This window comes from Balaenoptera borealis (assembly GCF_965194805.1).
Source record: "Balaenoptera borealis genome assembly, chromosome: 18".
In the NCBI taxonomy this organism is placed as follows: Eukaryota; Metazoa; Chordata; class Mammalia; order Artiodactyla; family Balaenopteridae; genus Balaenoptera; species Balaenoptera borealis.
In genome coordinates, this window is record NC_138877.1 from 30,534,882 (window position 1) to 30,606,970 (window position 72,089).

General features: G+C 34.4%; 1 pseudogene across 1 annotated transcript; it reads left to right on the forward strand.

Moving 5' to 3' along the window:
• Nucleotides 1-4,970: 4,970 nt before the first annotated feature.
• Nucleotides 4,971-41,793, forward strand: LOC309615611 (mesoderm-specific transcript homolog protein pseudogene; annotated as a pseudogene). Its single transcript has one exon. The product of its transcript is annotated as a mesoderm-specific transcript homolog protein pseudogene (transcript).
• Nucleotides 41,794-72,089: the final 30,296 nt, after the last annotated feature.

Sequence of the window (72,089 nt, forward strand, 5' to 3'; positions counted from 1 at the left end):
CCATATAGGTCATTACAGAGTATTGAGTAGAGCTCCCTGCACTATACAGTAGGTCCATATTAGATATTGATTTTAAATATAGTAGTGTGTATATGTCAATTCCAATCTCCCAATTTATCCCTCATCCCTTTTTACTCCCTGTTAAACAGAAGATTGTTCTCTACATCTGAAATTCTATTTCTGTTTTGTAAATAAGTTCATTTGTTCTACTTTTTTACATTCCACATATATATGATATTCGTCTTTTTCTGTCTGACTTCAATCAGTATGGCAATTTCTAGGTCCATCCATGTTGCTGAGAATGGCATTATTTCATTCTTTTTTATGACTGAGTAATATTCCATTGTGTATATATGTACCACATTTTCATTATTGATTCATCTGTCAATGGACATTTAGGTTGCTTCCATGTCTTGGCTATTGTAAACAGTGCTGCAATGAACATTGGGATGCATGTATTTTTTTCAAATTAGGGTTTTCTCCTGGCATATGCCCAGGAGTGGCATTGCTGAAATATATGGTAGCTTTATTTTTACTTTTTTAAGGAACTTCCATACTGTTCTGAAGCATGACTGTACTGATTTGCATTCCCACCAACAGTGTAGAAGTGTTCCCTTTTCTCCACAACCTCTCTGGTATTTATTATTTGTAGATTTTTTGATGATGCCCATTCTGACCAGTGTGAGGTGATACCTCATTGTAGTTTTGATTTGCATTTCTCTAATAGTTAATGATGTTGAGCATTTTTTCATGTGCTCCTTGGTCATCTGTGTGTCTTCTTTGGAGAAATGTCTATTTAGATGTTCTGCCCATTTTTTGGCTGTTTTTTTTGTTATTAAGCTGCATAAGCTGTTTGTACATTTTGGAGATTAATCCTTTGTCAGTCACCTCATTTGCAAATGTTTTCTCCCATTCTGAGGGTTGTTTCTTTTGTAAGTTTAATTAGATCCCATTTTTTTTAAATTTTGAATTCTATTTTCATTACTCTAGGAGGTGGATCAAAAAAGATCTTGCTGCGATTTATGTCAGAGAGTGTTCTGCCTATGTTTTCCTCTAAGAGTTTTATACTATCTGGGCTTGCATTTAGGTCTTTAATGCATTTTCAGTTTATTTTTGTGTATGGTGTTAAAGAATGTTCTAATTTCATTCATTTACATGTAGTTGTACAGATTTCCCATTACCACTTATTGAAGAGACTGTCCTTGCTCCATTGTATATCTTACCTCCTTTGTCATTGATTAGTTGACCATAGTTGCATGGGTTTATCTCTGGACTTTCCATCCTATTCCATTGATCTATTTTTCTGTTTTGGTACAAGTACCATACTGTTTTGATTACTGTAGCTTTGTAGTATAGTCTCAAGTCAGGGGACCTGATTCCTCCAGCACCATTTTTCCTTCTCAAGATTGCTTTGGCTATTCGCAGTCTTTTGTGTTTCCAAACAAATTGTAGAAATTTTTGTCCTAATTCTGTGAAACATGCTATTGGTAATTTGATAAGGATTACACTGAATTTGTAGATTGCCTTGGGTAGTATAGTCATTTTGATAATATTGATTCTCCTAATCCAAGAACATGATATATCTCTCCATCTGTTTATGTCATCTTTTATTTCTTTCATCAGTGTCTTATAGTTTTCTGAGTACAGGTCTTTTGCCTCCTTAGATAGGTTTATTCCTGGGTATTTTATTCTTTTTGATGTGATGGTAAATGGGATTGTTTCCTTAATTTCTATTTCTGATCTTTCATTGTCAGTGTATAGGAATGCAAGTGATTCCTGTGTATTAACTTTGTATCCTGCAACTTTACCAAATTCATTGATAGGCTCTGGTAGTATTCTGGTAGCATTTTTAGGATTTTCTATATATAGTATCATGTTATCTGCAACTGACAGTTTTACTTCTTCTTTTCCAACTTGGATTCCTTTTATTTATTTTTCTTCTTTGAGTGTCATGGCTAGGGCTTCCCAAACTATGTTTAATAAAAGTGGTCAGGGTGGACATCCTTTTCTTGTTCATGATCTCAGAGGAAATGCTTTCAGTTTTTCACTGATGCAAATGATGCTTGCTGTGGGTTTGTCCTATATAGCCTTTATTATGTTGAGGTAGGATCCCTCTATTACCACTTTCTGGAGAGTTTTTTTGTTTTTTGTTTTTTACCATAAATGGGTTTTCAATTTGTTAAAAGCTTTTTCTGCATCTATTAAGATGACTATATGGCTTTCATTCTTCAATTTGTTAATATGTTATATCACGTTTATTGATTTGCATGTATTGAAGAATCCTTGTATCCTTGGGATAAATCCCATTTGAGCATGGTGTTGATCTTTTTAATGAATTGCTGGACTTGGTTTGCTGGTATATTTTTGAGGATTTTTGTCTATGTTCATCAGTGATATTGACCTTTAATTTTCTTTTTCTCTGATATCTTTGTCTGGTTTTGGTATCAGGGTGATGGTCACCTCATAGAATGAGCTTGGGAGCGTTCCTTGCTCTGCAGTTTTTTGGAAGAGTTTCAGAAGGATAGGTGTTAACTCTTCTCTAAATGTTTGATAGAGTTCACATGTGAAGCCATCTGTTCCTGTACTTTTGTTTTTTGGAAGTTTTTAAATCAGTTTCAATTTCATTACTGGTGTTTGGTCTGTTCATATTTTCTCTTTCTTCCTGGTTCAGTCTTGGACAGTTGGTTGGGTTGTTTATGAGACTTTTCTTGCTTCCTGTGGTGAGATTGTATTGCTGTAAACTTCCCTCTTAGAACTGCTCTTGCTGTGTCCCATAGGTTTTGGATAGTTGTATTTTCATTGTCATTTGCCTCTAGGTATTTTTTGATTTCTTGCTTTGATTTCTTCAGTGATTCATTGGTTATTTAGTAACATATTGTTTGGCCTTCATGTGTTTGTGTTTTTTACCATTTGTTTCCTCTAATTGATTTCTAATCTCATAGCATTGTAGTCAGAAAAGATGCTCGATATGATGTCAATGTTCTTAAATTTACTGAGGCTTGATTTGTGCCCCAAGATATGATCTGCACTGGAGAATGTTCAACATGCACTTGAGAAGAAAGTCTATTCTGCTGCTTTTGTATGGAATGTTCTATAAATATCAATTAAATCTATCTGATCTAATGTGTCATTTTGGGCTTGTGTTTTCTTATTGATTTTCTGTCTGGATGATCTGTCGATTGGTGGAAGTGGGATGTTAAAGTCACCCACTATTATTGTGTTACTGTTGACTTCCCGTTTTATGGCGGTTAGCATTTAGGTTATATATTGAGGCACTCCTATGTTGGGTACATATGTATTGTATTTAAAATTGTTATATTTTCTAGGATTTGTCCCTTGATCATTATGTAGTGTCCTTCCTTGACTCTTGTATCAGTCTTTATTTTAAAGTGCATTTTGTCTCATATGAGTATTGCTACTCTAGTTTTCTTTTGGTTTCCATTTGCATGGAATAACTTTTTCCATCCTCTCACTTTCAATATGTATGTGTCCTTAGGTCTGAAGTGGGTCTTTTGTAGACAGCATATATACAGGTCTTGTTTTTGTATCCATTCAGCCAGTCTGTGTCTTTTGGTTGGAGCATTTAATCCATTTACAATTAAGGTAGTTATCAATATGTATGTTCCTATTGACATTTTCTTAATTGTTTCAGATTGGTTTTGTAGGTCTTTTTTCTTCTCTTTCTCTTTTGTTCTCTTCTCTTGTGATTTGATGACTGACTTTAGTGTTGTGTTTGGGTTTCTTTTTTTTGTGTGTGTGTGTGTGTCTATTGTAGGTTTCAGTTTGTGATTACCATGAGGTTTTGATGTAGCAGTCTATATATATAAAAATGTTGTTTTAAATTGCTGGTCTTCTAATTTCAAATCCATTTCCAATATCCCACATTTGTGCTCTCCTCACAGTTGCTGGTTTTGATATCATATTTGTGTGTGGATGATTTCCTACCTTTATGTATGTTTGCCTTTACTGGTGAGCTTTTCCCTTTGTAATTCTGTTTCTAGTCATGGCTCTTTCTTTTCCACTTAGAGAAGTTCTTTAGCATTTGTTGCTTAGCTGGTCTGGTGGTGCAGATTTCTCTTAGCTTTCATGTGTCTGTAAAGCTTTTGATTTCTCTGAATGAGAAGCTTGCTGGGTAGAGTGTTATTGGTTGTAGTTTCTTCCCTTTTGTCACTTTAGATATATAATGCCACTCCCTTCTGGCCTGCAGAGTTTCTGCTGAGAAATCAGCTGATAACTTTATGGGAGTTCCTTTGTATATTATTTGCTACTTTTCCCTCGTTTTTCTTAATATTTTTTTCTTTGTCTTTAATTTTTGTCATTTTGATTACTATGTGTCTTGACATGTTCCTCCTTAGGTTTATCCTGCCTGGGATTTTCTTCACTTCTTGGACTTGGGTGACTGTTTCCTTTCTCATGTTGAGGAAGTTTTCAGCTATTATTTCTTCCAATATTTTCTCAAGTCCTTTCTCTCTCTCTTCTCCTCCTGGGACCCCTCTACTGTGAATGTTGGTGTGTTTGACATTGCCCCAGAGGTCTCTTAAACTGTCTTCATTTATTTTCATTCTTTTATCTTTATTCTGTTCTTTGGCAGTGATTTACACCACTTTGTCTTCCAGGTCACTTACCTGTTCTTGGGCCTCAGTTATTCTGGTATTGATTCCTTCTATTTTTTTTTTTTTTTCATTTTAGTTATTTTATTGTTCATCTCTGTTTGTTTGTTCTTTAATTCTTCTATGTCTTTGTTAAATATTTCTTGCATCTTATCGATCCTTGCCTCCCTTCTATTTCTGAGTTCTTGGATCATCTTCACTATCATGATTCTGAATTCTTTTTTTGGCAGGTTGCATATCTCCACTTCACTTAGTTGTTCTTCTGGTGTTTTATCTTGTTTCTTTATGTGGGACTTATTCTTCTGCCATCTCATTTTGTCTAAATTTCTGTGATTGCGGTTTCCATTCTGCAGGCTTCTTGCTTATGTCATCTGCCCTAGTGGATGAGGCTGTCTAAGAGGCTTGTGCAGGCTTCCTTATGGGAGGAATTCCACTGGTGGGTGGAGCTGGGTCTTGTTCCTTTGATGAGAAGGGCCGTGCTCAGGAAAATTTTAAGCAGCCTGTCTACTGATGTGTGGGACTGTGTTCCACCCTGTTGGTTGTTTGGTCTGAGGCTTCCCAGTACTGGAGGCCACAGGCTGTTGGGTGGGGCTAGTTGTGGCCTCTGGGAGGGCTCACACCAATGAGTACTTCCCAGAACTACTACTGCCAGTGTCTGTCCCTGACGTGAGCCACAGCCACCTCCCACCTCTGCAGAGGATCCTCCAATAATAGCAGGTATGTCTGGCCCAGACTCTTATAGGGGTCACTGCTTTTTTTCCCCTGAGTTCTGGTGGTCACAGGACATTGTGTGCACCCTGCAAGATTGGAGTCTCTGTTTCCCCCAGTTCTATGGATTTCCTGTGATGAAACCCCATTGCAATTCAAAGCCAGATTCTCTAGGATCTTCTCCTCCTATTGCTGGACCCACAGGCTGGGAAACCTGACGTGGGGCTCAGGACTTTCATTCCTGTGGGAGGGCCTCTGTGGTACAATTGCTCTCCAGTCCGTGGCTCACCCACATGCTGGGTATGGGATGTGATCTTATTGAGATGTCGCCCCTCCTCCCATTTCGTGTGGCTTCTTCTTTGTCTTTGAGTGTAAGGTATCTTTTTTGGTAGGTCCCGTGTTTTTCTGTTGATGGTTGTTCAACAGTTAGTTGTGATTTTGGTGTTTCCCTAAGAAGGGGTGAGCCCATGTCTTTCTACTCCACCATCTTGAACTCGAGATCTCCCTGGTTCTGTTTCTGAGCTGTGTTTCTGATCCTTGATGAGGGGTAGGCCAGATTGGATCACTGCCACTGGAAGAAAAGCCACTGAGTTTTCCTCCTTTGGAGATGTTCACCTGTGAGTGACCTCTGTTGTGTCATTTTTCACTCATTGTGCTGGCTCACAAGTTACACTGTTGTTGGAACATCTCTCAGCCCCACCTTAACTGTGGGTATGCTGGTAATTGGCCCTAGTGTCTCTCAGGCATTGCTTTCACTAGGCCACCAGCACAAATCCACTAAATTCAGGTCCCAGGACTGCAGTGATCATGTACCTGGACCTGCTGTGTGAGCCATGGAAGCAGCTCAGATTCTGACCTGGACACATCCCTGCATGTGCATGATCACAAAGTCCACAGCTGCTAAAGCTAGACCTATCTCAACTGCAAGAGCACTCATCCATTTGGACGTCCCCCATGCCTCGAGCTTACAAAACCCACAGCAGGTGTGTGAATCCACAGTTCCCACAGCCATGAGAAGAAATTTCAGTCTTCTTCCTTAGTTGCATGACACCTAGGGCTCAGCTGTGGTTTGAGCCCCACCTCTGTGTCTGTTCTTCCCACCGGCATCTTTCCAAACATGCCCTCCCAGGTGGGAGGGGGTGGAGGTGGTGATGGGCATGACACACAAGCCCACCAGGGCTGGTGGGGCTGGAGGAGGCTTTGGCAGGAAGGGCACATTAGTCTGCTCAGGCAGGCACCCCTCCTAGTACCTGTGGAGGAAGAGGCCAGTGCATGGGGAAGGGGGTGTAATGGCAGCCCCACTCCTTGTGCACCACTCAAAAATGGTGCCTTGCTTCTATGACAGTATGGACTTCTTTCACAAACTTTCCCAGTTGTGGAGTTCCTTACTCCCATCCCTTCAGGTTGTATATTTACAGCCAACAGTTGTCCCTTCCCTGGGTCTTCTCTCCATATCCCATGTTCTAGCACCCAGCACCTCTTCACACTAGCAGACACACAACTCAGGCTGGGGTACTCAGGGCTGTGGCATGGGACATCAATGTAGGTCTTACTCTGTGCTGCCTGTCACAAACCACTTGCTGCTCTCTCCTGCGAGCCCCCGAAACTCCCTCTCTGTCCCAGCTGATCTTCCCACCAGTGAGGGAGCTTCCCTGAGTGTGGGAACTTCTCTTCTCCTTCAGCTCCCCAGCAGGGGTGCAGGTCCTGTCCCTTTTCCTCTTTTCTTTTTTTCTTTCTTTCATCTCATTCGGTTGCACAGGGATTCTTATTGTCCTTTTAGGTTTCTGAGGTCCTCTGCTAGTGTTCAGCAGGTACTCTATGGAGCTGTTCCATTTGTGGATGTATTCTTGATGTACTTGTGGGGAGAGGTGAACTCCTCATCCTCCTATTCTGCTATCTTCCTTTTTCCTATTTTTCTGGGCTTGTCACTAACTATTATATTTTCTAAGTATTTCAGTAACTTGTGTATCTGGATATGTCAGTAACTTGTGTATTTATATTGTGCAGTCTCTTTAAACATAGATTTTTTTTATATATGTTTATATTCTCTTTACTTGGTTATAAGCATTTTTAATATTTTCTATTACAGATCTTCAAAATCATGCTTATTTCTCATATGAAAAGCAGTATGGCATAAAGGTTTGCAGTAAATATTTTCTGTTTGCTTCTTCAGATCCACTCTTGATTTAAGTGTTTGTGCTGCAGACAGCAAACTTTATCACTTGGTTCCTTTGTTTTGTGGGTTTCATTTGCATTTAGAGAGAGCATTTATAGTTAGTTCTGCTAAAATGTAATTGTGTTTCTAATTTCTAACATTCCATGTAAAATTATGCAATTAAAACCACAGGGCTAATGGAAAAAATGGATTTGGGTGGTTTAACACTCAAAATCTTACCAGTGATACGTTAAGAAATTAAGATATAAACTAATGATAACAGTATTTTACTGTTAATAAGTGTATAAATGGTACAATAAATACGGCTATTTCTCTTGAAAGGGACTCAAACTTTGCTTCTGGATGTGGACATGAAAGAGTTGCACATTGGGAATTATTGTGAAGTTGGGGAAGGAGAGTTACATGACATGGGAGAGAAAGTTGTAATACCAGATTCAAATAACATGGCTCATATCACACACAATGAATGAAGTACAGTCAGCCCTCTGTATCTATGGGTTCCATATCCACAGATTTTTTTCAACCACTAATCAAAAATATTTTTGAAAATTTCGTGAAAGCAAAACTTGAATTTGCCTTTGCACTGGCAACTATTTACATAGCATTTACAATTTATTAGGTATAATCAGTAATCTAGAGATGATTTAAAGTATTGTGATGGATGTGCATAGGTTTGATGCAAATACTATATTATTTTATATAAAGTACTTGAATTTTGGTATCCATAGGGGATACTGGAACCAATCCCCTGTGGATTCTGATGGGCAACTGTAGCTGGTAGACACTTGAAATATATGTATATGTTTGCTTGTGTATCCCTACACTGCTCTGCTCACTAGGTTTTCTTGTGAGTAACAGGAAATTATAAACACACAAAAAAAGAAACATGAAAGGTTTCTTACAAATGAGCAAAACCAAAATTGTTCTGCACAAATCTTCTTCAGTATATCAATTGTATTGGAACAAATTCTCATTTTTGAAACAAGTATGGTATTTACCTGGCTCTTTCCTTGTGTTATTATAGGCTGCAAATTCTCTGTTCTTCTACTGAAGGCCACAGATCTTTCAAGGAAACCTTCTCCTTCCTACCATTATAGAGGGTGTTAAAGCTGCTTCTCAGTTCCAGGCATCTCTCGTCTCTTGCTTCTTCTGGCATGGAAGGATGATGTCTCACAATCATCTTTTGTTAGTTCTCCTTAGTCCTTCCATTATATCTTTAATCAGTTCCTTCATAAACCTTTACAATTAACACATTCAATTGTGCCATCTGTTTCCAAAATGCATACTTACTAATACAGATGAAATACAGACCTTAGGTAGCTCTGGTTTTAATATTGGCTTATTCAATACCCAGTTGTATACCCGGGAAAATTAGTCATTCTGAAATTTCACTTCCTCATCTATATGATGGAAATTATGGTAGAACCTACCTCATAGGATTGTTTAAAGATTAAAAGAGATAAATACATGTGAAGTGTTTAATGTAGCACCTAGAATGTAGTATGTCTCAAGAATTTTCAGTATTATATAGTATACTTTGTTTACACAATCTAATTCAGACTAAATACACATACATACAACACTACTGTTTACAAGAACATTTATCTTAGTTTTGGAAGCAGTTTCACATTATGCTGCTAATGGACATTATTTCTTCTTCTTGCATTATTGCTTAAGGATGCCTTCAACTGTACTTTGATCTCGAATTGTACTTTGATTTTCACAGTGAAATGTGTCATCATTGACTATGTCCAGAAGTCATAAATTTGACAATCATCCCTGATGACATATCCAAAATTACAAACGCTGTCAATTCTATTTCCTTGATTTTATTTTAACTACTCTTTTCTACATGCCCATTTGCTAGTATTTAGCATAACCTCTCAAGTCTCACCTACACTGCTAAACAGTACCTTAACTATTCTTTTTCTTTCCAGTCTTGCCAAAGAATTTATTCAGCATATTGTGAGAAAATAAAAGTTTATGGTGTGAAACTATTATTTAATCATCCATTCATACATTTACTTTTTTCTCAGCTTTATTGAGACATAACAGTGTGTAAGTTTAAGCCGGAAAATGTGATGATTTGATATACATATATATTGCAAAATTATTACCACAATAAGATTATTTTTTAAATGTAATTATGTGAGATACAAAAACCTTTATGATAAGGAAACTTGTGATGACTTCCAGTTGCATCCAGGATAAAACCCAAACTTTTAATATGCATGGTCCACAAAGTTCTTTGTCCTTCAGAACTTTTTCACAATATAAGCATGCAATTCTCTGTGTGTAGTATGTTCTGAGCCCCACAACCCTCCCTCCCCAGTAACTGCATGTATTGATTTAGTAGATATCTATTAAAAATCTTCTCATTTTCTAAAACTCAGTTCAATTATTATATCAATTATTGAGTATAATAAACTAAATATCTTTAAAGAATTATCTTCTGTCTTCCTCCCCCCCCCCAACCCCACTTTAATGGGTTAGCATAAGAATTATGTTTTTTTAAAATATTTTTCTTCTGTCAGGTAATCTCCAGGAAAGTTTCATTAATAGATTTTGCTCCACACTTCCCTTTCTATCTTATTTGTAGGGGATAGTTGAAGGTGAAAATTTGTGCATCAGAATCTTCTAGGTACCTGATACTTTTTGAATATGAACAATATGGAATACAAATATCAGTCTTCATTTCAGATTTGTCTTCACCAACGTGGACTCAGTGTGTGATAAGGATAAACTCAAGTGTAAAAATTAGGGATAGAGTTAGCAGTACTTGATGGATTAGATTTAGGATGTGAAGGAAAGAGAATGATTAACAGTAAGTCCTGGACTTGTGGTGTGATTATCTGAGAAGATGGTATTTATATTTCCCGAGAGGAAGTAAAATGAGATATGAACATGCTATAAATCATATCAATCCTGCATTATTTTTGGCTTATCTTTCATATAGTTTGTGCTTGTGGTACTGCTCCATTTTCTTCTCCAAAACTCCAAAATATTTCTGACCATTTATTTCTTATTCTCATAAACTTAAGTTTTATGCAGTGATCCTGCTATTTGTCATTTACCTTTAAGATCTCTACTTCTCAAACTTTATTATGCATACAAATAAGCTCAGAAGCTTGTTATAAGGCAGATTCTGAATCAATAGTATGAGGCAAGGCCTGAAATTCTTCATTTCCTACAAATATCTAAAAGACTGATGCAATTGATTTGGGTGTGTTGGAGTAATAAAGTATCAGATCAAAAAACATTAATCCAAATGTTTGTATACTGGGGATCTAAATCTGTAGTATGGTGGCATTGTGTCTAAATAATTTCAGGCAACAGGTAGGAGATGAGGGGCTCTAGAGGAAATCCTGAAACTCTCAAAAATTACTTCATAAAGAAATTTTGTGTGTCCACATAATTGTCTGCTCCCATTAGAATAGCCTATGTGAAATGAACTAAGAGTCCTTTACCAAGCTACATAAATCTGACCATAAATATATTTGGGAAGATATGAGGTACCTAGGTGTATTTGCTAACAGTTTCTGTACTCTGAGCAATTTATCAAAAGCTCACTTCAAATGGCCATGTTCAGCCATACTGAGTAAACTGTGTATAACAAAGACCTCCTGCCTGTCCAACAAAGGATCACACTAGACTGGAGTCAGTATTTGTGGACACGAAGGAAAAAAAGACTCAAGCTAAGCAATTTAGTGCAAAGTAAGATAATGGCTAGTATAGTCAGTTGAATTAAAATCAATGCTTTAATTAACTGCACATAGTATTTTAAAAAGTATAGCACCTGTGAGCTAACATGCTTTTCCGTTGTTACTGCATTATGTGTTTTACATGGAATATCTTATTTAATGCTTACAATCATCTAAAGTAGGTATTATTATTTTCACCATTTTATAATTAACTGCTTAAGATGACACCTGTAGTAAGTGGTAGAGTCCAGAATGTAATCCATATATACTTGACTCCAAAGCACATGCTTTGTACTTCTACTCTGTATCCTTTTTTTCCTTCAAATTTGTATTTGTCACGTCCTATACATATGCTACTTAACAAGAGCTTATAAAATAGAAACTGATCTAGAAATTTTAAAATATGGAATTTTGGTTAGCATTGGTGAGAGTTTGTGGACATTAAAAATTCCCTGTGCATTTATTTCATCTCATTCATTACCATTGGATCTGTGTTGTCTTCCCTAAACAGACATTGTGGGTTTTAAGTAAATTGTTCTTACAAAATAGTTTAAATACTATTTTAAGCAAATGTATGTTTAGATTGTCTATCCTTACAGCACAGATTCACAGAAATTAAGGCTGTGATTATTCTGTGACTCAAATCATTATGTACCCACAGATTTATGTTGGTATATTTACATATATAATTAATTCTATATAATGCTAAACTGAGTACGTTGAACTAAATACTTTGAATCTTCATTATATAATGGAGAAAAATAAGAAGTTCACATTTGCATTTTAAAATAATTCATTAATGAAATAATTTTGTTGATTATTTTGTATCCTCCCATTTGCTATAGGTCATATTAAAGATCAGGTGACTAAGGTGACATAGATATCACTTTTATCAATTTTGCCAAATTTTAATTCTCTGACTCAAAATTGCTAGTAAGAAAACAGGCAAACCTATATATCATAATTTCTTAATTATTAATAGGCTCAGAAAATCTAAATAATTCAATATTCTACTTGGAAAAAAAATCGAATGTATGACAGTCAGTGACAAATCATTTTGGTGATCTCTTTCTACAAAATGTGTACATTTCCAAATCTGTCTAAAACCTTGAAATTCAAGATATGAATGAATATTGCCACAAATAAGCATTTCAATGAATAAAACCATTTACACTTTAATTTTATATACACAAATACACATATGTATCATGTACTTGTATGAAAAAGTAGAACCATGGGGCTTCCCTGGTGGCGCAGTGGTTGAGAATCTGCCTGCTAATGCAGGGGACACGGGTTCGAGACCCGGTCTGGGAAGGTGCCACATGCTGCGGAGTAACTAGGCCCGTGAGCCACAACTACTAAGCCTGCGCGTCTGGAGCCTGTGCTCTGCAACAAGAGAGGCCACGATAGTGAAGAGGCCAGCGCACTGCGATGAAGAGCGGTCCCCGCTTGCCGCAACTAGAGAAAGCCCTCGCACAGAAACGAAGACCCAACACAGCCAAAAATAAATATGAAAATAAATAAATAAATAAATAAAGATTACTATAAAAAAAATAAGTAGAACCATGGATGTGTTCTACCTTCTGAGATATCATTAGTTTTAAACTGCTTTTTTTGTGTCTTTTGCTCTGTCCATTGAAGAGATAAGCTAATTAGTCTTCTCCCTTTGTATTTTATTGGAACACATCACTCTGTAATTTTATATACTATGACACTAATTATATCAACTAGACTTCTTATTGATTATGCCTTCCTGCTCTCCCCCAAAATACTTATATTTGATTATGATTTAGTTTGAAGCTGTTTCCTTAGATGCTCATCCTTAGTAGCAACACTTTCCTCCCCAAAAAATTCACAAAATGCCTCCAATCACCAGGGGAATGATAAAATACTAAAATATCTCTATAACCTCTGTGAAAAATAATTGAATGGATTGAGAAGTATATATCAGACAAAAAAAATTATGAAGAAAGTTAAACGATGTTGTCTTCCTATTCATGCTTTTTTTTTTTTTTTTTTACATAAAAGAGAAGTTAGAGCCATATATTACAATGGCAGTTTCTTCCTTTGTCGTAGAATGGATGTCTTAAATCCAGGATATCATTTCTGTCATTTATTCACTCCACAGATTGTACTTGAGTTCCTATTTTATGTTAGGCAATGTGTGAGGAACTGGCCATACATGGGTGTCAGTAGGTTCAGGGTGCTCTAACAAGAATACCACAGAATGGGTGGTTTAAACAACATTCATTTCTCTCACAGTTCTAGAGGCTGGGTGCCAGCATGGTCGGCTTCTTGGCAAGAGTCCTCTTCCTATTTTATAAATAACCACTTTATTGCTGTATTCTCACATGATAGAGAGATCTTGTGTTTCTTTCCACTTATAAGGACACTAATCCCATCATAGGGGCTCCACCCTCATGATCTCTTTCAAATCCAATTATCTCCCAAAGGCCTCACCTCTGAGTACCATCATCTGAGGTACTGAGGCTTCAACACATGAATTGATGTAGGGGGATGAAAATACTCAGTCTATAGCAATGGGTCAGGAAAAACCAAGTACCAACCCTTTTGAGATTTCTAGATTAAAGAGTGAGGCAGGCATTCATAAAATAACCTCACATGTGTGTATATGTGAAACTACTACTGTGGTAATTGCAGAAAGAAGAATTTTTGATGCTTTGGAAGCATAGTTAGAAAGATAACATTTTCAGGGGATCACAGAAAATGTGCCTTAAAGAAACTGATCTGAAATTTTCAATATGAAACAAAGATAGAAAGGTATCTAAGAAAAAGTTTTGTGTACTAGGAAGGAAAATGTCTTTCTAAGCAGGGAATTCAGTCTGACATAAGATACATGAGGAAGAAGTAAGGGGAACATTATTACAAGGTCTGAAGGAAGATTACTGAAAGAAGTTACTGCAGGACATTTGACAAATTACTTTTACTCTTGGTCTTAATTTTCTCACAATGGATCAATGACAGTGAGAATAAGGCCTTACAAAGTTGAAGTGAATTATATGGTCTTGAACTATTCAAACTTAACTAATCTTACTGTCCTCATACTTCTATAGAAACAGGTAAATAATGTTTTATCCCAAAGCCTTGGACTACATATATTTCAGAGTTCAATTTTATTTTGCTTTGTTCTCCGTGTTTGGTGTATAAAATAGCCCCACCATGGTCTTCAGCAGCAAACCTATTTCTATCTTTTCCTGAAATGGATGAGTTTTCTAATGTCTGTAAGTTTTGAGATGTAAATTCAGGTTATGTTTACTTCCTAGAGAGTTGTGGAAAAAATCTTAAATTTAGGAAATTTTTGTATTTCAGTATCATGTTTAAGAAGTTACAGACCTGTAGTAAGATTTACACAGCCTTTCTCTCTAGGAAATAGTGGAATCAACTAGGATAATGTATATAAAATCACATTCAAAATTTTAAAGAGCCAATATAATTCAAATTAATTTGGGGATGAAATGGGCTTTTGATTAAAGCTTTGTTGCCAAGAGATTAGTCTAAGATCATTATAAAGCATTTTTAATACTTCCTAATGCACAATCATGCTTAATCATAAATGCAGACTAGTCCTAAATAAAGAAATTTTTTTTTTCCCTTTAGGACATGTACCCTAAAAAGAGGAGCAGAGACCATAGTACAATTTAAGGTGCAATTCTACAGATTACTTTATACACATCATATTCATACATTTCTTTTACACTTCAGAAAAATGTTATAATATCATATGATGCATTTCATCCTTATTTTTTGTCTTTACAAACAGTGACAATTAACAGTGAGTACTTCTTATCCTTTTACACTGAATATTGCAAGTGCTGTTTTGCTTCTTCAGAATTTTTTTATATTTTTTTTTTTTTATTGCGGTGAAAGTCACATAATATAAAACATACTATTTTAACCATATTTAACTGTACAGTTCAGTGGCACTAAGTACATTCACAGTGTTGTGCAACTCTCACCATCATCCATCTCCTGAATTTTTCACCTTCCTAAACTGAAACTCCGTCCCCATTAAACACTAACTCCCCATTCCCCCTCCCCACCTGCCCAACCTCCCTAGCCCCTGGCATCTACCTTTGTACTTTCTGACTCTATGAATTTGGTTATTTTAGGTATGCTGTATAATTTTAATATAAAATTATAATACTGGATGATGGTCATGATTGGCATATCAGAACTCCCTCTTTTCACTCCTTCAGTTCACTGTTATTTTTATGTCCCAAATACTGAAACCTGTAAATAACTGTTTCAGTCCTCAGGCTACAAAAAAGTTGATAGAAGAAAGGTTTCTCTAAATCATAGGATTTTGTAACACATAAACATTTTGCAAGGCTCTTGGAAACTACTGCTACCACATTTTGTTAACTATAGGGTTGACTAAATCTAGATCTCCACAGGTTGTATGTGCTTATTCAAACCATCATTTTTTTCATCCCACAGAAGCCTTTGACCTATAATATACTGACTTTTACAGTGGGTTTACAGAGAATCAATCAGGTTCAGACAAAACTAAAATACAGAACAGTATTCATTATATTATATTGGCTAAGCCCAGCAGGCATGACAAGTAAAACACAGCTGATTGATTTTCTAACCTTTGAAGTATTTTGTATGTAAAGTACACACATTCTACAATACCATGTGTTTAACACTGAAACTGAATTTCAAGTTTAATGATACTAGGCATTGATTGCTAGTTTTGTTTTTTGCTCTAAGATTATTAATTTCATTTTCTCTCTCTCTCCTATGTGTGTGCATGTATGCATGCATGTGTGTGCCTTAAATAAAGAACCCATTATTATCACTATATTTTACTTCTGAGTTTTTTTATTGTTCTAACAAATATGCTCGATGACAAGTTCCTATGGTAAACCAAAGAGGGCATGAAACTCATTGGCAAGATCGGCCAAATCAATCTGCTATCTTAGCCATATTGTCTTCCTATCCAATCTCCCTCAATTAATTAATGATATCTATTTGAATTTAAGGACTGTTAGTTTTCACAAGAAAAGTTAATGGTTCTACCATATGAAAGAGTGCCATGTTCTTCTTGTAAGATACTAGGAAATGATGATGAAGAGCAAATAAACTGTTATTTTAAAACATTTTGATACTTCATGCTATTAATAATTGACATAGGCTTCATAGCTATCCAACCGATACTGAGAATGCTAAAAATAATCCTTGACAATGGAAGCATATGAGTCAAATTCTTCCATGACTATTTTGTCTCCCAGGTTGTGATACATCAGGAAACATTCATGGATATATAATTTATTTAGTAATTTTTTGAATAGAGCTATCTAAAATTCATATTTTTTTTCAAAACAACTATATTGAAGTATAGTTGATTTACAATATTGTGTTAGTTTCAGGTGTACAGGGAAGTGATTCTATTATAGATAGACAGATTTTTTTTTCAGATTCTTTTTCCATCATAGGTTATTACAAGATATTGAATATAGTTCTCTGTACTGTACAGTAAGTCCTGGTATTTTATATATAGTAGTGTGTATTTGTTAATCCCAAACTCCTAATTTATCCATTCCCCCCCGCCCCTTTTCCATTTGGTAACCATAAGTTTGTTTTCTATGTCTGTGAGTCTATTTCTGTTTTGTAAAGTTACAGAATATAGTTTTTAGATTCTATATATGTGACATCATATGATATTTGTCATTGTCTGACTTACTTCACTTAGTATGATAATCTCTGGGTCTATTCACGTTGCTGCAAATGGCATTATTTTGTTCCTTTTTATGCTGAATAATATTCCATTATATATAATTTAATATTATTTTATTTCACAACTTTATCCATTCATCTGTCAGTGGGCATTTAGGCTGCTTCCATGTCTTGGCTATTGTAAATAGTGCTGCTATGAACATTAGGATGAGTTATATTTTAAATGCAAAAATGAATTGCCCAAAACGTTAACTTTTTTCTAGTCATTATTAATAAAATCGGGTAATTCAGCTATTGATTTCTATCATATGTGGAATAATCTTTCAAGTATCTTACTGATGTTCTTTTGAAGTTCTACAAGATATGTCAATGACTACCAAAGTTAAATATATTCCTAATGACTTGCCTTTACAAAGGAGACTATTTGACAGTACTTTTAAAGAAAAGTTACAAATTACTGTGTTAAGTTTCTTCTTGTCTCTCTCATGCCTTCACTGAAACAAAATATATAGCACTGCGTCTATTATAGACTAAATTATGTCCCTCGAAAATGTGTATGTTGAAGTCCTTATCCCAGTATCGTAGAATGTGACCATATTTGGAGAGAGGATCTTTATATGAACAATGAAGTTAAAATGAAGACTTTAGGGCCATCCCTAATCCAATATGATGGGTGTTCTTGTAAGAAGAGGAACTTTGGACACAGATACTGATGGAGGGAGAAGATAGCCATCTACAAGGCAGTGAGAGAGGCCTGGAACAGAAGGAACCAACACTGCTGACACATTCATCTTGGACTTCTAACCTCCAGAAATGTGAGAAAATAAATTTCTGTTGTTTAAACCAACCAGTCTGTGGTACTTTGTTTTGGTATCCCTAGCAAACTAATACACTGGCCTCATTTGATATAGCCATTGAATTGAATTTCTCTATTCCTCGAAGCACAGCAAAAGATATAGCTGGCAATAGGCAGTCAATTAAAGCCAACAAATTCCAGAAATAATAAAGGAGATTAATATCTTAGGTAATACCATAGATGAAACAGGAGAATGACCAGAAGTGGAAACCATTTATTCCTCTTTATGCAGCCAGGATGTATTGCTTTTTAATTTTTGCTGTTACATGTTTAATGAATAGGTATTATTACTGAGTGTTTAAAATTGGAAAGGCAGCATGATTTATTGGATAGGCTGATCACCTTAGTTTTCTAACTACATTTACTTCTGACTTACTCTAGTGACCTAATACAAGTCACTTTATCATCATTATCATTTTATTATTATCATTATATTTTTATGACTCAAATGAATCTGGTTTGAACTCATTATAATAGTATGTTTCTCAGTGGACCAGCACATTTCAGTTAATCTATTATTAGAATAGAAATTTCCTAATGAAAAAGAATACATTTTAGAATGCTGCTACTAAATTAAGCAATATTATAAATTTTCAGTTTCATTGAGAGTCGATCATGTACTTAGAATTATCAGCATTTGTCTCTATTTATGATTCTCAGTTCTTGCATTTACTTAAGTATAAGTTATTTTTCAGAGTTAGATTCCTAATCATGTAATATTAATTCTAAGAAAAAATTCATTATTGTTCTATTTTTCAAAGGGGTTGATGTAAATATTATATTTCAATTATATTGGTATAACATTAGTTGACTAGATATTTCTTACTTTACTACAAATATTTTTTTTCTTTTAACTACATGAAACCATTTTACAAATAATGCATTATCAATTATTTTAACTTTATGACAATATTTTGCCCATTATAATTATTTTGCTTTAGTATATTTATTGGCAATTACTTTCTTAAATATCCTTATGTACGTGAGTACATAAGGGTTTTCATCTATTTATTTAAAAAAATTAAGGGATTTTGCAATTATGTAACTGCATCTTTAATACATGATTTTATATACTAGACTACAGTTTTTTTTTTTTTTTTTTAATTGTTTGTTTTGGGATACCTATAGATTCACGTGTAGTTTTAAGCAATAATATGGAGAAGTATAATGACTATGTATTATACTTATATAATGACCTTGTATATAGTATTATCCCACAAAGCTCTCATCCTGCAAAACTGTAATACAATACTAAAATCAAGATATTGACATTGATACAAGCAGAATACAGAACATTTCCATCACCACAAGGATTCCTTATGTTGCCCTTTTATAGCCACACCCACTTCTCTCCCATCCCTAGTCCCCATTAACCTCTCGCAATCACTAACCTGATCTTATAGAATAAACTCTCTACAGAACATTAATCTGTTTTCTATAACTTTGTCATTTCAAAAATTTCATATAAATAGAATCAAACACTATGTAATATTTTAGTATTTTTTTCAGCATAATTCTCTGGTGATTCAGGCTGGTTGTTGCGTGTTTTAATAGGTTGTTCCTTTTTGTTGTAGTATTCAAGTGTATGTAGTTACCACATAATGTATGTATGTAACCATTTGCTTACTAAAGAATATGGTGGTTTCAATGTTTTGGCTACTGAAAATAAAGTTGCTATAAATATTTGTGTATTTTTTAAATAAATGTATTTATTTATTTTTTATTTTTGACTGCATTGGGTCTTCTTTGCTGCGTGTGGGCTTTCTCTAGTTGTGGTGAGCGGTCGCTACTCTTTGTTGCAGTGCACGGGCTTCTCATTGCGGTGGCTTCATTTGTTGCGGATCACGGGCTCTAGGCGCGCAGGCTTCAGTAGTTGTGGCTCACGGGCTCTAGAGCGCAGACTCAGTAGCTGTGGCACATGGGCTTAGTTGCTCCATGGCACGTGGGATCTTCCCAGACCAGGGCTCAAACCCGTGTCCCCTGCATTGGCAGGCAGATTCTTAACTGCTGCACCACCAGGGAAGTCCCTGTGTATGGTTTTTGGATTAACCCAAGTCTTCATTTCTCTGGTGTAAATTTCTAGGAGGGCAATTGTTGGGTCACATGGTAGTTGCATGCCAAACTTTTCCACAGTGGATGTAGTTTTTCACATTTCCAACAGCGGTATATGAGTGACTAAGTTTCTTCACATCATTGCCAGCATATTGTATAACCTTTATTTTTTTAATTTTACCTATTCTTATAAATGTGTAGTGATATCTCATTGTGGTTTTAATTTGAATTTTCTTAATGTTTAATCATGTTGGACATCTTTTCCTGTGCCTATTTGCCATATATATATCCTCTTCTGTGAAATGTTTCTTCATGTCATTTTTCCTTTTCATGATTAAAAAAAAAAAAAACGCCTTGAAATCTAGCCTCTTAAAATTTTTTAAGTGTACAGTACAGTATTTTTAACTATAAGCAATAATGATGCACAGCAGATCTCTAGAATGTTTTTATCTTATGTAACTGAAATTTTATACCCAATGAATAGCCCCCCAGCTTCTGGTGACCACCATTCTAATTTCTACTTCTGTGAGTTTGGTAACTTTATATAGCTCACATAAGTGGAATTATGCTGTATTTGCTTTTTTAAAAAAATAATTAATTAATTAATTCGTTCATTTTTGGCTGTATTGGGTCTTCATTGCTGCACGCAGGCTTGCTCTAGTTGTGGAGAGCGGGGACTACTCTTCTTTGCAGTGTGCGGGCTTCTCATTGCAGTGGCTTCTCTTGTTGCAGAGCATGGGCTCTAGGTGCACAGGCTTCAGTAGTTGTGGCACGTGGGCACAGTAGTTGTGGCTCGCAGGCTCTAGAGCACAAGCTCAGTAGTTGTGGCGCACGGGTTTAGTTGCTTCGCTACAAGTGGGATCTTCCCAGACCAGGGCTCGAACGCGTATCCCCTGCAGTGGCAGGCGGATTCTTAACCACGGCGCCACCAGGGAAGTCCCTGTATTTGCTTTTTTGTGACTGACTTAGTATAATGTCTTCAAGATGCATCCATGTTTTCACGTAGGACAGTATTTCCTTCATTATTAAGGTTAAATAATATTCCATTGTATGTATATTCTCCATTTTCTTTAATCATCCATCAATTGACATTTAATTCACTTCCATATATTGGCTATTGCAAATAATGCTGTACTGAACATGGGAGTGCAAATATCTCTTTCATATCCTGCTTTCAATTCTTCTGGATAAATATCCACCAGTAGGATTTCTGGATACTATGTTAGTTCTATTTTTAATTTTTTGAGGAATTTTTATACTGTTTTTCATTGTGGCTATACTATTTTATAGTCTCACCAACAGTTTGCAAGGGTTTTGATTTCTTCACATCTTTACCAACACTTGTTTTTTGTTTTAATATTTGATAATGACAATGACCATCCTTACAGATGTGAAGTTATACCTCTGGTTGTGATTTTTGATTTGCATTTCTTTGAAGATTATTGATTTTGAGCATCTTTACATATAACTGTTGGACATTTTTATGTCTTCTTTGGAGAACTGTCTATTCAAGTCCTTTGCCCAGTTTTCAATCAGGTTATTTGGTTTTATGCTATTGCGATGTAGGAGTTCCTTATATACTGTTAATATTAACCCTTTCTCTGATATGTAGTTTGTAAATACTTTTCTTTCTGTAGATTGCATTTTCACTCTTTTGATTGTTTCCTTTGCTGTGCACAAACTTTTTTAGTTTGCAGTCCATTTTGTCCATTTCTCTTTCATTGCCTGTGCTTTTATGTTATAACCAAGAAATCATTTCCAAGACCAAAATCATGATGCTTCCCTTATATTTTCTTCAAGGAGTTTTACGGTTTCAGGTCTTACATTTAACTTTTTAAATTATTTGTTTTGTTTTCTGTGTGTAGTGTAAGATAAATGTTAAATTTAAATTTCATTCTTTTGCCTGTGCATATATAACTTTCTCAACAGCATTTATTGAAAAGACTGCCCTTTCTCTGTTGTGTATTCTTGGCACACTTGTGGAAGATAAGTTGACCACATATGTGTTGGTTTGTTTCTAGGCTCTCTATTCTGTTCTATCAATCTATGTGCCTGTCTTTATGCCAGTACCATAAAACTTTAATTTGTTTTAATTTGTTATAGCTTTGTAATATGTTTTGAAATCAGGAAGTGTGAGGCCTCCAGATTTGTTCTTTCCCAAGATAGTTTTGACTATTCAGGGTTAATTTTGGTTCCATATGAATTGTAGGATTTTTTTTTATTTGTATAAAAAATTACATTGTGGTTTTGATAGGGAATGCATTTAATATATAGATCACTTTGGGTAGTATAGACATTTAAACAATATTAATTTTTCCAATCCATGAGCACAGATTGTCTATTTATTTGTGTCTTCCTTAATTTCTTTCATCAATATCTTGTACTTTTTATACCTAAGTATTTTATTCTTTTTGATGTTATTGTAAATGGAATTTACAATAACAATTACAATAAACTTATTTTTGTTTGTTGATTTTGTATCCTGCAACTTTACTGAATTAGTTTATTATTTAGTTCTTATATCTATATTAGTGAATTCTTTGGGATTTTTACATACAAAACCATGTCATCTGTGAACAGAGATAATTTAACTTATTTCTTTCTCATTTGGAATGCCTTTTACTTAAGTCAGTTTTAATTGAATTTTATTCTTCTTATTGAGTTTTGAGAGTTCTTCATATAATCCAGATAATAGTTCTCTTTTATCCATTTGATTTGCAAATATTTTCTCCCACTAGGTAGCTTTTACTTCACTATTTTCACAGTATTTTTGTGGAACAAACATTTTTAAATTAAAGTTTGAACTCTTTCTGTTCTTTTGTATGACAATTAATTTTCTTTTTTTAACTGAATATAATCGACTTACAGCACACTGTATGAGTTTAAGGAGTACAGCATAATCATTTGACTTACATCCGTCATGAAATGATTATCACAATACGTTTGGTGAACTTCTATCATCTCATACAGATACAAATTAAAGAAACAGAAAAAAATTTTTTTCCTTATGATGAAAACTTTTAGGATTTACTCTCTTAACAACTCTTTTATATAAGATACAGCAGTGATAATTATATTTATCATATTCTACATTACCTCCCTAGAACTTATTTATTTTATAACTGGAAGTTTGTACCTTTTGACCTCATTTACCTAATTCCTACTCCTATTCCGCCACTGCCTCTGGTAACCACAAGTCTGATTTCTTTTTCTATGAGTTTGTTTGTTTGTTTTTCTAGTACAATTGACCTACAACTCTATGTTAGTTCCTGTTTTACAACATACTGATTTGATATTTCTATACATTACAAAATGATCACTATGATAAGTCCAGATACAATGTCACCATAAAAAGATATTACACAGTTATTGACTATATTCCCTGCACTGTACATTTCATACCCATGACTCATTTATTTTGCAAGTGGGAATTTTTACCTCTTAATTCCCTCATTTATTTAGTTCCGCCCTCCAAATTCATCCTTCAAGCTCTCTCCTCTTTGTTCTCTGTATCTATAACTCTGCTTCTCTTTTGTTATGTTTGTTCATTTTTTTTTTTTTTTTAGATTTCACATATGAATGAAATCATACGGTATTTATCTTTCTCTGACATATTTCACTTAGCATAATACACTCTAGATCTATCCATGTTATTGCAAACGGCTAGATTTCATTAGTTTTTTATGGCTGAGTAATATGTATATACCACATCTTCTTATCCACTTATTTATTGATGGACTCTTCCTGTGCTTCCATATCTTGGCTATTGTAAAAATAATGCTGCTGTGAACATAGGGGTGCATATATCTTTTCTAATAGTGGTTTTATTTTCTTTGGACAAATACACAGGACTGGAATTGCTGGATCATATGGTAATTTTATTTTTAATTTTTGAGGAATCGCCATATCATTTTCCATAGTGTAACACCAGTTTACATTTCCACCAAAAATGCACAAGGATTCCCTTTTCACAACATCCTGGCCAACACTTTAATTTGCATTTCCCTGATGATTAGTGATGTTGAGCATCTTTCCTTGTGCCTGTTGTTCATGTGAACATCTTCTTTGGAAAAATGTCTAATCAGATCCTCAGCCCATTTTTAAAATCAGGTTGTTTGCTTTTCTGATGTGGAGTTGTATGAATTATTTAAATCTTTTGGCTATTATCCCCTTATTAGATGTATTGTTTGCAAATATATTCGCCCATTCAGTAAGTGGTCTTTTTGTTTTGTTGATAGTATCTTTACTGTAGAAAAGTTTTTAGTTTGATGTAGTCCTATTTGTTTATTTTTGCTTTTGTTTCCCTTGCCTGAGGAGACATATCAAAAAATATATATATTATTAAGACTGTTGTCAAAGAGTATACTGCCTAAGTTTTCTTCTAGGAATTTTATGGTTTCAGGACTTACATTTAAGTCTTTATTTTATTTTGAATTTATATTTGTGCATGGTGTGAGAGAGTAGTCTGGTTTGATTTTTTGCATGTAGCTGTCTTGTTTTCCTAACATCATTTATTGAAAAGATTGTCTTTTCTCTCTTGTATATTCTTGCCTCCTTTGTCACAGATTAATTGCCTGTATACATATGGCTTCTTTCTGGTCTTTCTATTCTGCTCCAATGATCTGTGTATCTGTTTTTATACCAATACTATACTGTTTTGATGACTGTAGCTTTGTAGTATGGATTGAAATCAGGGAGTGTGATATCTCCAGCTTTGTTTTTCCTTTTCAAAATTGTTTTGGCTATTTGGTATCTTTGTGTTTCCATAAATTTTTAGAATTATTTGTGCTAATTCTATGAAAAATGACATTGATATTTTGATAGAGATTGCATTGAATCTATAGATTGCCTTTGGTATATACCACATCTTGAGTAGTATGGTCATTTTAACAATATTAAGTCTTCCAGTCCATGAACAGGGTATATCTTTTCACCTGTTTATGTAATCTTCAACTTCTTTCATCAGTGTCTTATAGTTTTCTGAGTATAGTTCTTTCACTTCGTTAGTTGTATTTATTCCTAGATATTTTATTATTTATGATATGGTGGTAAATGGAATTGCTTTCTAATTTCTCTTTCTGATATTTTGCTGTTAGTGTATAGAAATGCAACAGATTTCTGTATATTAATTTTGTAGCCTGAAACTTTATCAATTTCACTATTGAGCTCTAGTAGTTTTTGGGTGGTGACTTTAGGATTTTCTATATATAGTATCACATCATCTGCAGTGACAGTTTTACTTGTTTCTTTCCAATTTGGACTTGTTTTATTTCTTTTTCTTGTCTGATTGCTGTGGCTAGGACTTCAAATATCATGTTAAATAAAAGTGGTGAAGGTGGGCTTCCTTGTCTTCTTCCTGATATTAAAGGAAATGCCTTCAGCTTTTCACTGTTGAGTACTATAGTAGCTGTGGGCTTATCATATATGACCTTTATTACATTGAGGTATGTTCTCTCTATACCTACTTTGTTTAGAGTTTTTATCATCAATAGATGTTGGGTGTTGTAAAAAAAATTATTCTGCTTCTATTGAGATGATCATATGATTTCTATTTTTCAATTTGTTCATGCAGTTTATCACCATGATTGATTTGATTATATTGAACTATTTTTGCATCCCTGAGATAAATGCAACTTGATTATGGTGTGTGATCCTTTTACTCTATTGTTGACTTTGGTTTGCAAATATTTTATTTAGAATTTTTATGTTCACCAGTGATATTGGGCTGTAGTTTTCTTTTTTTCTCATATCTCTGTCTGGTTTTGGTATTAAGGTGATGCTGGCCTTGTAGAATGAGTTCAGAAGTGTTCCTTCCTGTTAATTTTTTGGAATTGTTTGAGAATGATTGGTGTTAACTCTTCTCTAGAAGTTTGGTAGAATTTCCCTGTGAAGTCATTTGGTCTTGGACTCTTGTTTCTTTTGAGTATTTTAAATTACTGATTCAATTTCATTACTGGTAATTGGACTGTTCATATTTTCTATTTCTTCCTGGGTCAGTCTTGGGAGATTGTACATTTCTAGGAATTTGTTCATTTTTTTTAGGTTGTTCATTTTTTTGGCATGTAATTGTTAATAGTGATCTGTTATAATCTTTTGTATTTCTGTGGTGTCAGTTGTAACTTCTTCATTTTCCTTTCTGATTTTATTGATTTTGGCCCTCTCTCTCTCTTTTTTTTTTTTTTTTTTTTCTTTCTTGATAAGTCTGGCTAAAGGTTTATCAATTTTGTTTTTCTTTTCAGAGAACCAGCTTTTAATTACATTGATCTTTTCTATTTTGGGGGGGTTGGGTTGTTTTGTTTTCCTCTATATTATTTATTTCTGTTCAGGTATTTATGATTTCTTTCCTTCTAACTTTGGGTTTTGTTTGTTCTTCTTTTTCTAGTTTCTTTAGTTGTAAGATTGGGTTGTTTATTTGAGATTTTTCCTATTTTCTGCAGTATAAACTTACCTCTTAGAACTGCCTTTGCTGTATCCCATATATTTTGGATCATTATATTTTTGTTTTCATTTGCCTATAGGTATTTTATTGATTTCTTCATTGACCCATTAGCTGCTTAGTAGCATATCGTTTAGCCTCCATATGTTGTGTGTTTTTTGCAGTTTATTTTTATTTTTTTCTTGTAGTTGATTTGTAGTCTCATAGGGCTGTGGTCAGAAAAGATGCTTGATAAGATTTCAATTTCCTTAAATTATCTGAGATTGTTTTGTGTCATAGCATGTGGTCTATTATGGAGAATGTTGCATATGCCTTGAAAGAATGTATATTTTGCCGCTTTGGATGGAATATTCTATATGTATCTATTAGGTCCATTTGATCTAATGGCATTTAAGGCAAATGTTTCCTTATTGATTTTCTGTCTGGATGATCTGTTCATTGATGTTAAGTGGAATGTTAAAGTCTACTAATATTAGTGTGTTACTATCAATCTTTCCCTTGATGTGTGTTAATATCTGTTTTATGTATTTAGGTATGTTGGGTGCATATATATTTACAATTGTTATATCTTCTTCTTGGATTGATCACTTGATCATTATGTAAGGTCCTTCTTTGTCTCCTGTTACAGTCTTTGTTTTAAAGTCTACTTTGTCTGATTTAAGTATTGCTACCCCAGGTTTCTTTTCATTTTCATCTGTGTAGAATAACTTTTCCATCCCTCATTTTCAGTCAGTGTATTTCTTTACATTTTGAAATGAATCTTTTGTAGGCATCATATATATATGGGTCTTGTTTTTGTATCCATTCAGTCATTTTATGTATTTTGATCTAAATATTTAATCCATTTATATTTAAAATAATTATCAATAGGTATGTACTTATTGACATTTTGTTAATTGTTTTGGGGTTACTTTGTAGTTCTTTTCTGTTCCTTTCTACTTTTATTCTCTTCCCTTATTATTTCCCTTATAACACTTATCTTTAGTGTTATATTTGAACTCTTTTCCCTCTTTTGTGTGTGTATCTATTATATATTTTTGGTTTGTGGTTACCATGAGGTTTATATGTAGCAATATATGTATATATACACATGATTATTTTATTTTGCTGATCTCTTAATTTCAAACGCATTTTAACATCCCTGAGTTTTTACCCACCTGCAACCATTTACTGTTTTGACATCATATTTCATATCTTTTTGTTTTGAACATCCCTTAACTACTTGTGAATATTAATAATGATTTTACTACTTTTGTCTTTTAATCTTCCTACTAGCTTTGTACATGATTGATTTACTAGCATTTATTTATTTACTGACTTTTATTTATTTGTTTGGTTTTTCTGTTTTCAACTTTAAATACAGTTTTATTTAAGACATTGCATTTTCCACTTACAATCCAGTGCTTATAAAAGTGCAATGTTATTTCCTTTTCTTGTGCACACTTTCCATGTTCAAGAATCAAGAATTCTCAGTTATTTACTATAGCAGCTCAACTGTAAAACTGCCATGGAATTTTCTACAAAGTTGGGTCCTTCAATGTTTTGCATGGAACAATGCTTAATCTATGCTAGGTTGGCTTAATCAACCTCTTCAATGTTGGGCCCAAAGGAGACACCACCAGATGGAGGAGCTCCACCACCAGGGAAGCCCACAAGCATTCCTTCTGGCATTCCTCTTTGCATGCCTCCTGTGCTCTGATACAACTTGGTAATTATGGAGATACAGAATTTTTCCATTTCTTTCTGCCGATTTTCAATAATAACTTTATATTTGCCTTTACCACTGGAATTTTTCCTTTTCTATTATTCACATTTCTAGTTGTGGCCATTTCTTTTTCACTTAGAGAAGTTCATTTTAACATTTCTTGTATAGCTAGTTTGGTGGTGCTGAACTCTTTTAGTTTTGCTTGTATGCAAATGTTTTGATCTTTCCATCAAATCTGAATTAAAGTCTTCCCCATTAGAGTATTCTTGGTGGTAGGTTTCTCCCTTTTATCACTTTAAATATATTGTGCCACTCTCTTCTGGCCTGCAGAGCTTCTGCTGAAAAGTCAGCTCATAACTCCTAATGGGAGTTCCCTGTGTGCAACGTGTTGCTTTTCCTTTGCTGCTTTTAATATTCTCTCTTTATCTTTAATTTTTGCAATTTTTAACTACAGTGTGTCTTGGTGTGGTCCTCTTTGGGTTGATCTCGTGTGGGACTCTCTGAGCTTCCTGGACCTGGATGTCTGTTTCCACTCTCAGGTTAGGGAAGTTTTCAGCTATTATGTTTACAAATATGTTCTCTGCCCCTGCCCCTCTCTCTCTTCCCCTCCTGGGACCCTGGGACCCCTGTCATGTGAATGCTAGTATGCTTGATGTTGTATCAGAGGTCTCTTAAATGATCTCTATTTATTTTTATTCTTTTTTTTTTTTTTCTTCTATTCTGCTTCAGTGGTTTCCACTACTCTGTCTTCTGGCTCGCTGATCCTGTCTTCTGAGTCATTTAGTCTACCATTGATTTCTTCTAGTGTATTTTTTATTTCATTTATTCTATTCTTCAGCTATGTTTCATTTGTCTTTATATTTTTAACTCTTTGTTATAAACCTCTAACTTTTCACTCTATTATCTAATCTTCTCTCAAGTTCTTTCAGCATCTTTATCATTATTACCTTGAACTCTTTGCCAGGTACATTGCTTATCTCCACTTCAATTAGTTCTTCTTCTTGGATTTTAACTGGTTGCTTTATTTGGAAAATAGTCTTCTGTTGTCTCATTTTGCCTAATTCACTGTTTTTATTTCTATGTATTATGTAGGTTGATTTCATTTCCCAGCCTTGGAGAGTGGCCTTTTGTAGGAGATGTCCTATGTGTTCCAGCAGCACACACTCCTCTGGTCATCAAAACTGTATGCTATTGGGCTGCCCCCCACGTGGCTCTGTGGTTCCTTTGTGTGTCTAGCTGACTACTGTGGGAAATCTTATAGTTGGGGCTGGCCCCCAGTCTGGTTGGTTAACAGACCTTGCCTTATGTAGAGGCTGCTGGCCACTTGTGGGTAGGGCTGGCTCATGAGGTAGCTGGCTGCAGCCCCAAACACCATTAGGCTAACACTATCTCCAGGACCCCCAGGACCCTTCAGCAAGAGACCCTGGAATCTGACTCTGTCCACCAGTAACCAGCATTAGCCCCAGGTACACCCTGGACCCCAGACTCACCCACCAGCAGGCAGACAAAAGCTCCAAGCCACCTAGGACCCCTTAGCTGACCACCCTGGGATCCAGCCGTACTCAGCATTGGCCTGACATCAGCTTTGAACACCCCAGACTCTGTAGCCTGCTGTATCAGGAACCAGCTCCACCCACCAGCAGAACAACACTAGATCTGGGACCCCTAGCTCTGCAATCAACCACCCTAGGACTCAGCCCTGCCCAACAGTGGGTCAGCACTTGCCCTGGTTGCAGGACCTGGGGATCCTGGATTTGCTATCAGCCCCACTGGTGGGTGGGCACTGGGTTTGTAGAGCTGGCTGTGGGGCCCCAAGGGGTCCTGTGGCTAGTGTCAGTGCACTAGTGTGTGGGGCTGGGTCATGGGCCCCCTTGTGGACAGGGCTAGGTTTGAGGTGGCTGTGGCCTCAGGGTTCTTAAGGCACCTGGCCTAATGGTGGAAGGAACTGTGTCCTCTCTTGGATAACTGCTTGGTCTGAAGCTTCCAGTACTGGTGCCACCAGCCATGGCTGGTGGGCAGGACTGGGTCCCACAGCTAATAAGCCAGAGTGAGTATTCCAAATTGCTGCTTGCCAGCACCAGCATCCTCATGGTAGAATGAGCTCCCAAAAATGGCTGCTATTAGTGTCTGTGTCCTCAGGGTGAGCTCCAGTTGCTTCCTAAGACTCTCCAAGATCATTAGGTGGTTTGACCCAGGATCCTTTCAAATTATTGCATCTCTCATAGGTCCCAGATCATGTGAGATTTTGTGTGTGCTCTTTAGGAGTGGATTCTCTTTCCCTCAGCTCTCTGCCTCTCCCAAAAGTAAGCCCAGTGGCTTTCAAAGCCAAAGTTCTGTGGTCTTATCTTCCTGGGGCAGGATCCCCAGTTTGGGTAGCCCAATGTGGCACTTGGACCCCTTGCTCCTTGGGGAGAACTTCTACAATTGTAATTATCCTCCTGTTTGTAGGTCACCCACATGAGGGTATGGGTCTTGACTATACTGCATCTCTGCCCTTCTTACCTATCTTGTGGTTTGTTCTTTATATTTTTAGTTATAGAATATCTTTTCTGTTAATCTTCTGGTCTTCCTCACCAATTGTTGCTCTGTAAATAGTTGTAATTTTGGTGTGCCTATAGGAGGAGGTGAGCTTAGGGTCTTCCTACTCTGCCACCCGGCCACTCCCTGCGGAATTTTCCTATTATGGACATTCTCCATAATAGGAAAATATTATGGACATATTAGTGGGTCTCTGGATCTTATATAAACCATCTCTTTTAGCTGTTTTTTCTGACACTGTTTTTGCTTGAGAAAGGTTGGAGACTCTCTCCTTAATACCAGGTGGAAGTGAAATTGCAGGTTCCTCACTCAGTCTCCATTGATATCCAAGGTTGGGGAGGGGCCTCATTACTGTTGGTCAAAGACAGGATCTTTATTTCATCTCCATAACCACTGTGGTGGATGTGTACATATTATTTCTGTGCAAAGTTGAATGTCCTGACTCTCCACTAGACGTTCTCTGAAACTACCTACTGTGAAGAGGGAAGGATACCCTATTCCTTCAGGGTGGACATGGAAGTTCAGGCTCTGCATCTTGTCTCCAGTGATACCACGTGGGGGAGAAGATAACTTGTTACTGCCAGGAAGAGGTGAGAACCCTGGCTCCCTACTTGGCCTTTTTGATACTACTCCAACAATATAGTTGACTACATCCTCACAGCCCCTCAAGGTTGGAAGTTCAGGTTCCCCTCATTGCCTTTGCTGATGTGGGAAGGGTTGAGATTGTGTTTTTTTCTGAGGTGTTTGCAATGAATAGCACTGTTATTATCTAAAAATATTTACTTTTTGCTAAGTTTCTCCTTTACCTAGAGAGAGCAAGCTTTGGTTGGGCTGTTTTCAATTGTGCCTGTTGGTGTTTTTAGATTCCCAACTTCTTCAGCTTCAAGTCTTTGATTTTTGAGGTAAAAAGAAAACCCAGGGAACTCACCACTGTATTGTTCCTTGGATCTTCAGTTTCCTAGCTTCCCTGTCTTCTTCTTTTTCTTTAAGTCTTAAATTATTTTATACATAATGTCCAGGATTTTTAGTTGTATTTAGCAGAAAATGTAGGACAAATGTATGTCTACTTCATTTTTTCAGAAGTGGTAGTTAAGTTTATATTTTAAGGCACTTTTTGAAAGACACATTTTTATTTTCCATATCACATTTGTAGGAACATTTATACCAATTTCAACTACAGTGAAAGAAAGCATCTTTATAACACTTTTCTTCTATTGATACTAAGTAAAAATGAAGGGAATATGCTTGATTTATCATTCTGGAGAGAGATAGGGTTATATATTTAATGTTAATTGTTTTAGTATGTTTGCCTTGAAATAGGAGGAGAGATTAATCAATCTAGAGAATTAACAATTAGACCTTGCCTTAGGCTATACTAGTTGAATAATCAACTTGTTCAGGCAAATTATTAACAAGAGTTACTTAGTAAGCCTTTCAAAATTTAAATGTTTGAAGGCACAATGTAGAAAAATAGGCCAATCTGGGAAATTGATTACAATTATTTTTAATGTCACCTTGAAATTTGTTTAAATTTATGAAAGTAATCAACTGACCTTTGAGAGTTTACTCAAATATACAAAAATGCAATTGAAATACATTACAAAATATGGGAAATGTTTTATTTATTGAACTGTTAATATAATATGGGATGGAAAATACCTTCAGGAGTTTTGAACTTTACAATGATCTTCATTTGGCCATGTGTCCCTTCCCTTTCTCCTCCTTCACCATTACTGTACTGAAGGATATACAAGAGAATAAAATTATTAACATCATTTTTTGGAGGATTACCCAGACATGGAAAAGAAGGCACACATATTACTGTTTAAATCAAGCTTTTTTATTTTGAGGTTATTTTATATTCACATGCAGCTGTAAGAGATGATATAGAGAAATCCCATGTACTGTTTACCCAGTTTCTCCTAAAGTTGACATCCTTCAAAAACTATAGGACAATATCACAAGCAGAATATTGGCAGTCAAGAAACAGAGCATTTCCATAACCATCCAGATTTCTCATGTTGCCCTTTTATAGCCATATCTGCTTTCTTCTCACTCACTTCTCCTTATCTTCTAACAACCACTAACTTGTTATCCATTTCTATAATTTTGTCATTTCAAGAATACTATTTAAATGGAATTATACTGTATGTAACCTTTTGGGATTTGTTTTTCACTCAGCATAATTCCCCAGAGATTCAGACACATTTTTGTGCTTTTTAATGTTTTTTCCTGTTTATTGCTGAATAGTATTCCATGATTTGAATGCACCTTAAGATTGTTTAATCATTCTCATATTAAAGAACACCTGCGCTGTTTCCAGGTTTTGGTTATTATTAGTAAAGTAACAACTTTATTAAACATTAATGTACAGGTTTTTATGTGAACATAGGTTTTCATTTCTCTTGAATAAATTCCTAGGAGAGAAATTTCTGGTGGTTAGCTGTTTACATATCACTTCTCACCTATCAGAATGACAAACATAATAAATATATATACTGGCAACACCAAATGCTGATGAGGATGTAGAGAAACTGGAACACTCAAACCTTGCTGATGAAAAGGTGAAAACATATAACCACTCTATAAAACACTTTGGAAGTTCCTTCAAAATCACAAATCAATTTTAGGTCAACTTTTTGGAGCTCATGACAGGCTCCCAGGTATCTGGAACTGTGGAGTTAAAACAGTCTTTTGGAGTAGCAGTTTCTACAAATTTCCTTATTGTTTAGCTCCACACGTAAAAAAAAAAAAAAAAAAAAAAAAAAAAAAAAAAAAAAAAAAAAAATTTGAGTACACCTTAATAAATACATACTTACATGCAAATCATTTATATACCCTATGGTTATAGTACAAAATGTACATTGAAAAATATATACAAGGCATACATTGTTAAAAATACATAAAAATGAATGTAAATCAAATGTCAAAATTCTGATTTAATTATTTGTGTATTTTTTTCACCACACACCATTGGCTCACCCAACAGAGTCCTTAGTGCTATTCCCAAATGTGGAGATAACCAACTTAGAGTCACATAGCATAGTAGTTCAAGTAGAAAATCTATGCACTAGAGTAACTGAAGCATTCCCCTCTTGGTCTCTAGTCCAATTGTCTTCTACAAGTATATTAGATTGTGAGCATTGAAATTCACAATGGTTGGAGGTTTATTCTTTCATGGAGTTTGGAGAAATCACAAACCTGTAAAAGTCTGAGTCTTCAGCAGCAACAGCAGCAGCAGTCAAAGAGTTATGTAATTTATGGAGTATATCCTGCCACTGTGTAGTAATCTAAGCAGGAATATATTTTAGGTCCAGTATACCCAAAGTAAATATTAAAGCTATATTATGGCTAGTTCATTGCCCTAAATTATTTTCTGATATATTATTTTTAGAGAAAATTAGTTACCTCTTATGGAGTCTGTGGAAGTCAATGACTATTCTATTTAGTACATATTGATCTTTTTCTTAAGATCCAGATTAAGAATTATAGCAGGTGAGCTGGAGTACTATTTCATGCCAGAAAGAGATGTCGATACAATATTTTCAAATGGAGAAAGTACTTCTAGCAGAAGAGTAGAAGGTAAGGGAGTTTGGAGGCAGTGAACAGGCAGTCATGTAACCATGACAGTTGGTATTGGTCCCAGGTAGCTCTGTGGCAGTCCAGAAGAGGATACTGTGTTAAATGAAGCATATGAAGATAGAAGAATGATTATAAAGTTTATTTATTGTGATAAGCAGGGGCTGTTGACTCAATTATTTTAAGTTAGGGAGGTCAAGTAACCAAAGATCAACCAAAAGGACGGTGAACTGCCGCCATTTATGTGCAGCCTGTTTCCCAGGATGGACTTTTATTAAAATAAGCCAGTCTGAGTGACTTCCAACTTAAAACAATTTTCATATCAAGGCCACAGCACTTATAAAAGTTTCAGAAGGAACTAATCCTTCACTTTCAGGAAGAGTTCAAAGTATCTTTGCTCAATAGACATGGTGATTTTGTATTTCTATAGAACCATAATGAGCAGAAAATGGCTTCAGTGTTTTTTTGTATTTCCAAGCATATTAGAGGAATGGGCAATCAGTTTCATAACTGAGTTAAGAGAGCCAAAGGAATGTGCCTACTATTTATTCGCAAAATTGGGAAAAAAAAACAAAAACAAAAAACCAAAAATTACCTCAATAATAGAGCTCCCTGCCCTAGTGAGAAAAACTCTAGTCAAAATTACCCCTGAGGCCATCCCTGGTGTAGAAAGGAGAGAAACAATGTCTTAGTTTTCATCATGAATATGGGTTCCATATCAAAATCATTAAATACTTCACATCCTTCTAACACTGTTAGAGAAATACAAACATTTGCTAAAGTACTAATATTCTCCAAAGAGTGCTTACAGCTGAAATAAAGTTTACACAAGAACACATAATTAAAAGACATGCATCTTAATGAGATAAATCAAGGGATTTATTACCAGTCTAGATATTGAACTTGTTAATATTAAATTTAGAAAGAAATAAGACTCTCTTCAAGGTAACTTATTTATGCAATGACTCAGTATTATGACTTTAGATTCCTTTAAATAAAAAGAATCAGGGAAAAAATAGTTAACTACATCGCTTATGTGAGGTGATGACCATATTAATTGTCTTGATCTTGTTAATCATTCCACAATGTATATGTATATCAAATCATCAAGTTATACACTTTAAATACATACAATTTTTTTTATGTCAATCATTCCTCAATAAAGTTAACAAAAAAAGAAAAATAATAAAAACACTTAAAGACAGCAGCAACAGGGGTCCCCCAGACATGGAGTCTTGCAGCCCAAGTCTTACCAGAATCAGGATGAGGGAGTGGTGGGTCTAGGTGGGGTTATTGGCTATGCCCCTGCTTGCAGCCTATCTGCACATTCCCCCCCTACTCCCCCCCACTCCCCAGCTTTCCTCTGCTCTTCACTCATGGAAATCATCAGGCAATTTTCTTTTACCTAAAAGGGACTGAACATCTTCTACCAAGACTCTGTGGGTGTGGTTTGAAGTCCGGAGGTAGTCGTGCTTTTACATGGTTTTACAATGTCCAGCTATGATTGGTACAAGATATGGGAAGGTCTGACCCTCAGGTTTCATCGAGTGATTGTCCTCAATTTCCTAGGTTGTGGTTTCAGTGACAAACCAAGACCACATCACTATTCCATATTTGAGCAGTCCAGCATCGTGGAGGCCCTGTTGCGGCATCTGGGTTTCCAGAACAGTAGGATTAACTTGTTGTCTCATGCCTGTGGGGATATCTTTGCTCAGGAGCTGCTCTATAGGTTCAACTAGAATAGATCTGGTCAGCTTACCATTAAGAGTCTCTGTCAAATGGAGGTATATTTCTTGAAGCTCACCTTCTTCTCCTTCTCCAAAAGCTTCTCAAAGATGGAGACATGCTGTCACCCATCCTCATGCGACTGATGAACTTTGTATTCTCTCGAGGTCTCTCCTCAGATTTTGGGCTGTACACCTGACCCTCTGAGAATGAGCTGTGGGACATGTGGGCAGGGATATGCCACAGTGACGGGAACTTGGTTATCGACAGTCTCTTGCAGTATATCAATCAGAGGGAAAAGTTTAGAAGACGCTGGGTGAGCGCTCTTGCCATTTTATCTATTCCCATTCATTTTATCTAAGGGCCATTGGATCTGGTGAATCCCTATCCAGAGTTTTTGGAGCTGTACAGGAAAATGCTGCCACAGTCCACAGTGTCATTCTGGATGACCACATTAGCCACTATCCACAGCTAGACGATCCCATGGGCTTCTTGGATACATATATGGGCTTCATCAACTCCTTCTGAGCTGGAAAGAGTAGCTTCCCTGTATTACCTCCCTTATTCCCTTATCGCTTGTGTATTCCACTTAGGAAGAAATGCCCCCAAAAGGTCCTGGTCACCAAACACTATTCTCTCACAAAAGTCCACTTGACTCACACTGGTGAACAACATATACTAAAAGGCTAGCAGAAGCTCTATGGGTGACCTAATAGTTCACCTCCCATTCCATCGACATCTGATCAGGTGTATGGACTTGCCTTTGTCTTTGTGTTATTAGGAAATTCTGATGGGCATACTACTCACCGATACAGAAAGACAGACAGACATTCTTTTGCATAAAAGTCTTTGAAACACTTCTATGGACTTTTCTGAAATATTATATTTAGAAATGCTCATTTCTGGCCCAACCCTGATTGAAATTATGTATAGTAAAGAATAAGGAGGTGCCACCTTAACCTTGCCTAGAATGGCTTTAAGTTCTTTAAGCAATACAACTTTAACTGAGAGCGAGTCTCCCTTGTCATAACTTTGGATTTAGTTTCATTAGCTTCTTCTAATTGAAGACATTTTGTTAGATTTTCATTTAAATAAAGCAGTATTCTAAGTATACTTTAAGACTATGATTTACCTACATGTATTTTACATATATATTATTTCTTTTATAAGGATACTAAACCAGCAGACACTTACTCTGGCTGAGTAGTTTAACATTATTAAACATGTTTTATTTCTGAATAAATTGAACTAAATCCAAAATATTTACAGAATTTCCTAAAACCACAGGACATTAAGGACAGTAGCATCTGTGTCGGAGATTTACCATTATTTGCTGTTAGAACTGGTCTTTCCAGTTAATAACAATTGGACTCTTCATACCTCAGTGCTTAGAAGCATGTCCCTCCTGAGCTAGAGTGGAGAGGAAGGGAACATTGTATAGTCCAAGTTAGCAGGCTGAATATAGGCTGATTGCTTAACTTCTCTTTGGTTGCCCCAGAGAGTGTTCCTCATGTAACTCAGCAACTCCTGTACTTCACAGACAGGAAAGTTCCAGAAACTTTAAGAACAAAGTCTGAAAGGTATATGATCAAATGGTGCTGAATACTTTTATTTTTTAAAAGCCACAGTTTCATTGTCTTAAAACAGGATAATTAAGTGATTATTTATATTTTTTTACTTAGTAACTTCAAGCATAATGACTGAAACTGGAATAAATGTTTATTTTTTATTAATAAAAATGAATTTTGACCAAAAAAGGTAGCAGCAGCAGCAGCAAAAATACAATAAAGCATGTATTTGTGAACATGCTCAAAAATGAGACAAATCAAAGCTCAGGAGGGCACATGTAAAAGGACATTTATTGTTCTTGGAAAACACAAAGGAAATAATTAATGGAGATGCTTATTTTATAATAACTATAAACTGACAACATATATAAAATTATTATATATCTATGTATAACATAGATATAATATGTATGATGTTATATACAGATATGTGGATAGATAGAGATATAGATGTAGATCCCACTACGTGCCAAAGAGATGGCAGGTTTTCACAAGTAAAGGGGTAGAATTTCTGTTTTAGGGGATAAGGAAGAGCAATTGTGACAGAAAAGGGGGTGCCAGACAGTATTTAGGTGACATAGTAGTTAAATTTCTTAGTATAACTCTGACAACATTTATAGCTTTCATGAAAGTAACCAATGTATCTATTAAGAATGATCTGAATGCAACCAAGTGAGAGAACTCAAAGAGTAACAAGCCAATTTCTTTATACTCATTAGTTTAGCCGAAATGTTTAAGGTATCAAATACACGGTGACCCAGAACAATGCCTTTTATAAGTATTTAATTACAAATACCCAATAGTGATATTTTGCATATCTCTGTTGCTGCATCATGACATTGACTGTCAGTGACTTCTTTAGCACAGGAAATAGGGTTATTAGTGCCTTTAAAACTATTCAGACTAGAGAACCAATTCTAGGATTCTAGAAAGCCCAGAAAAAATCCAGAAAGCTCATCCGTAAGATTCTGTTCTTTTAGAACCAGTCCTGCTACCGAAATCTGTATCAGTCACAGTTCTCCAAAGAAACAGAACACACACACATTGTAGTCACTATGCTAACATTAGTAAGATATGTATATGTAAGAAGGTGGGAAATAAATCTGTCAAAACTTCAGGGACCTTCAACTTCAGTGAAATTTCTAGAAGTCCAATGGTGTCCCTTCTAAGGTGAAGGATAAGTTGTGACATCCGTTCCCTAACAACCAAAAAAAAAAGGCACAACTCTTATCGTGCCTCTGGATTTGGAGGCAACATATTCTTCTTTGGGTTTACTACTCCAGGCCATTTACCAAGGGACCCCAAAAGCTGATTATTTTGTATGGGACCCATAACATACAGTCCTGAGGAGATGAACAAGGAGATCATCAATCACAGAGGCAGAGAAGATAAGTCTCAATAAAGGGAGGATGAACATCTAATAGTATGCAGATGAAGGTGAAGGGCAGATTTTTGAAGCAGTTAACCTGAATAGATTAGAAAGAATGGTCTAGATGAGGTAGGTAAAATTCAAGGAGTGAATTTCAGGATAAAAAAAAAAATTGGCATATATTAGAAAGTTGATCAAAAAATATAATAAGATTTTAGAAGTCTCCCCTGAAATCCTATATTACAAATTCTTGCACTTTCAAGGAAGTTTGTATTTCCTATGGCAGTTTCACCTAAGGAACGAATATAATTTTTTGGTACATAGAAAGATTTTTTTTTTTTTTTTAATAGCAAGATAGTACGCCATCTGTATAAGATTATTTTGAATGTGCTACAAAACTTGCCTCTGAATTTCAGAGTGCATTAACTGATAATATATCAAAAGACATGAGCAATGGCTTAGTAGGACCAATTTGGAGTATATCAGTTTAACTGCCTCTCATGATATAACTTTGGTTGTTACACTTATAATACCTTCATGTGCCTGGGCTGTGTGATTATAGCACCTGTTTCAGAGGATCCTAAAGAGGAAAAAAGATGTTGTGACCTAGTCTAAATTATATACTCTAAATTGGAAAACGAACTTAGGAGGGAGAATTTCTCCTCCTCTATCCTAGCCTAGCCCAATCTTATTTAATTTGGGGAGATATAATTTCATGTTTTAATGACATAGAATGCAAAATATTTTTAAAATGTGTGTTCTCAGAAGAAACTGTTATATAAGCCATATTTAAATGTAAGTCCCATACATCTGAACATCCTTTTAAAGATTTTCAGGTCAGAAAATACTGACCCAAGTAGTTAGTGTCACATATTTTCTTTTTTTCCTAAACTCTAGAAGTTCCCTTTAAATTAACAAGTAAATGATTTGGGCAAAGAATTACATTAATTTGGTACTGAAAATTTATGAATAAAGAATTATCTCATATAGCTATGCATTTTTATTTAAAATGTGTTGAATGAACATTATTGATGTAGATTTTTGTTTTTGTTTTACTCATGGAAAGATAATCAAAGTCACTTAATTCCATTTCCCATTATTAAATTATGACGATCAAGATTGTCCTAAGAAAACATTTGTGTAGCAAAAAGTTGTTGCTGATTGTATGTAAGATATAAAGAAACAGATGCAAATAAGTTAAAGCGATAAATCCATGTGATAAGAAATAGACAATATTTTCAGAGGCTACTGTATCTCACTCTCATGATCAAAGAGAGATTTACCTTATGTGCACCTGCGGCAGATTCATGAGAACGGCTAGGTAAGAAAGTAAAATTAATCAGACATAAACGATACTTCTTTGTTTAAAATTGTACTACAGTAACTTAACCCTTTAATGATTATTTGAATCTAATATCAAAATCTAACCCAGGAGCAGGAAATTTTTATAGATCATGCTTCAGTGTTGTAGAACTTATAAGACCCGATTTTTAATGGATATTTCCTTGAGAAGTGTAGCTAGTTATGAAATATACCTCTATAGAAAGTCCTATATGTAGTCAATTGCTCACCAACCTGTAATAAGAAATTTAAAAATGATATGAATTTTTAGTAAGATAATTAAATATATGCATCCTATACTATGAATAAAATTAATAATATATACTTATGTGTTTAATATACCACCTCTGTTCTCTCACGTAAATGTATGCAGACATAGTAGCCCTTATAAAAACAGTCTTTACACACTACATATATTATTTAAATGTTATAAATTTTACCATGTTGACCCAACCAAAATAAAAAAAGTTTCTACAATTCTCTGAAATTTGCAAATCAATTTCATAACACAAGATCTCTAAATATATAGGTGGTCATTTAAATTTACATTATTTGTAAAGCACTCATTTCCTAATATATCACTCTTCTAACTTACTGCATCAGAAGACTTGGTCTCTTGATACTACTCAAAATCCACCGATAGATATAAGTAAAAATGAATCTAAATGTCTAGTTTTCTCGGATGACCATCTCTCTAGGCAATATTTATAAAAGCACAATGTAGCACCACTGATCAATTTGTGTGACTGAAGGGACATTTTTGCATGGCTCCATACAAAGACTCTTTTTTCACAGAGAAATACCTTCTGGAGTTATACATTGGCTTCCCTTAAATCTACATCACTAAGTATAAGAGCAACATTACTCTTAGTGTAGGGTCAGTTATAATAAGAAGGTTGTCATATACAAACATATAATTAAATGTACTAATTTGAACTACACTAATTTGGATTTATGATTATTTTAAAAATGCTGGAGTTGAAGGTTACCTTTAAACAAAACATTTCCTACATACGTATTTGCTACATTAAAAGGACTGGTACCATATTTAGGGGAATTAAATACCCTCAATACTCTCAGGCACTGTAATAGAACACATGACACACTTGATAGTAAATAATGGGTATGTGCTTACCTTCACAGAGAAGACTATTAAAATTCTGTGTATATACATATTGTTAAATTTTTTTTAAATTTATTTTATTTATTTATTTATTTTTGGCTGTGTTGGGTCTTCGTTTGTGTGCGAGGGCTTTCTGTAGTTGTGGCGAGCGGGGGCTACTCTTCATCGCGGTGCGCAGGCCTCTCACTATCACGGCCTCTCTTGTTGCGGAGCACAGGCTCCAGATGCGCAGGCTCAGTAGTTGTGGCTCACGGGCCCAGTTGCCCCGCGGCATGTGGGATCTTCCTGGACCAGGGCTCGAATCCATGTTGCCTGCATTGGCAGGCGGACTCTCAACCACTGCACCACAAGGGAAGCCCCCATACTGTTAAAATTTTGAATCATTATGTCTATGAACATGAAGTTACTGAGTCCATTTGAAATTTTCTACAAATCAAATAGTCAAAAAAGTCAAACAACATCATAGTTAACTTTTTTCTAGGAGACACACGGAAAATATTAGCCAACTATTCTTCACGTTGGTGGTGGGGTACAGAAAATGACTTGAATAGCGTTATGAAGGGGTTATTTTGGCAAAAAGAAAAAAGTAAAAAAAAAAAAAGGAAACCTTAGTTCACAAGGTTGAAAACAAAGGAGATGAGTAGGCTTGTTACATTCTATTTACTGTAACTATGGAAACAACCCAGTTACATTTTGTCAAGGATGTGGGTCACCTTAAAGCCAGGAAGATATCACAAATAATATCACAAAGTTATTTGTTTCCACAAGTCTTGATGATTGGATGTAACTGTGTGTTCTGTGATAGCCACAGACAAATGTTAGAGTGGAAATATTTCATGATCTGTCCAGATTTATTTCCTATGTTCTTTCCTTCAGCTCTTTCCACTTTCAGTGATTCCAATGGTTAAAAACAATTCTAAATTTCCAAGTACCCAATATATTTATAGTGTTCTGGCTGAGACCAGGTGCATAAAAAGCAGGCCAAAAATACTAAGTAAAACTTTATGGAATTGTTACATTAATAAGTCAAATGAAAGTAGAATATTGGCAATTCATATGTTTTAATATAACATAATTGTAGAAGAATTGTACACTTTGAACTGAAATGGTCACAAAGAGAATATCATGTCCAATTTTCAATTTCTAGTGGGGAAAATGATTTCAATCATGATGATATGACTTATCCAAGACCACAAAAGAAATGATGGGCATACATAAATGTTAATTCTATTAAAGCTGGGGAATTAAGTAGACCATAACTTTTATGCTAAATAAATTAATCACTTTAAAGATAATTTAGGCAGTGTGTATTTGTTTAAGATGTGGTTTCTGACTATAATGTGTATATGGAAAGAAACTATATACTGAATATATTTACATGGCTGAAAATATACTTAATGTATGAATTTTAACTACACTAATTTGGAAAATGTGATCATTAATAAAAGGCTAATATGGTGTATTTCCTCATATACCTTAAATCACATAATATAGATAGGTGTGACACTGAATTCCTTAATTTATTCAGTTGTGCTGGCTTTCATGTTGAAGAAAATACATTAATTTATACAACTGACATTTATTTATTGATGTCTATTAGAAAATAACTCCATTAGGTACTATGGATATAAAATGTATAAATCCTGTTCCTAGTTCTTAAATGCCTAATAGCATGTGTTTTTTGTTTGTTTGTTTGTTTTCAATGAAATATTCCATTTTTCAAAATGTGAGGTTATTTAGTGAGTTAATTAATATTTAAAGGTGTAAAATAAGCCAAATTTCAAAGAGATACATTGATAGAAATGTCTGAATTAATTTTGCTGATGAAACTAGACACCTTTTCATAGATCTTTTTAAATTTTTTTAAAAATTTTTATACAATTTTTATAGGTTACTTTTCATTTACAGTTATTACAAAATATTGGTTATTTTCCCTGTGTTGTACAATACATCCTTAAACCTATTTTACACCCAATAGTTTGTACCTCCCTCTCCCCAAGCCACCTGTATATTGTCCCTCCCTCCCCTCCCAACTGGTAACCACTAGTTTGTTCCCTATATCTGTGAGTCTGCTTCTTTTTTGTTATATTCACTCATTTGTTGTATTTTTTTCCTAAATTAGTGTAAATTACTGACTTCCTTCCTCAGAATTACCACAACAAAAGGCCGAAATCATGGAAATAAGAATAACTGAGCTAAAGTCTGGGAAATATATATATTTTTCTTTCTTGGAAATATTGTAATGGGGAGGTAGTTTTTCCAGACTACATATGTCCATCAGAGTATGATACAGGAAATCAACTTCTAATTCAGCCCTTATTTCTTTCCTACCTTGTTTTAGGGTGCTCAGAGCTTGTCTTTCAAGTGATATCTCAGCCCTCTGTTTTTAGAACAGCAGAGGGTTAAAATCAGGACAATTCAGAAGCCTGGTCAAAATGAGAACCTGAAAAAAGAATTTGTGGACTGACTAGTTTTGGAATGTACATTTCCCACTTCTAACCCTCTCTACACACAAAGCTGAGGAATCTAATCATGGACAGTGATTCTTACACTTGGATGTACATTGAAGTTACCTGGAAAGTTTAAAAAAAAATGCATGCAAAACTAAAAATGAGACTAATTAAATCAGAATCTCTGGATGAGATACTATTATCAGTATTATTTAAACTTCCCCAGAAAGTTTCCTGGTGGTCCAGTTGTTAGGACTCTGTACTTTCACTGCCAAGGGCCTGGGTTGAATCCCTCATCAGGGAATTAAGATCCCACAAGCCACACAACCCAGTCAAATAAATAAATAAATAAATAAATAAAACTTCCTCATATAGTTCCAATGTTCATTGGAAATTTGAGAAGCACTGAAAAGAAGTACTTCTTCTTAATGTTGTTTCTCCCTGGGAGACTGAGTGTAAATCTCCTTCCAAAGAAGTTATTCTGGGATATGAGGAATAATAAATAATGTTTCTTCATGCTTGTAGTTCTCTACCCCTGGAGTTATTTTAACCTAGCCCTTTCTTTGTGGCTATAGTCTTGATGCAGACTACAGTATATCCTTTGGTCCTTACCTAATTCTCACTGCAAGAAATAGGAGCTTACAAATAAATTTGTAAGCTATCTAAGGAATACTTTTATTTCAAAAGAAATCAGCAAACTGGATCGATCACAGATTCAGTGAGAAGCAAATGTTTTGTAACTTTTGAAGAACAAATAATAATAAAACTTCATATACTAAATACAATAAAAAAGTTACATGTACTAATACTATCATCTACAAACTGCAAAAGAAAAATAATAAATATCAAACCAAAATGCATAGAGCAAAAACAGAGTTGAACTAACACAATAGATAGGGTAATTAAAGAATGTTTGCCCATGGAAAACAAATTGGAAAATTAGAATATCAGAGTGAAAAATTCTTGCAGAAGTATCAAGAAAAGATAAATCAATAAAAATTATATAATAGAAGTAAAGAGAAATAAAATATAAGGTAGAAGTTTTAATATCTGGATTATAGGATTTATAAAGTGAGAGAAAATAAAAACTTGGGACTCAGAAGTATTTGAATAGATTGTATAATTAAATGTCCCAGAATTAAAAAAAAGTAATGTACTTATAATCTTTCAAAGTTAAAGACCCTTTAAAATGCTGAAGAGGAGATATAAGGAATATTTCAGAACTAGATACCCATAGTAAAATTTTAAATTATCAATGACAAAAAGAAATTATAAAATCTCAGAGAAGAAAATAATACTTCCATTAAAAATAAATCAAAATTATAAGATTTTTCAGTAACAATACTAACTAAATGAATGCAAATTGTATAAATATACGATAATAGAATTTTAATAGAATTGTCATTCAAATATGAGGTTATATTAAAAGTATTCTCAGGCATATAAGTCTCAGAATATCTGACATATATGAACAATATTGAAAAGCAATTTTGCATATTTTTATAAGAAAAGAAACATTCAAGAGGTATTGGAAGAGATATTTGAAGTAAACTGATCAAATAATTTAAAGATATCTACTGTTATACTAAAAAGAAGCTGAGATCATCAAAAAAATATATAATAACCTAAAAAATTTTCTAATAATATCAACCTGTATCAGTGGCAGGGAAAGAACAAAGGATGTAAGAGTATGCTAATTTCTTTTCTGGTGTGTAGAAAGAAATAGACAAAGATTTTTAAAAATGGAAAAGCAATTGATATTACCTAGTAAAGTTAACAATGCACATACCCTGATCCAGCAATTCCTTATCAGATGTATGCTCTAAAGAAGCTTTCATATATTCACCAGGAAGCCTGTAAAAGGATGGTCTTATAAATACTGTTCCCAATGACAAGACACAAAAAAAGCACAAATGGTAGATTATATAAATTCATTTCATTTCATTCATACAGTTGAAAATGATAAACCTGTGAATAAATGAAAAATAAACACAACCTTCAGCAGCATAGATAAGTCTCAATAACATAATATAGAAAGAATAGAAAACAAGTTGCAATAGAATAAGTTTAATATGATTTTATTTCAACAACGTGCAAAGCTAAATAATATATTGTTTAGAGACATAAATGTAAGTGGTGATGCAATGGATAAAATTTAAACACAATTATGGGATAGGATTACTACTGAGGAATGAGGAAGCTATACGCCTTCAAAAAGAGGGGACTTCTAACAATAATAACAAAAGTTTATTCCTTGGGATAAGTGGTGTTTATTAATTTAAATGAGGATGTATTTTATCACACGTATCTTAAATCAGTTTAATGATATATGTAGAGAGATAGTCTTTGGAAATGCATTCAAAAGAAGAGGATGAGTGAGAAAATATAATAAAAATGTATAAAATGCCTATCTATTTCTTTTAGTAAGGTTGACTCAGTAGACAGTAATTGAAATTTTCTTCTCCATTTACAGGTGTAGACTATGGGCATTCAGTGTCACATTCATTTTACTGAATAACTATAAGTTAAGAACACAAAGAAAGCATTTTTCTTTTACTACATTCTGACTCTGAGTTTTGGGGCTCAGATTGGAGGTATGTACTTGGGGCACAGTCACAGGTTTATAAGCTTCCCAGTGAGAGTCATCTATGGCTATTGTCCAGGAAAGCCACCATCAACAGACCAGTGATCTAAAATGTAAACTAAACCTTAGGAAATTTTCTCCAGGCTACATTGCTGGATACTGTACATATATTTACTGTACTCCCTGCATATACTTATTATTGCTTATCCCACTTATTATAGCTTAGGTAAGATAATCATTGTTTTCATAGATTTTTGGAAGTGTGCTCTTTTATTTTTCCACATAATGTCCTAGGATGTGTAGAGGAAAATAACACAAAATCACATATAAAATAATCTTTTAAATTAATGTTAAAAGACAAATTAATCTTCCTAAACCAGAGTAAGTTAGTAAGAGATTAAGATCATCAAGGACCTTAATCTTTAATTCAATATTGAGTAAATTACCTAGAATGAATAAATTAAAATTTGAAAATTTTTATATCATGCAAAATGTTTTCTTAGGATATCACTACACTAATTCCTATAAAAATTAGAGATTAAAATTATTTTGAAATTAATTTTACAATAAAATAACATGAAATTTAACCACAAAACAATACTTTATTGAAAGGATTTTATTTTCATGAATTAAATGTCATTTAGATATTGATTATGCTTATAATACAAAGTTGAGCTTTAACTGACTTCAAAAATGACTATTGACAGGGAGAGTCATGCGTACATATGTAGCCTATGCTTAAATTTTAGAGATGCTGGAATATATAAAAGTTGTCAAGCATACATATTCTGTAATGGAACGAGCACAGCTAGAGGAATCACAACATTTGACCATAGTGTTACAAGTTTACATACATTAAATTAAAGGTGGAAATAATAGCTTTGTGTGTGTGTGCATGTGTGTGTGTGTGTAGTGAGAATGATGGAGGAGTGGGGAAGTTGCAAATAAATGGTTGCCCATCATGTGCAGGTTACTAAATTTTCTAAAAATTACTAATAAATTATTAATTAATGAAAAAAAATTAACTGACACAAGAGAATACTGTAAGCATTTTTTTTGCCCTGTGGTTTATATTCATCAAATAACAAAACTGTGAGGTGACATCAATGAGAATAATAGAATAAAGCAGTCCAAAAATACTGTCTTCCATAAAAGGAACAAGAACAATGGAAAAATAACAGAATCAATGTTTCCAGAAATTCTGGAAATTAATTAAAGTCTTGAAGCAATCTCAGGAGCATTTATCAAGAAAAACTTTAGTAAGAACAGCAAGGTTTAAGGCATTTTACCTTGCCATATTCCCATCCCCTCAACCCCAGCTAAATAATAACTTGAAAATCAAAAGCAGTAGGTGAAAACCAACAGCCTTGCCACTGATGGAGCAGAATGGGTTAGAATTTCCTCAAAGCCCCATTTCCATATAATTGTTATTATTTCTCCCTTTTACTGGTTTCCTGAATGACCTCACTTCTGTTAGTCTTTATTTGACTGATTAGATCTTGCCTAATATAACAACATTTTGCCAGAAGGCATATGGTGAATATAATTAGAGACAACTGATTTAGACCATGGTTGCTTGTGATGGCAGATAATTGGACCAAACAACTGGCCAGTCCAAAAGCTTAATAAAAAATACCATGTACTGAGAGATTCATCAGGGGCTTTAAAACCTCTAAAATATTCCTGGGAATCTAGAAGGTCATGCACATTAATAGATCTCTGCTCTTTTTTTTTTTTTTTTTTTTTTTACTACCTTTACTAGGCAAAAAGAGTTAGGATGAAATCATGGAATGGATTTTCCCTCAGAGCTTCCAAATGGGAGCAACCTTCCTGACAACTTGATTTAAGACTTATGGACTCCAAAACTGTAAGATAAAAAATTCCTCTTGGGGAAGGAACCAAGATGGCAGAGTAGAAGGACGTGCTCTCACTTCCTCTTGCGAGAACACCAGAATCACAACTAGCTGCTGGACAATCATTGACAGGAAGACACTGGAACTCACCAAAAAAGATACCCCACATCCAAAGACAAAGGAGAAGTCACAAAGAGACGGTAGGAGGGGTGCAATCAGAGTAAAATCAAATCCCATAACTGGTGGGTGTGTGACTCACAGACTGGAGAACACTTATACCACAGAAGTCTACCCACTGGAATAAACGTTCTGAGGCCATATCAGGCTTCCCAACCTGGGGGTCTGGCAACGGGAGGAGGAATTCATAGAGAATCAGACTTTGAAGCCTAGTGGGAACTGATTGCAGGACTTTGACAGGACTGGGGGAAACAGAGACCCCACTCTTAGAGGGTGCACATAAAATAGTTTGTGCATCGGGACTGAGGGGAAGGAGCAGTGACCCTGGGGTAGACTGAACCAGACCTACCTGCTAGTGTTTTAAGGTCTTCTGCAGAGGCGGGGGGTGGCTCTGCTTCACTGTGGGGACAAGGACACTGGCAGCAGAAGTTCTGGGAAGTACTCCTAGGCTTGAGCCCTCCCAGAGTCTGTCATTAGCCCAACCAAAGACCCCAGGTAGGCTCCAGTGTTGGGTTGCCTCAGGCAAAACAACCAACAGGGAGGGAACCCAGCCCCACCCATCAACAGACAAGTGGATTAAAGTTTTACTGAGCTCTGACCAGCACAGCAACAGTCAGCTCTACCCTCCACCAGAGGCCCCCATCAAGCCTCTTAGATAGCCTCAACCACCAGAGGGCAGAGAGCAGAAGCAAGAAAAACTACAGTCCTGCAGCCTGTGGAACAAAAACCACATTCACCGAAAGATAGACAAGATGAAAAGACAGAGGGCTATATACCAGATGAAGGAACAAGAAAAAAACCCAGAAAAACAACTAAATGAAGTGGAGATAGGCAACCTTCCAGAAAAAGAAATCAGAATAATGATAGTGAAGATGATCCAGGACCTCGGAATAAGAATGGAGGCAAAGATCAAGAATATGCAAGAAATGATTAACAAAGACCTAGAAGAATCAAAGAACAAACAAACAGAGATGACCAATACAATAACTGAAATGAAAACTACACTAGAAGGAATAAATAGCAGAATAACTGAGGCAGAAGAACGGATAAGTGACCTGGAAGACAGAATGGTGGAATTCGCTGCTGTGGAACAGACTAAAGAAAAGAGAATGAAAAGAAATGAAGACAGCTTAAGAGACCTCTGGGACAACATTAAACACAACAACATTTGCATCATAGGGTTCCCAGAAGGAGAAGAGAGAGACAAAGGACTAGAGAAAATATTTGAAGAGATTATAGTTGAAAACTTCCCTAACATGGGAAACGAAATAGCCAGCTAAGTCCAGAAAGGGCAGCAAGTCCCGTACAGGATAAACCCTAGGAGAAACATGCCAAGACACATAGTAATCAAATTGGCAAAAATTAAAGACAAAGAAAAAATATTGAAAGCAGCAAGGGGAAAATGACAAATAACATACAAGGGAACTCCCATAAGGTTAACAGCTGATTTCTCAGCAGAAACTCTACAAGCCAGAAGGGAGTGGCATGATATATTTAAAGTGATGAAAGGGAAGGACCTACAACCAAGATTACACTACCTGGCAAGGATCTCATTTAGATTTGATGGAGAAATCAAAAGCTTTACAGACAAGCAAAAGCTAAGAGAATTCAGCACCACCAAACCAGCTCTACAACAAATGCTAAAGGAAATTCTCTAAGTGGGAAACAGAAGAGAGGAAAAGGAACTACAAAAACAAACCCAAAACAATTAAGAAAATGGTCATAGGAATATACATATTGATAATTACCTTAAACGTGAATGGAATAAATGCTCCAACCAAAAGACACAGGCTTGCTGAATGGATACAAAAACAAGACCCATATATATGCTATGTACAAGAGACCCACTTCAGACCTAGGGACACATACAGACTGAAAGTGAGGGGATGGAAAAAGATATTCCATGCAAATGGAAATCAAAAGAAAGCTGGAGTAGCTATACTCATATCAGATAAAATAGACTTTAAAATAAAGAATGTTACAAGAGACAAGGAAGGACACTACATAATGATCAAGGGATCAATCCAAGAAGAAGATATAACTATTATAATTATACATGCACCCAACGTAGGAACACCTCAATACATAAGGCAACTGCTAACAGCTATAAAAGAAGAAATCGACAGTAACACAATAATAGTGGGGGACTTTAGCACCTCACTTACACCAATGAACAGATCATCCAAAATGAAAATAAATAAAGAAACAGAAGCTTTAAATGACACAATAGGCCAGATAGATTTAATTGATATTTACAGGACATTCCATCCAAAAACAGCAGATTACACTTTCTTCCCAAGTGCACATGGAACATTCTCCAGGATAGATCACATCTTGGGTCACAAATCAAGCCTCAGTAAATTTAAGAAAATTGAAATCATATCAAGCATATTTTCTGACCACAACGCTATTAGATTAGAAATCAATTACAGGAGAAAAAACATAAAAAACACAAACACATGGAGGCTAAACAATACGTTACTAAATAACCAAGATATCTCTGAAGAAATCAAAGAGGAAATCAAAAAATACCTAGAGACAAATGACAATGAAAACACGACGATCCAAAACCTATAGCAAAAGCACTTCTAAGAGGGAAGTTTATAGCTATACAAGCTTACCTAAAGAAACAAGTAAAATCTCAAGTAAACAATCTAACCTTACACCTAAAGCAACTAGAGAAAGAAGAACAAACAACACCCAAAGTTAGCAGAAGGAAAGATATCATAAAGATCAGAGAGGAAATAAATGAAATAGAAACAAAGAAAACAACAGCAAAGATCAATAAAACTAAAAGCTGGTTCTTTGAGAAGATAAACAAAATTGATAAGCCATTAGCCACACTCATCAAGAAAAAGAGGGAGAGGACTCAAATCAGTAAAATTAGAAATGAAAAAGGAGAAGTTACAACAGACACTGCAAAAATACAAAGCATCCTAAGAGACTACTACAGGCAACTCTATGGTAATAAAATGGACAACCTGGAAGAAATGGACAAATTCTTAGAAAGGTATAACCTTCCAAGACTGAACCAGGAAGAAACAGAAAATATGAACAGACCAATCACAAGTAATGAAATTGAAACTGCGATTAAAAATCTTCCAACAAACAAAAGTCCAGGACCAGATGACTTCACAGGTGAATTCTATCAAACATTTAGAGAAGAGTTAACACCCATCCTTCTCAAACTCTTCCAAAAATTTGTAGAGGAAGGAACACTCCCAAACTCATTCTATGAGGCCACCATCACCCTGATACCAAAACCAGACAAAGATACTACAAAAAAAGAAAATTACAGACCAATATCACTGATGAATATAGATGCAAAAATCCTCAACAAAATACTAGCACACAGAATCCAACAACACATTAAAAGGATCATACACCACGATCAAGTGGGATTTATCCCAGGGATGCAAGGATTCTTCAATATATGCAAATCAATCAATGGGATACACCATATTAACAAACTGAAGAAGAAAAACCATATGATCTTCTCAATAGATGCAAAAAAAGCTTTTGACAAAATTCAACACCCATTTATGATAAAAATTCTCCAGAAAGTGGGCATAGAGGGAACCTACCTCAAGATAATCAAGGCCATATACGAAAAACCCACAGCAAACATCATTCTCAATGGTGAAAAACTGAAAGCATTTCCTCTAAGATCAGGAACAAGACAAGGATGTCCACTCTCACCACTATTATTCAACAAAGTTTTGGAAGTTCTAGCCACGGCAATCAGAGAAGAAAAAGAAATAAAAGGAATAGAAATTGGAAAAGAAGAAGTAAAACTGTCACTGTTTGCAGATGACATGATACTATACATAGAGAATCCTAAAACTGCCACCAGAAAGCTACTAGAGCTAATTAATGAATTTGGTAAAGTTGCAAGATACAAAATTAATGCACAGAAATCTCTTGCATTGCTATGCACTAATGATGCAAAATCTGAAAGAGAAATTGTGGAAACACTCCCATTTACCATTGTAACAAAAAGAATAAAATACCTAGGAATAAGCCTACCTAGGGAGACAAAAGACCTCTAGGCAGAAAACTATAAGACACTGATGAAAGAAATTAAAGATGATACCAACAGATGAAGAGATATATCATGTTCTTGGATTGGAAGAATCAATATTGTGAAAACGACTATACTACCCAAAGCAATCTACAGATTCAATGCAATCCCTATCAAATTACCAATGACATTTTTTACGGAACTAAAGCAAATGATCTTAAACTTTGTATGGAGACACAAAAGACCCCAAATAGCCAAAGCAGTCTTGAGGGAAAAAACGGAGCTGGAGGAATCAGACTCCCTGACTTCAGACTATACTACAAAGCTACAGTAATCAAGACAATATGGTACTGGCACAAAAACAGAAACATAGATCAATGGAACAAGATAGAAAGCCCAGAGATAAACCCACGCACCTATGGTCAACTAATCTATGACAAAGGAGGCAAGGATATACAATGGAGAAAAGACAATCTCTTCAATAAGTGGTGCTGGGAAAACTGGACAGCTACATGTAAAAGAATGAAATTAGAATACTCCCTAACACCATACAGAAAAATAAACTCAAAATGGATTTGAGACCTAAATGTAAGACCGGACACTATAAAACTTTTAGAGGAAAATATAGGAAGAAGACCCTTTGACATAACTCACAGCAAGATCTTTTTTGATTCACCTCCTTGAGTAATGGAAATAAAAACAAAAATAAACAAATGGGACCTAATGAAACTTAAAAGCTTTTGCACAGCAAAGGAAACCATAAACAAGACGAAAAGACAACCCTCAGAATGGGAGAAAATATTTGCAAGTGAATCAACGGACAAAGGATTAATCTCCAAAATATATAAACAGCTCATTCAGCTCAATATTAAAGAAACAAACAACCCATTCCAAAAATGGGCGGAAGACCTAAATAGACATTTCTCCAAAGAAGACGTACAGATGGACAAGAAGCACATGAAAAGATGCTCAACATCACTAATTATTAGAGTAATGCAATTCAAAACTACAATGAGCTATCACCTCACAGCTGTTAGAATGGGCATCATCAGCAAATCTACAAACAACAAATGCTGGAGAGGGTGTGGAGAAAGGGGAACCCTCTTGCACTGTTGGTGGGAATGTAAATTGTTACAGCCACTATGGAGAACAATATGGAGCTTCCTTAAAAAACTAAAAATAGAATTACCATATGACCCAGCAATTCCACTACTGGGTATATACCCAGAGAAAACCGTAATTCAAAAAGACACATGCACCCCAATGTTCATTGCAGCACTATTTACAATAGCCTGGTCCTGGAAGCAACCTAAATGCCCATCAACAGATGAATGGATAAAGAAGTTGTGGTACATATATACAATGGAATATTACTCAGCCATAAAAAGGAACGAAATTGAGTCATTTGTTGAGATGTGGATGGACCTAGAGACTGTCATACAGAGTGAAGTAAGTCAGAAAGAGAAAAACAAATATCATATATATTAACGCATGTATGTGGACCCTAGAAAAATGGTACAGATGAACCGTATTACAGGGCAGAAGTTGAGTCACAGATGTAGAGAACAAACGTATGGACACCAAGGGGGGAAAACTGTAGTGGGTTGGGGATGGTGGTGTGGTGAATTGCACGATTGGGATTGACATGTATACAGTGATGTGTATAAAATTGATGACTGATTAAAAAAAAAATTCCTCTTGTTTAAAACCACAAAGTTTGTGGTAATTTGTTATGGCAGCCCTAAGAAACTAAAATAGTAATTTAGAATATATACAAAAGTATATGAATTAGATAAAATGATGTTAAATATTTTTTTTGAATTTTTGAATTTTATTTTATTTATTATTTTATAGAGCATGTTGTTAATAGTTATCCATTTTATACATATTAGTGTATATGTCAATCCCAGTCTCCCAATTCATGACACCACTCCCACCACCACTTTCCCCCCTTGGTGTCCATACATTTGTTCTCTACATCTGTGTCTTAATTTCTGCCCTGCAAACCGTTTCATCTGTAACATTTTTCTAGTTTTCACATACATGCATTAATATACGATATTTGTTTTTCTCTTTCTGACTTACTTCACTCTGTATGACAGTCTCTAGATCCATCCATGTCTCTACAAATGACCCAATTTCATTCCTTTTTATGGCTGAGTAATATTCCATTGTATATATGTACCACAACTTCTTTATCCGTTCATCTGTTGATGGGCATTTAGGTTGCTTCCAGGACCGGGCTATTGTAAATAGTGCTGCAATGAACATTGGGGTGCATGTGTCTTTTTGAATTACGGTTTTCTCTGGATATATGCCCAGTAGTGGAATTGCTGGGTCATATGGTAATTCTATTTTTAGTTTTTTAAGGAAGCTCCATATTGTTCTCCATAGTGGCTGTAACAATTTACATTCCCACCAACAGTGCAAGAGGGTTCCCCTTTCTCCACACCCTCTCCAGCATTTGTTGTTTGTAGATTTGCTGATGATGCCCATTCTAACAGCTGTGAGGTGATAGCTCATTGTAGTTTTGAATTGCATTACTCTAATAATTAGTGATGTTGAGCATCTTTTCATGTGCTTCTTGTCCATCTGTACGTCTTCTTTGGAGAAATGTCTATTTAGGTCTTCCGCCCATTTTTGGATTGGGTTGTTTATATTTTTAATATTGACCTGCATGAGCTATTATATATTTTGGAGATTAATCCTTTGTCCATTGATTCATTCACAAATATTTTCTCCCATTCTGAGAGTTGTCTTTTCATCGTGTTTGTACTTTCCTTTGCTGTGCAAAAGCTTTTAAGTTTCATTAGGTCCCATTTGTTTATTTTTGTTTTTATTTCCATTACTCAAGGAGGTGGATCAAAAAAGATCTTGCTGTGATTTATGTCAAAGAGTGTTCTTCCTATGTTTTCCTCTAAGACTTTTATAGTGTCTGACCTTACATTTAGGTCTTTAATCTATTTTGAGTTTATTTTTGTGTATGGGGTTAGGGAGTGTTCTAATTTCATTCTTTTAGATATAGCTGTCCCGTTTTCCTAGCACCATTGTTGAAGAGACTGTCTTTTCTCTATTGTATATCCTTGCCTCCTGTGTCATAGATTAGTTGACCATAGGTGTGTGGGTTTATCTCTGGGCTTTCTGTCCTGTTCCATTGATCTATGTTTCTGTTTTTGTGCCAGTACCATATTGTCTTGATTACTGTAGCTTTGTAGTATAGTCTGAAATCAGGGAGTCTGATTTCTCCAGCTCCATTTTTTTTCCCTCAAGACTGCTTTGGCTATTTGGGGTCTTTTGTGTCTCCATACAAAGTTTAAGATTTTTTGTTCTAATTCCATAAAAATGTCATTGGTAATTTGACAGGGATTGCATTGAACCTGTAGATTGCTTTGGGTAGTATAGTCGTTTTCACAATATTGATTCTTCCAATCCAAGAACATGGTATATCTCTCCATCAATTTGTATCAACTTTAATTTCTTTCATCAGTGTCATATAGTTTTCTGCATAGAGGTCTTTTGTCTCCCTAGGTAAGTTTATTCCTAGGTATTTTATTCTTTTTGTTGCAGTGGTAAATGGGAGTGTTTCTTTAATTTCTCTCTCAGATTTTTCATCATTGGTGTATAGGAATTCAAAAGACTTCTGTGCATTAAGTTTGTATCCTGCACATTTACCAAATTTACTGATTAGCTCCAGTAGTTTTCTGGTAACATCTTTAGTTCTCTAACTATAGTATCATGTCATCTGCAAACAGTGACAGTTTTACTTCTTTTCCAATTTATATTCCTTTTATTTCTATTTCTCTTCTGACTGCCATGGCTAGGACTTCCAAAACTATGTTGAATAATAGTGGTGAGAGTGGATATCCTTGTCTTGTTCCTGATCTTAGAGGAAATGCTTTTAGTTTTTCACCATTGAGAATGACGTTTGCTGTGGGTTTGTCGTATATGGCCTTTATTATGTTGAGGTAGGTTCCCTCTATACCCACTATCTGGAGAATTTTTATCACAAATCAGTGTTGAATTTTGTCAAAAGTTTTTCTGCATCTATTGAGATTATCATATGGTTTTTATTCTTCAATTTGTTAATATGGGATATCACATTGATTGATTTACTTATATTGAAGAACCCTTGCATCCCTGGGATAAACCCCATTTGATCATGGTGTATGATACTTTTAATGTGTTGTTGGATTCTGTTTGCTAGTATTTCGTTGAGGATTTTTGCATCTATATTCATCAGTGATATTGGTCTGTAATTTTCTTTTTTTGTAGTATCTTTGTCTGGTTTTGGTATCAGGGTGATGGTGGCCTCATAGAATGAGTTTGGGAGTGTTCCTTCCTCTGCAATTTTTTGGAAGAATTTAAGAAGAGTGTGTGTTAGCTCTTCTCTAAATGTTTGATAGAAATCACCTGTGAAGCCATCTCGTCCTGGATTTTGTTTGTTGGAAGATTTTTAATCACAGTTTCAATTTCATTACTTGTGATTGGTCTGTTCATATTTTCTATTTCTTCCTGATTCAGTCTTGGAAGTTTATAGGTTTCTAAAAATTTGTCCATTTCTTCCAGGTTGTCCATTATGTTGGCATAGAGTTGCTTGTAGTAGTCTCTTAGGATGCTTTGTATTTCTGCAGTGTCTGTTGTAACTACTCCTTTTTCATTTCTAATATTATTCACCTGAGTCCTCTCCCTCTTTTTCTTGATGAGTCTGGCTAGTGGTTTATCAATTTTGTTTATCTTCTCAAAGAACCAGCTTTTAGTTTTAATGATCTTTGCAATTGTTTTCTTTGTTTCTCTTTCATTTATTTCTGCTCTGATCTTTATGATCTCTTTCCTTCTACTAACTTTGGGTGTTGTTTGTTCTTCTTTCTCTAGTTCTTATAGGTGTAAGTTTAGGTTGTTAATTTGAGATGTGTGTGTTTCTTGAGGTAAGATTGTATTGCTATAAACTTCCCTCTTAGAATTGCTTTTGCTGCATCCCATAGGTTTTGGACCATCGTGTTTTCATAGCCATTTGTCTTTAGGTATTTTTTGATTTCCTCTTTGATTTCTTCAGTGATCTCTTTGTTATCTAGTAACATATTGTTTAGCCTCCATGTGTTTGTGTTTTTTTTTATATTTTTGTTTCCCTGTAATTGATTTCTAGTCTCATAGCATTGTGGTCAGAAAAGATACTTGATATGATCTCAATTTTCTTAAATTTACTAGGGTTGATTTGTGACCAAGATGTGATCTATCCTGGAGAATGTTCCATGCACACTTGAGAAAAAAGTGTAATCTGCTTATTTTGGATGGAATGTCCTATAAATATCTATTATATCTATCTGGTCTGTTTTGTCATTTAAATCTTCTGTTTCCTTATTTTTTTCATTTTGGATGATCTGTCCATTGATGTGAGGTGTTAAAGTCCCCCACTATTATTGCATTACTGTTGATTTACTCTTTTATACCTGTTAGCAGTTGCCTTATGTATTGAGGTCCCCCTATGTTGGGTGTATATGTATTTATAATTGTTATATCTTCTTCTTGGATTGATCCCTTGATCATTATGTAGTGTCCTTCCTTGTCTCTTGTACCACTCTTTATTTTAAAGTCTATTTTATCTGTTATGAGTATTGCTACTCCAGCTTTCTTTTGATTTCCATTTACATGGAATATCGTTTCCATCCCCTCACTTTCAGTCTGTATGTTTCTCTAGGTCTGAAGTCGGTCTCTTGTAGACAGCATATATATGGGTCTTGTTTTTGTATCCATTCAGCAAGCCTGTGTCTTTTGGTTGGAGCATTTAATCCATTCACGTTTAAGGTAATTTTTGATATGTATGTTCCTATTACCATTTCTTAATTGTTTTGGGTTTGTTTTTGTAGGTCCTTTTCTTCTCTTGTGTTTCCCACTTAGAGAATTTCCTTTAGCATTTGTTGTAGAACTGGTTTGGTGGTGCTGAAATCTTTTAGCTTTTGCTTTTCTGTAAAGCTTTTGATTTCTCCATTGAATATGAATGTGATCTTTGCTGTGTAGAGTAATATTGTTTGTAGATACTTCCCTTTCATCACTTTAAATATGTCATGCCACTCCCTTCTGGCTTGTAGAGGTTATTCTGAGAAGTCAGCTGTTAACCTTATGGGAGTTCCCTTTTATGTTTTTGTCATTTTTCCCTTGCTGCTTTCAATAATTTTTCTTTGTCTTTAATTTTTGCCAATTTGATTACTATGTGTCTCGGCATGTTTCTCCTTGGGTTTATCCTGTATGGGACTCTCTGTGCTTCATGGACTTGGGTGGCTATTTCCTCTCCCATGTTAGGGAAGTTTTCAAACATAATCTCTTCAAATGCTTTCTCAGGTCCTTTCTCTCTCTCTTCTCCTTCTGGGACCCCTATGATGCAAATGTTGTTGCATTTAATGTTTTCCCAGATGCCTCTTAGTCTGTTTTCTTTTCTTTTCATTCTTTCTTCTTTATTCTGTCCCACAGCCGTGAATTCCACCATTCTATCTTCCAGGTCACCTATCCATTCTTCTGTCTCAGTTATTCTGCTATTGATTCCTTCTAGTGTAGGTTTCATTTCAGGTACTTTATTGTTCATCTCTGTTTGTTTGTTCTTTAATTCTTCTGGGTCTTTGTTAAACATTTCTTGCATGTTCTTGATCTTTGCCTCCATTATTTTTCTGAGGTCCTGGATCATCTTCACAATCAATATTCTGAATTCTTTCTCTGGAAGGTTACCTATCTCCACTTCATTTAGTTGTTTTTCTGGGGTTTTATCTTGTTCCTTCTTCTGATACATAGCCCTCTGCCTTTTCATCTTGTCTATCTTTCTGTGAATGTGGTTTTTGTTCCACAGGCTGCAGGTTTGTAGTTCTTCTTGCTTCTTCTTGATGTGTGCTCTTAAACAGAACTGTGCTCATGCTTAGATAAACCTGAAAAGTCCCTAAATTCTTACCTCTGGCTTATTTTGAGGCTCTGTACACTCACAAAGTAAATCTACGGCAGAATTGTAAATTGCTTGGCTGAGTGTTGAGTGTGTGCCTCAACAAACACACTGAAGCTCTCCATTTCTCAGAGACTCATTGATAGCAAGCATTTAATGAAATCCCTGTCCCTTCACTAGCTGAGTACTAAGCTAATTGAGAGAAGATTTTTAGTGACCACACATGACATAGAATACACAGTTTAGAGAATTAATCCATAAAGTCACTAGACAAACAAAAAAGAACAACAATAGAAAATCCTGTCCAGACTATATAATCTGTTTCTAGAGGTACAACATTATATTATTTTAAATGTCTAATTTTCAAGAAAAAAAAAAAAACACAAAGAAACAAGAAACTATAGCTATATATAAGGACAAATTATAAATAATACAAGCCATCAGAGCAAATCCCTGGGAAAGCCCAGATAGTGGACAATCTATACAAAACTTTAAATCACCTATTTTAAGTATTAACAAAGACCAAAGGAAACCATGTTTAGAGAAATAAATTATGTATGAGAATATATCACTAAATAGAGAATATCAGTAAAGATATAGATGTTATAGAAAGAAACAAAATTAACGTTATGTACGTTGAAATGTCAGATGAATGAAATGACTTTATTAGAAGCTCAACAGCAAATATGTGCAGACCGAAGATAAAATAAACAAATATTAGAATGAAGATCAGTTCATATTATCATATATGAGGAGTAGGAAAAAAAAAAAGTGAAGAAAATGAAAGGATTCTCGAGACCTGGGGGAAATATTGAAGCATACCAATCTATATAAATTGGAAGTCTCAGTAGAGAGCAAATAAAAAAATAGTCAGGAGGAATATTTGAATAAATAATAGCCCAAAATTCCCAAATTTAATAAAATATATTAATTTACACTTCCTATTAGCTCTATGAATTCCAAGTAGAATAAACGCAAAGAGATCCACACTTAGACAGATCATAATCAAACTTTGTCAAAAGACAAGAGAGAATCTTGAAAACAGCAAGAGAAAAATAACTCATTATGTACAAAATATTCTCAGGATGATTAACAAAGAACATTCTCCAAGAAGGACTATATGTTAGTCAATTAAAAAAGTATTAATAAATGTAAGGGAATGAAATTAGACAAAGTATGTTCTCTGATCACAATGAAATTAAATAAGAAATAAATAACAAGGAGATATGAGAGATTCACAGACATACAACATTAAACAACACTATTCTAAAAAAAAAGTATAACAAAGACAAAATGAGAAGAAAAATTATAAAATAGAGATTAATGAAAATGATAATACAACGTGGCAAACTTATGTGATACAGCTGGGCAGTATTTATAGGGAAAATAATAGCTATAAAAACCTAAATTTAAAGAAGAAATGTGTCTAATTAATATTCTAAACTTCTTACTTAATTACCTTATGAAATTATTTTTAAATAGCAGAGTAACTACAAATCAAGCAGAAGGAAGGAAATAATAAATAATAGAACATAAATAAAATACAGAATTAAACCAAATAATAAATAAATGAACAAAAACAAGTTGGTTCTTTGTAAAGATTAATAATATTAAAAGCATCTACCTAGACAGACTGAGAAAAAAATCAAGAAGACTCATATTACTAAAATCAGGAATGAAAGACAAAACATTACTACCAATGTTACTAAAAAAAAGAATTATAAATACAATACACTATGAAAAATTATATAACAAATTAGATAACCTAGAAGAAATTAATGTATTCCTATAAAGACCCAAAGTACTGAAATGGACACAAAATAAATGTAAAATTTGTATAGACTTATAACAAATAATGAGCTTGTATTAGTAAACAAAATTTATTTCATGAATAAAAGCATAGAACCAGGTGGATTCACTGTCGAATTTAACCAAATATTTAAAGAAAAACGGTTTAAAACTTTTTCCAAAAAATATAGAATGGGAGGGAACATTTCCCAACTCATTCAATGAGGCCAATATTACTCTGACACCAGAAACAGAGAAAGACATGACAAGAAAGGAAAACAAGGAACCGGTATCCTTCATGAATATACATGTCAAAATACTTAACAAAATACTAACAAACTGAATCCAGGGACATATAAAATGGCTTATACACCATGACCAAGTAGGATTTACAGCAGGAATGCATGATTAGTTCAACATATATATGAAAAAAATGAATAAAATACTCCATATTATTAAGATAATGAGAAAAAAAGACATGACCATCTCAATAGTTACATCAAAAAAAAAAGCATTTGGCAGAATCCAGCACCTTTTCATTACAAAAAAAAGCACTCAACTAGGAATAGAAGGAAATGTCTTTACTCTGATAAAGTGTACATAAGAATACCCTCACTAACATATTACCACATAGTGGAAGATTGAAAACCCTTTTCTAAGATCAGGAACAAGGCAAGGGTGTCTGCCTTCACCACTTTTATTCGACATTGTGCTGGAGATTCTACTCAGGATAATAGAGCAAGAAAAAGACATAAAATGCATACAGATAGGAAAAGAAGGAGTAAAACTATATCCATTTGCAGATGCCATTATTTTGTGCACAGACGATCCAAGGGCATACACTAAAAAATTTATAGCTAGTACAAAATTTCAACAACACCATGGGATACAAGATCAATATATAAAAATCCACTCTGTTTGTACATACTAGTAATGAAAAACCTAAACATAAAATTAAGAAAATATTTACAATAGCAGCAAAAGAGTAAGATACTTTAGAATATCGTAACAAAAAGTGAAACACTTGTACACTGAAAACTACAAAGTACTGTTGAAAGAAATTAAGGAAGACTTGAATAACTGGAAAAATCCCATGTTAATGGTTTGGAAATGTAATGTTGTTAAGATGACAATATTCTCTAAGTTGAGCTACAGAGTCAAAGCAATCCCTATCAAAATACCAGGTGAATTTTTTGCAGAAATTGACAAACTGATTATAAAATTCATATAGAAATGCAAAGGACCCAGTCTAGTCAAAAAATTTTTTAAGAAGAAAAATGTTGGAATACACTTACATTTTTCCTATTTCAAAACAACACAAAGATACATTTATTACGACTGCATTTTACAGAGATGAAGATAGATACAAATAACCTGTAAGTATATGAAGAGATGCTAAATAACATTAGTAATTTGGAAAATGCAAGTCAAAACTATTAGACACCACTTCACACCTATCAGGCAGGCTATAATAAAAAAAAGACAAAAACAAATAACAGGAATGTGGAAAATTGGATCCCTCATACACTAATGGTAGAAATGTAAAATCTTCCATCTGCTTTGGAAAACAGTTTTGTAATTCCACAAAAAGATTAAATGAAGAGTTATCATAATCCAGCAATTCTACTCTTAGTTATACACTCAAGAGATATAAAAACACTTGTGCATACAAAAATGTGTACCCAAATGCCCATGGAAGCATTATTTACAATAACAAATGTGCAAACAACCCAAATGTCCGTCAATTGATTAATGGATAAACAAGGTGGAAAATAAAATGGAGTATTATTCAGCCACATAAAAGGATAAATTAGATGCTACAAAATCAAAGAACCTTGAAGAATATGCTAATGAAAGATATCAGATACACAAGGTCACATATTGCATGATTTCATTCACATTAAATGTCCAAAAAAGGCAACTCTATACAGATAGAAAGTAGATTACTAGTTTCTAGGGGAAGGTGGGAGTGGAAATGGGGTATAACTGCCTGTGGGCTGGGGATGATGAAAATATTCTGAGTTTAGATAGTGGCGATGATTGCAAAACTTTGCAAAAATAAGAAAAAAATTTAAAAAACACTGAATTGTACACTTTGAAGATTCAATATTATTGTATGTGAATTTTTTCCCATTAAAAAAAGGGAAAAAGATCTTGTGACTGCTGAAAGAGAATGGATTCTTAAGGTGATTTTTTCTTAAGCTATTTGAATGGTATGTTAAATGATCTACACTCTCAGAGGCAATGCAGGGAAAAAATTAATGGTGATAGGAACTTACATCTAATGATATTGCCAGTAATTAACCATTGCTCAGTTTTCCAGTTACAGTTGTGGAGGGAGAAAAGGAATACTTTTTTTTTTTTAATTGCAAATCAATAAAGACAATGAAGTACTAAATTACCCCCAGAAAGAATACAACATGCCCAAACACCAGGCTCTGGCATTCTTTTCCAGTTTTTCCTTTGATTTTGTCTATCTAAATGTCATATCTTCCCCAAACTTCAAAAATAATAATTAGAACTTTTGGGAGAGTACAGGAAGGAGGTATATTTAAGGTGGTGAAATGAGCTGATTTGAACATTTACAATTTTTATATATGTGGTCAAATTCCTTCAAACAATGCTAAAATATTAGAGTTTTTTCTAGTACTAATATGTAATCTCTAACAGTAAGATATTTAAAAATAAAATAGAGAAGATAAATGATTCTTAAGCTTTTTCTTAAGGGTTGTCTCAATATCTCATTTAATGGATGAAAAGAATATACAATATGATTAGAATTAATTAAACTAGTCCTTACAGAAGAATTTCAGACATTCGTTGGAACTTTTAATAAGCTGAAAAACTAGCTTAAGAATAGTGTATAGAGTAGTAGGTATTAGTTAAAATGAATTTCAAGAAATACCTAATAAAAATAGTGATTTGGAATCAATGTTTTCAATCCACAGGGCTTCAAGAGAGACTTTTTCTTCTCTACTGATGTATATATATTTTGTATGTTTTTTTTTTTAATCCATCTACAACATAGTCTCAGACAATATTTGTCAGAAACACAAAAGATGTCAAAACAAAGAAAAAAATCGTTCAACAGTGTAATACCTTTTTATATGTAACTCTACATTCATTGGATTATGAACTTCTGTTTCATATGTATGTATGTATATACATATATATCTATATATGTTTTCAAATAAAAATCAAAACAGTACCACAGGGATATCTGTGTACATGCCTTTGTACTCTTAAATCTGTGAATGATTCATATTTTTCATTTTCTACTAAATAAAGCTTTTAAAGTTGAACATTTATACAATAAGTAAATTTAACTATAATTGCAAATCCTTACCTGTCATACTTTCTTAAATACGTGAAATGCTTTAAATGGAGATGTAGCAGTATAGGCCAGTAAAAGAAATCTAAATTAAACCAAGAGTTTTGATTTTGTTATTTTGTTCTCCTTTATGTTTTATGTGTGTGTGGTTTCAAGCACATTTCTTTTTTTCCATTGTGGGAAAACATTGTATGGTGATGAAACAAATCTTGGGAAATGTACTTTTCTTTTATAGTTACTAGATAAGTCCAATACTGGAATCCCAGTTTTTCTGGAAAAAGATATATTGGATTATCTGATTACCTGAGCTTATTCTGTGTGACAACAGGAGTCAGGTTGAAAATAAAAAGGAGGAGAATATTTCTATTTGATTTTGGATTGTATATTCTATATTTTTTCCTGAAATGACTTGCATCATTGTATTCAGAACTTCTTGAAAAAACACATACTTGGAAAAAATTATATATTTAATAATAAGACATTCAGATCAAATGTACCAACAGTAACAGGGGTTTGAATACTGGATCCTAAAATGATTAAATTGAAACCTGTTATATCTCCAGGATTTATCATCTCCCAATCACACTACCTCGGAGACAACTATCAATATTCCCACTTCTTATATTAGAAATATTTCACTGAACAAGGAAATTGTATTACTGAAGTTATATTCTGTTTGGGGGAAATGTTAATTTTACAATTAAAAGGAACTAAGAATAGGTACAATATTAGAAGCAAAAAGATATGAGAAATCCTAACCTATCCACATACACTTTTATGTTATACCTAAGGGTTCCAACTATAATATAAATTCCATGGATACTCTGATTAATGAACTAGTGGGTTGCTTGAAACATGAAAGCAGTAACTTTAATAGGCAAACACTGGCATTAGCATTCAATGATATCTTCCTACCAGCAGAAACCTAATAAACAAAGGAGTATGGAGAAAGAAAATAAAAGAAAGACAGCATGCATTGAAACAATGCTTTTTAAGTCATTTGGAGATTTTTCTTTCTAATTCTTGCTTTCTTTAATGAACTTTCTTTAAAGAACTGTTGTGACTCACTGCAAAGGAGCACAAGTTATATTGGCACAGGGTTGTTTCAAATTTCATTTGCCTACAGCAATGTTTTGAAAACTACTAAAACTGTTACATGGAACGTAAGAAAGTGGTTTTCCTGTTACCAATGTCATTCTTACAGCCTCACTGATCAAAACTCATCTTCTCAGGAATAAACTAAATGTTTATCCACCGAAATGTGTCTCACATTTTCCCAGTGTCAACATGGTAGTGTATATATATAGTATAATGATTTCATTATATGCATTTTTATTAAATCCTGACTTTTTTGACAGACATTTCAAATTTGTCTCATTTTAATCATGCTTCATTTTTCAATGATCTTATAAAGTCATTACATTATTTTAGCCCCTTTGCCTCCTCTTGTTTGATACAAGGCTAGTAATAAAATCTTTGCACCCCTTCTTGATCCTTCTTTTATACATGGATGGGTAGCTGTTTGCAGACGGCTTGGACTCTGCTACAAGTGGTGCTTCCCTTCCAGGCAAGGTGTTTGTGTTTGTGGGACAGTTTCTCTGACAATTTTACTAATTTTTCTACAACCAAATGGCAATTTTGATACAATCTGTAATGGTAGCTGTGTTTGTATTTGTGTGGTATGGTTGTGGGTGTGTTTGTGGTATGGTTTATGCACAGTGTATGTATGGTTACAGTATGGCTCCTTCTCAAGGCTCTTCAATCTGTAAACCAAAGGACACACAATCACATGCCAGCACTCCAAATGGATGAAGCCAGTGGAGGAGGTTGACTATACTGAAGTCTGGAGCTGGGGCATACAGAGTGTGTGCTTTACCAATAGGCTGACTGATTCTTCTCTTTAGAAACTGTGGTAGCAGTCATCTGAGTTCTCAGGTTTTCAAGAGAATCTGTAAATCCGCTTCGTATTTGTCTTCCTAAGATTTAAAATACGTTTTGTATGTATCAAATGTGTATGAGTTTCTGTTTTTTAATTTTTAAAATAACATTTTGGCTAGACAAAATACATGTATAGGCCAGATTTAGCATGTGGGCTCCTATTTGTTATTTCTCCTTTAAGATGTATTGAACAACTTCTATTTTATCAAGTTCAGACTACCCTTTATGATATTACATTGAGGGTCTCCTGGATGACTCTGTCAAAGATGGGAAGTTCATTTTAGCCAAGAATGTAATGTTAGTTAATGACTTAGTTCAGTGCTAAACATGTGGGTTAAAGTCTAAGATGCTTTGATGAAGGGTAAATATATCTGTAAATTTTCATCTTTTACCTTAGTAAATTCTCCCATTTTATGATTTCTATTAAATATTATGCTTGCATTTTAATGCAAGAATAATGTTGACATTACTTACATTGATGAAGCTAACATTCCAGGCACATAAGCAACATTTATCTTTTGGCTTCACACAGCCTCTGGTATGGTATGAAGAACTTGAATATTAAATGGATCTTATTGAGTTTGAGGCAATGGATTCCATCTACCAGATGATATTGTATTTGCCATTATGTACTCAATAAAAAGTAAATCATGTATGTAGATTGTAATAAAACACCAAAGGACAAAACTTTACATTTTTGGTTTATGAACAAAGGATCTTGAATAACACAAAAGAAACTATAATTTGCCCATTTTATAGAGGAAACTGCTTCTGGCTCAGAATATAAAACTCTGAAAAGAATCCACTGGCCAAGAATAAAGTGGGGAAAGAGTCCCAGTTGTAACCAGAAACCATGGACAACTTTTACTTAATATTGACTCACCCTTCTATTAGTGGGATAGTGTTACACTGATTATTTAATTATATAAAATTCCTTTTGTTCCTACAATGTTCAGATCTCTACAAGCAGTACCACATTAAAATCTTTGGTGTAAATTTTTTCCTCGGTTTTTTATATCCAGTTACTTTAAGAATCCCTAAAATGATAACTATGTGTCAAGAATTTCAAATGATATCTTCAAGAGTAAAAATGAAGTTTCTCATTACTACAAATTTGAAATGAACCTATTTTGGTTAAAAACAGCTTGTTTAGAGCCAATTATATTATGGAAAAAGTGGCTTGAGGACACAGCTTCATATATATGTTTCAGTTCACTCGGTGAGAATTAATCATTCAGACTCTAACGGCAATGAGTCTTTCAACTATTCCACTGCACTTCCTCTTCAGAACTTCCATTCATGGGATCATTAATAACCTGCGAAAAATTTACCATAGTATATTTAATTTTCTACCTATTCAATAGGTAAGTATCACTTAGAAGGTCTCATTATTTCACCCTAGTTAGTACCATTTCCAAGTTTCTTTCTCCTTTTTTTTTTTTTCTTTTTTTATGGTTATTGTATTTCCCTTTCTTTGTCTGCATCTGGGATACAAAATTCCTCCATTTTGTGAAACCTCTTGGGTTGTACCTTTGAAGACTACATGAAATAATTGGACATTTAGCTTAAAGTAAACCAAAATCAAATTAAAATAGAGTCAAAGGGCATGTGGTACTAATGGGCTTGATAGAATCACCATTTCGTCAATGGACGTGGGGATAGGGAACTCTCAGGAAAGGGGATTGGGGAAAATCTGGCAACTGAGAAGATGTCCACTAGGAAATGTACATGCTAATTTAACATACTGAGTTATATTAAGTGTTAAATAAACACTATATATGTGATTCAGAGTATTTGTTTTTTTCTTAGTTCATATTCTTTCAATTTATCATCCTTGGGTTCAGTAATAGGTGCAATTTCGTTCCTGAGTAAATATTTTAACATTGCTGAAACTTCACTGATTTGTTATTGCTTTCTTTCAAACATTCTCATTCTGGGGATATAAAAATCTTAGATGTTAATTTTTCTCACACAAACAAAAGATTGAATTCTAATAACTTGGAGTTCTTTTCTTAAGCTGGCAATTGGCTATTTTTTATCTATTAATCAGCTTAATTTTGTTGTTATTTCAGCAACTAAAAACCAGGTAAGTAGATTTGTAAGAACCAGTTTTTTAAGTGGTACCTGTTAGAAAGCTAAATTAAATTTCAACTATATATTTGTGGAATTAAAAGTAATTGAAAACAAATTTTAGAATGAGCAATGCTGCATAATCTCAATTTAGCTTTTGCTTTCAAAATAGTCATATGTATCAATACTTACACAATTTTAAATTCATACATTTGCTTCTTAATGAATACTTTGATTAAATATTCTATTGTAGTAAAACACCAATAACATTACAGAATGAAACAAAATAAAATAAACAGTTTTTTTGAATACAATAGAATATAATATTCTACACATATATCACTTATCTGTGGGAGTCTATTAGAACTGAAATGGAATGGATAACAATGCCAGTATAAAATAAAGGTAGACATAAACCCTCATGAGTATAGAAGAAATATTATTTTATTTAAAAATCTTAGGTGGGAACCAATACTGCCTATAAAGAATATCATATGAAATAGATCAAATAGAATCCAGTTACACGTATACTGAATGAGAAATATAAGATCTTTTTCCAAAACGTATACTTTCTGTGGTTGTTTGTGCTTGGATTCTATTTCAAACCATATTTTTTCCTTATTTAATTAGATGAGAAAAGAAGGTTTACATACACTTCATAATTTGACCAACTCATATCTTTATATAGAATTAAAATCAGATTAACCCAAATATGTGCATTCTGGTCTTTAAACACTTAAGAACTATGTTGGTCTAGATTTTCTTTTAGAAGGGATAAAGAACAAGTGTTATGAATGTAAATTTTACCCTAAAACTAAAAATACCCTGAAGCATCACCAACAGTAGAATATGTCAGAATGAAGTACAATGAATTACAGTAGGTTATGAACACTAGTACAAAATTGCTATAATAAAATCAATAAAGATATTCTTATCAGGATTCTACCATTACATGATTTTAATAAGTAGTCTAACTTAAATACCCTGTTATTTAAAGATAAATACCTTTCATTAACTTAACAGTACTTCCGAAAAATTTCACCTGATTATAAAAGAGTTTGCAAATACATACAGCAGTATTCACAGCGTGGGTAGGGAAAGGGAAACAAGATGCTGCAACAATTTCAAATTTTAAATTGAAAACACCCTGGAGTATATTGATATCTACAATATACAGTTATATATACATCTACATCTTTATTTTATCTATATCTACAATGTATTTTATTTTTATCTATATCTACATCTACTTTTTATGTACACGCATATATACATAAATACACGTGCAGTCACGTACACATTTTGCAGCTTTGTTTCACAGTATTTCCAGTTCTGTAGACCTATATATCATTTTCTCAGTTTTCCTTAACCTTCAAATAGCTACTTCAATAAATTCATTTTTATTTTCAGTTAGTATTTGTAGATAAATCTAATTATTTATTATTATGTTTCCTGTTATTTTATAATATGTTAAAATATTATCTACTGTTTTCATAAATATCTGAAAATGTTTATTTTATATTATGAATACGATGTAATTTTAAATTATATTTTTTATTTCTCACAACTGGCTTTGTGCAGAGACTAATCAGTTAAATTCACAAGAAACTGTTATGGGCTGAAAGTTTGTGTCCCCCCAAATTGATATGCTGAAGCCATAACCCCCAATGTAACTGTATTTTGTGATAGGGCTTTTATGGAAGTAATTTAAGTTAAATGAAGTCATAAGAGTGGGATCCTTATCCCACAAGATTAGTGTTCTTATAAGAAGAGACACAGGACTCACTTGCTCTCCCAGTGCACACAAAGAAGAGGTCACACAGCAGATGGTGGCAGTCTACAAACCAAGAGAAGGTGCCACAGAATGAAACCTATGTTGATGGTACTGTGGTCTTGGATTTCTAGTCTCCAGAACTGTGAGAAATAAATTTCTGTTTGTTAAGCCACCCAGTCCGCGGTACTTTGTTATGGCAACCTGAGTAGACTAAAACAGAAGTAAATACACATGGAGAACATGAGATTCTAGCACTAGGAAAACTGCCTTTCCCACAACAGACTTGGTGCACAGCCAATGCACTGTAGTCTTTGAAGGCAGTTGCAGTCAAGGACTCAGACCTCCTTCTGACTGGCCATACTCTTATGTATACCTGAGCTTCTGAGCTCAGATACCTCCATACACAAGCTTCTTTATTTGGGGCCCTTGGTGGAGGCCTCTCTTGTGTTTCTGCGAAGACCTTTTGGAAGGGGAGGAACTTTGAAGACACCTTTCTCCCTGGGACTTAGTACTCAGTACTCCACTCCTAGACTTTCACTTCTTTCTCCTGATGATACACAAAATGGTAGGAAACTTTTGCAGGGCTCCTTTGTCAGGGAGACAATCTCCTCATCCCATCTCACCCCATCTGCAGTAATAAATCTGACCTTCACTTGGCATCCTTCTTGAACATTGGTGAGCTTGTGCTTTTTCTTCTTGCTTATACTATTGCAGTAAGTGATTTAAAGCTTGACTGTGACTTCATTTTGGCTTGTTTTAATTGACTATTCAACACCTGGTTGCTCAGCTCTCTCCAGCTTAACTTAGCTCTTGTTAATTTATTTCTTTAAAAGATCGTAAAACAACTTTAAAAAGGTATTGTTGAATCCAGAATCTGTCATAATGAAGCAGTTTGATGACAATTTTATAGATTAAAAATGATATGTGATCAACCCCATGATATTAGAGTGAGATTTTTAACTCTAATTTTATATTATAGTTTCTCTTATAAAATGATCAAATATATACACTCAATTATATTTAAAGTTGGGGTAATGCATGCTCAGTAAATAGCTCATAAATGTACCGATTAATGAAAGTACACGTGGTAGAGACAGTTAATTGTTAACGGCCTTTCTCTGACTCTTCTCTCTTACTAAAAGGAATGTAGATGAAATATGAGTGTCATTGTGACATGCTAGGAATAAAAGCACTGATAAAAAAAGATGTCAGATTCCCTGACTACTTAGTGAAATTGTCATAGAACCACTGTTCAGAATGTCAACAAAACAGCTGCAACTTTTTTTTCTTTTTTTTGCAATTACAGAGTGGTATTCAGTTAACAGAACCACAACTCAACTTTTTAAATTATAGGATTAAATGCCTTTTAAAATGATTGTTTATTAGGATTTTTGGTATAAAGATTAATATAATCTTCTCTCTCCCTCTTGCTGTGTCTCTCACACACACACACAGTAAATTTATACACATACCATTACAGTTACTACACTATATTTTGGAATTTACTTGATTTTCTGTTTTTAAGTTATTAGGAAGATAAGAATTGTCAGAGTATCAATATCTAAATAATGAGAGGACTGGACATACTAGTTACTGACTCTTCAGTATATAACTTTTTCATTAGTAAATGGGTGGGAGATGGAAACAAAAAAGGGTCTCAATGAAAGTTGAAAGAAAAATCAAACAAACTTCTGTATTAATAAAATAAGAAACCTGCCTATGACAATCAGGTTAAAAATTCTTCTAAAATAAAATAAATTTTACTAAGCCCATTCACTTTATTTCAGAAAGTTGGAACTTTTCTTGATCACAAATTCACATGAGATTTTAAAAAGATAAGGTCTATGAGTGAAAACCAGCAGTGTTGATTATGTTAGAGATTTCATCAATTGTCTCTTCTGTGGTTGGAACACAGTTTCCATCTTTACATATATTGGAGATCTTAATAAAAATAATCATGAAAAGATGAATTTAGGAATTTTGTATGCATATAT